This window comes from Artibeus jamaicensis, unplaced genomic scaffold (assembly GCF_021234435.1).
Source record: "Artibeus jamaicensis isolate MK-2021 breed Jamaican fruit bat unplaced genomic scaffold, CSHL_Jam_final scaffold_854, whole genome shotgun sequence".
Lineage (NCBI taxonomy): Eukaryota > Metazoa > Chordata > Mammalia > Chiroptera > Phyllostomidae > Artibeus > Artibeus jamaicensis.
In genome coordinates, this window is record NW_026522058.1 from 9,833 (window position 1) to 72,477 (window position 62,645).

A 62,645-nucleotide genomic window follows, 5' to 3' on the forward strand; every position below is an offset into this window, starting at 1 on the left:
CCATCAGTTCACCAGCTGGTGGAAAGAACCCACAAAAAAAAAAAAAAAAGGAGACTCAGAAACAACAAAAACCCAAAGACAAACCCAGACCCAACGTTAAGGACAGCCCAAGACCATTGATTTGGGGAGATCAAGGAGACTACATCACTGAATTTCACAGGTAGTCTACCACAGAAGTTCACACCATAAATCCAAAAAGCCAGAAAAAAATCAATTTAAGAAGCTAAAGCTAACAAGAAGAGTCTCACAAACAATGGGAAGACAAAAAAACAACCTCCCAATGAAAGAAAAGGAGGAAGCCTCAGAAAGAATGCTAGATGAAATAAAGGTAAGTCGGCTATCAGATATTAAATTCAAAGCACTGGTTATCAGGAAGTACAAAGAGCTCATTATGAGCTACCAGAAACTACAGGGGAGCTACAATGAACTCTCCGCAAACTATATCAACATGAAAAACGAAATAGAAATTACCAGCAAGGGACAAGAAGAAATGAAGAATACAATTCCAGAGCTGAAGAACACAGTGGAAGGTATGAAAAGCAGGATCAATGAGGCAGAAGATCGGATAAACAAGTTGGAGGACAAAGTAGAAAGAAATGCCCAGAAACAGCAATAAAAAGAAAAGAGGCTCAGAAAGAATGAAGAGGGATTAAGAGAAAAGAAAGACAATATGAACTGTAATAATATCCGAATAATAGGGATACCAGAAGGAGAAGAAGAAGAGCAAGAGATAGAAAATCTATTTGAAAAAGTAATGATGGCATGCCGAGTGAAATAGGCCAGGTGTTGAAAGACAAATACCATATGATCTCACCTTTAACAGGAAGCTAAACAACAAAACAAAAAAGCAAGCATACAAAGAAAAGACACTGAAATAGAGAACAAGGGGACAGCGACCTGAGGGGAGAGGGAAGGGAAGTTAAGGGAAAAAAGGCGGAGGGATTTGGAGGAATAAATAGGAAGGACACAGGGACGAGAACTAGGGGGTGGAAATGGGGGGGAGGTGGGGGAGCACAGTGCGGGGGAGGCCGGGATGGGAGAAATAGACAAAAAAACTGTACTTGAAAAATAACTAAATAAAATTTTAAAAAAATAAAACATAAAAAAATGCAGATATCTACTACAAAAAAAAGAAAAAGTAATGATGGAAAACTTCCCTAATTTAATGAGTGAAAAAGTCACACAAATCCAGGAATCACACAGAGTCCCAATCAAGAGGAACCCAAAGAGGCTCACTTCAAGGCACATCATTATTGAAATGGCAAAATTCCAAGACAAAGAGAGAATCTTAAAGGCAGCAAGGGAGAAAGAAGAAGTAACATACAAGGGAGCCCCAATAAGGTTAGCTACTGACTTCTCAATGGAAACACTTCAAGCAAGAAGAGAATGGCAAGAAATATTTTAAGTAATGAGAACCAGAGGCCTACAACGAAGGCTACTTTACCCAGCAAGTCTCTCAAACAAGATAGAAGGCCAAATAAAGAGCTTCCAAGACAAAAGAAGTCTAAAAGAATATGCCTCCACCAAGCCAGCCCTACAACAAATAGTAAAAGGACTGCTTTAAGGAAAGGAAGTAAAAGAGAGAGACAAAGAGAAACTCAGGTACAAAAATGGCAATGAATAAGTACCTATCAATAATAACCTTAAATGAAAATGGTTTTAATGCTCCAATCAAAAGACACAGAATAGCTGAATGGATAAGAAAGAATGACCCACACATATGCTGCCTACAAGAGACCCACCTCAGGACAAAAGATCATCACAGACTAAAAGTCAAAGGCTGAAAAACAAATTTTTCAAGCAAATGGAAAAGAGAAAAGGCTGGGGTAGCAATTCTCATATCAGACAAAATAGACTTCAAAAAGAGGGCCATAAAGAGAGACCCAGAAGGTCACTTCATAATACTCAAGGGAAGACTCCACTAAGAAGACATTAACATTGTAGATTTATATGCACCCAACATAGGAGCACCCAAATATATAAAGAAAATGTTACAGGACTTCAGGAAAGGTATTGACAGCAACACAATTATAGCAGGGGGTTTTAACACCCCACTATCAAAACTAGACAGATCTTCCAAACAAAATATCAACAAAGATATTGCAGCATTAAACAACACCCTAGATGAAATGGACTTAACTGATATATATAGAACCCTTCATCCCAAAGAAGCTAAATAAACATTCTTTTCAAATGCACATAGAACATTTTGAAAGATAGACCACATGATAGGACACAAAAGAAGCATCAACAAATTCAAGAAAATTTAAATCATACCAAGCATTTTCTCTGACCACAGAGGACTGAAACTGGAAACCAACCCCAAAGAAAAAAAACCAAAACACCCAAAATCATGGAGACTGAATGATATGCTACTAAACAACGAATGGGTCAAGAATGAAATTAGGGAAGAAATCAAAACGTTTCTGGAAACAAATGAAAATGAACTCAGAATGACCCAAAACTTCTGGTACACAGCGAAGGCAGTCCTGAGAGGGAAGTTCATAGCAATACAGGCCTACCTAAGAAAGATAGAAACATTTCAAACAAACAACCTAACCCTATGCCTGCAAGAACTTGAGGAACAACAACAAAGACAGCCCAGAGCAAGTAGAAGAAAGGAAATAACCAAGATCAGAGCAGAACTAAATGACATAGAGACTAAAAGCACAATTCTAAGGATCAATGAATCCAGGAATTGGTTCTCCTTCACTATATCGTGGTTCACTCATTGCAGCTTCACAGTATCACAGATTTAAAAAAACACACTACAGTGAAGCCACAATGAGTGAACCATGATATAGCAAGGGACAACTGTATACTTCACTGGTGAATACCCATATAGAATTTCATATGTTGTCAAAATTACATAGCTTTAAGAGTGTAGAAAGTGTTTAAGAGCATATGAAGTGTTTATAAGAGTGTGGGAAAGGTTTATAAGAGTGTGGAAATGGTTAATAAAGCCTTAAAATATATATAAATAATAAAATAAATATAATGCCACTACTTTTTGGATTTTCACATATCTAGGGGGTCTCTGGAACATAACTCCTGCAATATGTAGGGAATCACTGTATTCCAAGTCATGAAAGGCAAGGATCCACATCCAAGATTACTCTATCCTGAAAAACCATCACTTAGAATGAAAGGGCAGATAAAGTGCTTCCAAGATAAGGTCAAGTTAAAGGAGTTCATCATCACCAAGTCCTTATTATATGAAATGTTAAAGGAACTTATCTAAGAAAAAGGAGGAGATCAAAAATGTGAACAGTAAAATCACAAGAAACTCACAACTATCAATGACTGAATCTAAAAAAAAACCTAAAATCAAAAAAACAATTAGAACAGAAACAGAATCACAGAAATGTAGATCACATGGAGGGTTATCAGCAGAGAGGGGGAGAGGGGAGAATGGGGGAAAAAGTACAGGGAATAAGAAGCATAAATAGTAGTTACAAAACAGATAGGGAAGTTAAGAATACTATGGAAAATGGAAAAGCCAAAGAACTCACATGTATGCCCCATGGACATGAACTAAGTGCAGGGAGAATGATGGTGGGAGGGGGTGTGCAGGTCAGAGGGGAATTAAGGAGAGAAAATGGGACAACCATAGTATCATAATCAATAAAATATATATATTTAAGTGCCTCTGATCAATGATAATAAACCCAAAAAGAAAACTGAGGGAACAGGAACCTACAGCACAGTCCTTGGGATTAAGAACTTTTGGCAACTTCTGATACTTTTCCTCTATTACCAACTTCTCTTCTACACACTGTCGCATGGAGGAGAATCAGCTGAGACATGCTTCGAGCTCTACACCCTCTGTTTAGAACATTCTAATCACTCCACAGAACTATTCAGTCTCATAATTTGAACTCAAAGCATAATCTCCATCTCCCTCCTTTGAGTCCTCTCACAAACTTAAACCAATGAACTCATATATCTAAAGAGAGAAAGTACAAGGGGAATTCACACATGAAGTTCTACATTTTCATGGTTATCCAAAATAATAAATAAGTGATGCCAAAAAAGTCAGCTGGTAGTTAGTGGTGACTTGTTTGTTTGCTTGCTTGCTTGTTTGAACTGCATATTATGAATTTATATTAATACCATTAACACATTGACTAAGTGTCACATGCTTTGCAAAGAGTTCTAAAATTCTTACCAGTTTTATTCATGTTTTATAAATTAAAAAACTGAGGTCCAAAGAGGCTAGATAAATTGCTAAAACTTACACACCGAGGACACTGAAATTCCCACTTAGACAATCTAACTCTAGAGTCCAAACATTTGTCTTCTCTGGCAGGAAAATGATTACAGTCTTAACTCCATTAACCTTCCCTCATCTCTGTGTTCTTATCTGAATTAAAATAAGAAAACATGAAAGCCCCTTACCTAACACTTAATACATCATTAACAGTCATTAAATTGTAGCTTATTTAATCACATACAAACACATCCTAAAGATTTAGATGTCAAAGTCTCACTTTTTCATTACATTTCCTTAATGATATTTGCAGAGTCTATAACTGCAGTCCCCATAGAATTTACTTTTTCTAACTAGTTACTAAGGCAAGCTGATGTCATTGCTTGAAAGTTCCCAAGGACACAAAGCCTATATAATTCAGTAGAAAAATACCAGTGGTGCAGCTGCATTGGTCCTAAACAATTTGTTCAATTTTGGCATTTGAAGTGTCCTGGTAAACTAGCATGGTCTGCAAAATTGCTTGGTAGTGGCTTGTAATCCTTTCTACTCATCACAGCACTCTAACAAAGTACGAAATATAAAGTTTTCCTATACCACATCTGGAAATTCACTGGAAACCAATTCTAGAAAAGCTTAGCACAGAGTTACATACTCCATATTTTTTAAAAATCTGTGACAACAATATAGGTACAAAGGTATGATTTTACAGAAATCCTGAAGTACCTCTGGTAAAATATCACCAAATATAGCTACTGTGACTTATTACAAAAATTGTGAACAAGACCAAAAGGGACTTCAAGGACTTGAAGGACTTTCACCTTCTTTATTAAAAAAAATCAAGGTAAGTGAGTTTATTTGATTTGTCCAACTTCAAACAAATAGCTATTTCTACTGGAAAATAATACTCTTCAATTTAAGCTATGACACTGTGACAGTTCACTTTCCTTCGGAGGTGCTGAAGCATCAGGAACAACCCACAGTGAGTTTGAAACATTTACTTTTATTCTGCTTTTGCTCCTGTTTTCCCCCATTTCCTGACAAATATGAGAGAGACATTAGCTTTTCTTTTCGTGCACCAAGTTCTTGACATAAACTAACACCAAATTTCTACTGCAGTTGGACACATCTCCCTTTATCAAAGCATTTTTCCATGGCTCCACAGATATAGAAACAAATTATGATAATAGAACAAAAGTCTTCATGTCAGACCTACATCTCAATCTTCATACCCTTTCCCATCTGTGCAACTAGGATTTCTCATACTGAATTTAAAACAAATCCATGGCTCCCTTCTTGGTCAGTTTTTCAGCTTTCAATTATGTAATCATTCTTATTGAACTTAACAAATTACAAAGGTAACAGATGTAAATCATTAAACATTTAAAATTGTTCTCTGAAGCAACAGATTAAAGTGGACACACTAAGAAAATGTTTAAATACTAAAATTAATCAATACCTACATTAAGTGTTACTATAAATATGAATCTAAATAAACACTGGACACCATGAGTTTAATTTAACTGAAAGAGTTCTCCTTTCCCCAAAATTCTTTCTTTGTCACAGACATCCTTTTCTAGTTCCCTGACATTACACTACCATTAGTCTTTCTTCTGATATGGGCAACAAGGGCCATTGTCTGCAGAAGTTCAGGATGAAATACAGGAAATATTTCAGAAGAAAGAGAGAACTAGGAGCAGAAAAGTGCTTAGTCTTTTTTCATAAGCAATGTGGAGTTGATTTATTTCTATGTAGAGTTGATATCTGTATATTGAGAGAAGATATAAAACATGAGTCATGATAAACATGGGAAGAAGGTAGCACCAGACAATAGGGCCCAAGTGAACTAAAAGGGGAAGCCTGCTTGGGTGGGCTACCCCTGAAAGACCATGCATCAAGGCAGCAGCATGGAGGAGGCAAGCTACATAAGAGAGGCTCCCCACAGATGCCCACCCAAGCTGGCCCAAAACACCCAGGAAAGGAAGTGGGTGGTCACACACCCATTCTACTTAACACCCCAATGATGCCTATCACCACCAAAAGGCAGGTCAGAGTGCTGGTAGAGTAGAGAGAGCCTGGACTAGGAATTAGGAGACCTGAGCTTTAGACCCAGCTATTATTCCAATTCTCTGTGAACTTGGGCCAGTTGCTTTACCTCTCTGTGCCTCATTTTCTCGATTTGTAAGATTAAAAACAAAATAGAATAGAGCCCTGGCTAGTGTAGCTCAGTGGATTGAATGTGGGCCTGAGAACCAAAGCATAACCAGTTCAATTCCCAGTCAGGGCACATGCCTGGGTTATGGGCCAGATCCCCAGTAGCAGAGCACAAGAGGCAACCACACATTGATGTTTCATTCCCTCTCTTTCTTCTCCCCTTCCCCTCTCCTTAGAAATAAATTAATTAAATATTTAAAAAATAGAATAGGTAAATTCTCAAGTCCATTTAAGGGCTAAGATGTTGTGATCTATACTATATACACATATATATTTCTTATTAAAAATAATGAGCCTTGAGTCAAAGGGAGATTAATATAAAAGAAAATAAAACAACTACTTTTGTTTTACTTGTGGCCAAGCTACAGAACTAGTTTTTTTTTAAAGATCTGAGGATATACTCAAGACAGTGATGCTATTAGACCTGAATCTTGACCTCCAGCTTAAGAATGAGTAAGTCAATTCTTATCTGAAGGGTAGGGAAAAAGCAAGCCTTCCTCACCCTCTCCAGAGTTTTCAAGGTTTCCAGGGTTTTATCTATGTTCCTCTACAGAATTGTTTAAAAATGCCCAGCCACATTGCCAATTGGCCAGTAGCTTGGTGAAAAGTTTCTGTCTTCTGAAAACTAGATCACTGAAATTACTGTCTCAGGGCATCATGACAGAGTCAAGAGGGTAGCAAGTAATTTGGGTTAGTAGAAAATGCAGTCACAGGACTGCAAAGAAAAGTGTGCTGAAGGCCAGCATTTATGTGACCTTGCACATATTACTTACTTGGAGTAAAGAGAATTTTAATTTCTTATCCTGTAAAAACCTGTAACTTAAATCCAAGCACTAATATCTCACAATAATGAAGGAGAAATAACTTGTTTCCTGTCTTGCTATTCAAGGTTGCTTTATATATCTTTGTAAATCAAGATTCTCCATCCTGTTATTCAAAAAAAGTGGGCACTTAGCGCTGAATGGAGTTTTAAAATAAGATACTTTACCATAAATTCTAGATGCAGAGGAGAGTCATGGGCATAGAAGAAATTAAATGACCAAATAATTGATTCAGATCTGTTTTTTTTTTTAATTCTTGACAGGAGTGTCCAACAAAGAAATGCAACAGGCTGGTCTGCTCAATCAAACTACTTTAGTGACATATTTTCAGCTTCAAGGTTTATCTGTAAATCAGAAGGTGCAGGTGGCCGTGTTTGTCATGTTCCTCATTCTCTATGTTCTGACACTGATTGGGAACATCCTCGTTGTCATAACTATTACCTATGACCGCCGGCTCCACACCCCCATGTATTTCTTCCTCAGCAACCTGTCCTTTATCGATGTCTGCCACTCCACAGTCACTGTCCCCAAGATGCTGATAGATACTTGGTCAGAGAAGAAGCTCATCTCCTTTGATGCCTGTGTAACTCAGATGTTCTTCCTGCACCTATTTGCCTGCACAGAGATCTTTCTCCTCACTGTCATGGCCTATGATCGCTATGTGGCCATTTGCAAACCCCTGCAGTACATGACAGTGATAAACCGGAAGGTATGTGTGCTGCTGGCTGTGACCCTCTGGACAGGGGGGACCATTCACTCCATAGCCCTAACCTCCCTCACCATCAGGCTGCCCTACTGTGGTCCTGATGAGATTGACAACTTCTTCTGTGATGTACCTCAGGTGGTCAAACTGGCCTGCACTGATACCCACATCATTGAGATTCTCATCATCTCCAACAGTGGGCTTATTTCTGTGGTCTGTTTTGTGGTTCTCCTGGTGTCCTACACTGTGATCCTGGTAAGTCTGAGGCAGCAGGTCCACAAGGGCAGGTGGAAAGCCCTGTCTACCTGTGCAGCCCACCTCACTGTCGTCACACTGTTCCTAGGACATTGCATCTTCATTTATTCTCGTCCGTCCATCAGCCTCCCAGAGGACAAGGTGTTCTCTATGTTTTTCACTGCTGTCACCCCCCTGCTGAATCCCATCATCTACACCCTAAGGAATAAAGAGATGAAGAATGGTTTGAACAAGTTAATTTGTAAAAAGGAGAGGAAAGAAACAAAATAAAAATGCCTATGCCCATAAGACACTTTGTGCTCCATTTTAAAAAAATGCCTTACTAAGGATAAGGTACTTACCATATTGATCAGATTACAGTGGCGTGCCACATAGCAACCCTTGGGTGGATGATGGACTGCATACAACAGTGGTCCCATAAGATTATAATTTCCCCGAAAAATGGAAGGTATGTGCTTCAGGAAGACTTTTTTTCTCTGATGGAAGAAATACTGTGGGGTTTGGCAATAGATTCCCTCACTCACAGCACCTCACTTTTGAGAGCACAGATTACATCCCAATCAGTCAGCCACTGACCTGGTTCAGCCCAGAGGTGCTGTCCCCCAACACTAAATATCCTGAGGGCGCTACAGCCCCGCAGAGCCAGCTTGATGGTCTTCAGAGCACATTGCTGTAGAGTCTTCACTGAGGACCTCAGGTCCTGTACAAGACACAGGCCCACGGGAACTACCTTAACAAGTGTCAAGTATCACTGCCACTCTAGCAAAAGCACTCTGTGGTAGTGTGCAGCCAGCCTGTCCCAGACTGCAAAAATATTTTTAGGTTACAATCATGCAAAGAATATATTAGTTTTATTTCTTTCATCAAGTCAATGCCACAAAGAGCCTTTTGTGCCAAATAGGGTCAAAGTAACAAAAAGCAAATGTCCGGAGTCAAATTACTGAATCCTCAGTTCTACAGCCTCTTTGTGTTAAACACCCTCTTTCTTTATGAATGACACAAAGTGCCTTAATACGACCCTGCACCAACCTGTAATAGTCAAAACCACACTGCCATGACAGTGCCTATGTTCCTTCATCTCTCTGTCTTGATTTCTTACTCCTAGTGATCCCCAGGCCACCTTTCACTCTCACCCGACAAAGACTGTTGTTATGGCGATCTATGCTTTATCCAGACAGTTTCTCCTCAGTATCTCCAATGCAGCCCACATCCCTGTTCATGGAGCAGCACTGACAGCTCTAATGTTCAATTTCAGACCCTTAGAGAAGGAAGCAGGGAAGGCTTATGGGACAGTGCTTACAAAATCCACAGTAGTGGAAGCAGTAATGTCCTTCATCTCACACACCACTCACTGACTCACACAGAACAACTTCTAGTCCTGCAAGCTCCATTCATGGGCAAGTGCCTGATACAGCGGTACCATTCTTTTATCCTTTTAACCATATTTTACTGTAACTTTTCCATGTTTAGATATGTTTAGATACAAAAAAAGCACTGTGTTGATAGTATTCAGTACAATAACCTGCTGTACAGGTTTGTAGCCTGGGAGCAATAGACTGTACCACAGAACAGAGATGTTAAGGAGGCTGCACCATCCATGTTTGTGAAAGTGCACTCTGTGATGTTTGCATGATGAAATCACCTAACAATGAATTATTCAGAACGTATCCCCATTGTTAAATGACACATGACTATGTAAGATTTATAACACTATCTCCTGGCCCAATATTTGACAATCATATCAAAGCTATGATTTTTAATATCTTTCATATGCTAGAAATTCTTTTAGGCACTCTGCACTTACTGTATCCTCACAATAGCCCTGTGAGATAGGTATTATACTTATTTACACATGAAGAAATCACAGCTGAGAGAAAGCTAATAATAGCATATTCAAGGTGAACAGGTAGGACGTGATGGAAGCAGCATGTTAGCCTAAGAGTACCAACAAAAACACATGCTACTTTCATTATACCATTTGTCTCTCCCTGCTTTTGTCTTAGGGAAATAACTAAAGTCTAAAGACTTTAGATTAAGTCTAAAACCTTCAGATTTCCAGGCAGCACTTGCCTACAGCAGTCAGTCAGAAGCTTTCCTAAACAGCCCAGCAAACACTGGTAAATCAGACAAAGTGAGTTTGCATATGACTTTGGTGACTCAGAAAAAAGACTTTCAACCACTGAAATTATTGATATTCTCAAGTGTCCACAATAAGCCTGCTATCAGAGCAATGAAATAGGGATGTCTTATCATTCATTCATTTGACAAATATTTGCTGATCATCTATTATGTACTAAGTTTATAGTCATAAATAAAACATACATATAGTTCCTTCTTCATGTAGTTTAGAGTCTCATAAAAATAGAAAACAAAAATATAAATAAATTTTAATTACAGATAGTGACAAATGCTGAGAAAGGAGATAGCAGATTACTGTTAGAGAGTTAGAGGAGAGACTCTCTTTATACGACTTGGTCAAGAAGCACCTCTCTAAGGAAATGACCTTTCAACTAAGGTCTGAAAGATGAAAGGGAGCTAACCATAAGAAAAGAGAGGTGTTGAACATTCTAGGCAGAGGAAATCACAGGTGTGAAGACCTATGCTGTGAAAGTCCTTGGCTGGGTTCCAGAACTTGAAGACCAGTGTGGTTGCAGCTCAGACTGGGAGGCAGAGAAGGGTGACAGACAATACTGGAGAGGTATAAACACACTCTCCTGTCCTCTCAAGGAGTTTAGAATCTGTTTCAGTACAGTCAGAAGTCACCAGGATGGTTTAAGTACAGAAAAGGCATGATGTAACTTGTGTTCTAATGAAAGTATTCCAATTATTATGTAGAGATTTCATCCAACTAAGCATTTATTACTAAACACTTAATAGTCACCCAGCCTTGTATTAATTTCTGGGAGAAAACAGCAAATAGAATAAAACATAGCCTATAATCCAGCATCTTCGATCTACCTGTAGGGACACACATTGCAACATTGTGGAAAGCGCTCTAAGAGCACTAAATAGACTGGGTCAATAGGACATGTGAGAAGGTTAGTCCAGGCAGCAGTGTCTCGCATACTATACACCAAACACAGGCCATATTGTGACCCAACCACTCACACTGACTCCATCAGAGAGAACAACATGCTGAGATGCAGCTGGGATTCCTTCGGCAGTCAGTGAAGGTGTTCACAATGAGCCTGTGATTAATAAACCTGTGAGTCACAAGACCCATTTCATATTGTATAGTACTTTTCCCAGAGAATGTGTTAGGAAGGAAAGTCATGTTGTGCAAACCATTTCAGTTGTACAGAGACATGGTTAGAAAAGCATCCTTGTGGGTTTCAGGGTAGCACAAGTTAACTTCCAACAGACAAATCTGAAAATTAAGGATTTAGTCTCCCAAAGATAATTCTTTGCACAGGATAAAGCTACATCCATTGGAACTGGTTGGTGGAATACTGACCTGAATTAGAGAATATGTATGAAATACTTTAGTTAGAGGCAATGGCAGGCAATAGGAGACACAGCCTCTCGAAGAGACCAGATAGAACCACCTTGTTCAGGAATCAGCCGTGCAGTGGGACACATGCAATGGGACAGAGAAGATGATGCTTTCTGGCAATCCTCACATTGGCCGCTGGTTCAACTATCATAGAATGACAATGTCCTGCTTGTTTGTTTTTCATAGTTGCAAGCAAATTTCTAATACTGCCCATTTCCCATTGCATTAATCCTCACTGCTCTCTGGGGAGGTAAAATGAAACATTTCATTTCCTTTTCACAGAAAAAGCCTTTAAGACTCAGGGAAAAAAATAAAGTGTGCTTAGCTACTCGCTGAATAAATAGAAGAATAACATGAAAATATCTTGACTCTTGGTTCTCTGGTTCACTTACTTTAAAGGAGAGACAGAGATCATTATCAGACGAGATCGGGCGCGTTCAGGGTGGTATGGCCGTGAGATCATTATCCATATAGAAATCTGTTCTGCTAAACAACAAAACAAACAAGCAAGCAAAATAAAAACAAAGACACTGAAATAGAGAATAGGGGGACAGTGTGACCAGAGGAGAGAGGGGAGAGAATTTAGGGGAAAAAAGGGGAGGGATTTAGAGGAACAAGTATAAAGGACACAGGGACAATACTAAGGGGGGTGGAAATAGGAGGGAGGTGGGGAACATGGGGTGGGGTGGGCTGGGATGGGAGAAATAGAAAACTCTACTTGAAAAATAATTAAATATTTTTTTAAAAAAAGAAATCTGTTCTGCAACTTTCTATTCAATAGTTACATAAATTCCTCTGGCTATGACCATCTTCTGTGCAATAGAGTAACTAATATTGCCATAATACAAATGCACAAATAAAATGTTGGTGATTTACTTCTGCATAAAAGACACTAATGGGTAAAAAAATCTATCGGTATAAAAGTCCAGAAGTAAAGGTATAATTATTTCATTTTTCTACGTTTTTCAAGTGTGTATAACAGTGATATTTTGGCTTCATTTTAACATGAATATATAAAGCGCTGATTTTGACTTTGATGTCATATGAGAATTATAAGGGATTGACATGCTACATTTATCTATCAATTTTCAAGCAATGATATTTAGACATTTTTATGGACATCTCCTGGTTTATTTAATAAACCACCTCCCTCCTTTTCATCTTTTTGAGTACTTTCTGACATTTCAACTGTTTATTACCTCTTAGCCAGAGTTAGTGAGTTACTCATTCTCTGTTGTACATGCAGATGTCCAATTCTCCAGGGTGCTCATAAGCATTATTTCTACAAGTTAACAGAACTTGGTAGAATAGTGACCCAAAGCCCCCGATCAATTCTCAACTTCTTTCAGAATAAGCAAAGAAAGATTTGATATATTTCTAGTATTAAGTGTGCTCTCTATCATTTTGATACCTCACTAAAGCTGGTATTATATTAACTTTATTTATTTTTTTATTGATTATGCCATTACATTTGCTCTATTCCCCCCTCCCTTCCCCTCCACCCTGCATACCCCTCCCCCACCATTTCCCCCTTTAGTTCATGAACATGTGTCTCAAATTCTTTAGATTCTGTATTTCCCCTACTATTCTTACCCTACCCCCTATCTATTTTCTATCTACTGTCTATGCTACTTATTTTCTGTACCTTCTCCCCCCTTCCCCTCCTCCCACTCCCCTGTTGCTAACCCTCCTTGAGATCTTCATTTCTATGGTTCTGCTCCTGATCTAGCTATCCTCTTAGTTTGCTTTTGTTTTAGGTGTGGTTCTTAATAACTGTGAGTTTGCTGTCCTTTCACTGTTCATCTTTTTATCTTCTTTTTCTTAGGTAAGTCCCTTTAACATTTCATATAATAAGGGCTTGGTGAGGATGAACTCCTTGAATTTGGTCTTATCTGAGAAGCACTTTATCTGTCCTTCCATTCTAAATGAAAGTTTTGCTGGGTAGAGCAATCTTGGTTGTAGATCTTTGGTTTTCATGACTTGGAATACCTCTTTCCAGCCCCTTCTTGCCTGTAAGGTCTCTTTTGAGAAATCAGCTGACAGTCTGATGGGAACTCCTTTGTAGGTGACTGTCCCCTTAGCTCTTGCTGCTTCTAGGATTCTCTCCTTCATTTTAATCTTGGCTAATGTAATTATGATGTGCCTTGGTGTGTTCCTTCTTGAGTCCAACTTCTTTGGGACTCTCTGAGCTCTCCTGGATTTCTCGGAAGTCTATTTCCTTTGCCATCTTGGGGAAATTCTCCTTTATTATTTGTTCAAATAATTTTTCAACTGGTGGTTGTGCCTTTCCCCCTTCTGGTACCCCTATAATTCGGATGTTGGAACGTTTAAAGATGTCCTGGAGGTTCCTAAGCTTCTCCTCATTTTTCTGAATTCTTATTTCTTCATTCCTTTCTGTTTGATCATTTTTTCTTCCGTCTGGTCCTCTCCCTTGATTTGAGTCCCAATTTTCTTTCCATTACTATTGGTATCTTTTGTATCAGCATTCATTTCAATTAATTTAGCTTCCATATGTTTCTCTAATTTGTGACTAAAATCCACCAGTTCTGTAAGGATCCTTATAACCAGTGTTTTGAACTGTGCATCTGAAAGACTGGCTATTTCTTCATCACTTAGGTCTATCGGTTCTGGGGCTCTGAGTTGTCCTAGAGCCATTTTTGGTCTATTCGTGCTGTTAAGTGAGCGGAGCGAAGCCTTAGTTGTTTACCAGGACGGGGCGACCCAGGTCGCTGGTTTGTGACGCTGTGTGTGGGGGCGGGGTCAGAGAGGGAGCAATGGCGTTCCTCTCCGCCAGCCCAGCGCATCCAGTCACTCACACACCTCGGGGGCTTGCTTATCCGATCCTAATTGTGCGAGCCTGCTGCACCGCACGGGTTTCCCCTTCTCACTGGTTTCTCCGCACGTAAATGCGCGCGACCGACCGACCCACCGCGCCTCTTCCCTGTGCGCTCTGGCAGCCAGCTTCGCTGGCGATCAGCGATCAGCGCCCTCCGTTGCCTGCGCGCCGCGCACCGCCCCGGGAATTTTTTCTTGCTAACCTGCTCCGCTGCTGGCCTCGCTTCTCGTACCGGTCCAGCCGAGTATCTAGTTGTCCTTTGGACTCCGTATTGTCGATTTTCCGTGTGGCTTGGTTGTGACTGCTGTTAAAAATAGTTGTTCTTAGATTTGGTTGTGCACAGAGGTGAGGTGGATCCTCCACCTACTTCTCCATCTTGGCGGAAGTCTATATTAACTTTATATGGCAGCTCTCTGACCATATGTAGTGGGATCTAATCCTACTCTCTTTGGCCACAGTACATCATCATCCTCTTTACTAAGCGATGTGTCATGCACTCTTCTTGATATGAACTTTCCCATTCTACCCTAAACTGATACATTATAGTTTAATGAGTGATACTAGTTAATTCAGTAAATCAACAGCTCAAAAATTATGTAAATCCACATGTCTTCTTAGCCAGTTTCACCTGTTTATTTCTTCAAATAAACTTTATATATTACTGAAAAAATTACTCAAAAAATCTTGTGCTTTTTTACAAGTATATTAAATTTATAAATTGTTTAAGAAGGTCCATTGTATTAACACTTTTTTTAATATCTCAATAAATTTTTATTTATTTTTATCAAATTTATTCGAGTGACATTGGTTAATAAAATTATATAGGTTTCAAGTGTACAAACCTATAACCCATACTCTGTATTTCTTTTTTATTTAATTGTTGTTCAAGTACAGTTTTCTGTCTTTTACTCCCATCCCAGCCCACCCCCTGTGCTCCCCACCTCCCTCCCATTTCCACCCCCCTTAGTTTTTGTCCATGTGTCCTTTATACTTGTTCCTGGGAATCCTTCCCCTTTTCCCCTGAAATTCTCTTTCCTCTCCTCTCTGTTCCCTGTCAGCCTGTTTGTACTCCACTGTCTTTGGTTATATTTTGCTTGCTTGTTTGTTTTGTTGTTTAGATTCCTGTTAAAGGTGAGATCATAGGGTGTTTATCTTTCACTGCCTGGCTTATTTCACTCAGCATAATTCTTTCAAGTTTAATCTGTGCTGTTGGAAAGGGTAGGAGCTCCTTCTTTCTTTTGGCTGCATAGAATTCCATTGTGTAAATGTTCCATAGTTTTTGGATCCATTCATTTACTGATGGGCACCTAGGTTGCTTCCAACTCTTGATGTTGTAAATGGTGCTGCTATGAACATTGTGGTGCTTAGGTTCTTTTGGATTGGTGTTTCAGCGTTCTTAGAATATAATCCTAACAGTGGAATTGCTGGGTCAAAAGGCATAATCATTTTTAGTTTTCTCAGAAAATTCCATACTGTTTTCCATAATGATTGTACCAGTTTGCAATCCCACCAACAGTGAACTAGGGTCCCCTTTCCCCTACAACCTCTCCAACACTTGTCCTTTGTTGCTTTGTTTATGATGGCCATTCTGACCAGTGTAAAGTGGTATCTCATTGTGGTTTTAATTTTCATCTCTCTGATAGCTAGTGATATTGAGCATCTTTTCACATGTCTCTGGATCCTTTGTATGTCCTCCTTGGAGAAATGTCTGTTTGAGTCCTTTGGCCATTTTTTAATTGGGTTGCTTGTCTTCTTAGAGTGGAGTTGTGTGAGTTCTTTGTATATTTTGGAGATTACACCTTTGTCTGAAGTATCATTGGCAAATATATTTTCCCATAGAGTTGGTTCTCTTTTTATCTTAATGCTGTATTCTTGAGCCATGCAAAAGCCCTTTATTTAGATGAGATCCCATTTGTTTATTTCCTTTATGTTTCTTCCTCTAGAGGACATATCAGTAAAAATGTTGCTGTGTGAAATATCTGAGATTTTCCTGCCTATGTTCTCCTCTAAGATTTTAATGTTGTCACAACTTATATTTAAGTCTTTTATCCACCTTGAATTTATTTTGGTGTGTGGTGTAAGTTGGTGCTCAAGTTTCATTTTTTTATACGTAGCTGTCAAGTTCTTCCAACACCATTGGTTAAAGAGTCTATTTTTACTCCATTTCATATTGCTGCTCCCTTTGTTGAATATTAATTGACTGTAGAGACTTGGTTTTATTTCTGGGCTCTCTGTTCTGGTCCATTGGTCTATGTGCCTGTTTTTATGCCAGTACCAGGCTGTTCTGATTACAGTGGCCTTGTAATACAGTTTGGTATCAGCTATTGTGATCCCTCTTACTTTGTTCTTCTTTCTCAAAATTGCAGCTGCTATTTGGGATCGATCCATATAAATTTTTGAAGTGTTTGTTCTATGTATGTGAAATATCTCATTGGTACTTTATTAGGTATTGCATTGAATCTGTAAATTGCTTTAGGTAGTATGGACATTTTGATGATGTTAATTCTTCCAATCCATGAACACGGTATATGTTTCCATTTGTTTGTCTCCTTGATTTTTTTCTTCAGTGTTCTGTAGTTTCCTGTATACAGGTCTTCTACCTCCTTGGTGAGGTTTATTCCTATGTATTTTATTTATTTATTTATTTTTTTGCTATATCAAATGGGATTTTTTCTTGATTTCTGCTTCTGCTGTTTCATTTTTGATATACAAAAATGCCTTTGATTTCTAGATATTGACTTTGTATCCTGCTGTTCTGGCAAAGTCATTTATTATGTCTAGCAGAGTCTATAGGATTTTCCATGTACACTATCATGTCATCTGCAAACAGTGACAGTTTTGTTTCCTCCTTTCTGATTTGGATGCCTTTTATTTTATTTTCTTGTCTGATTGCTGTGGCTAAATCTTCCAATACTATATTGAATGGAAGTGGTGGAAGTGGACAAGCTTGTGTTTTTCCTGATCTTAGTGGAAAAGCTTTTAGTTTTTGTTCATTGAGTATGATGTTGGCTGTAGGTCTCTCATATATGGCCTTTATTATGTTGAGGAGTGCTCCCTCTATTCCCACTTTCCTGAGTGTTTTCATTATAAATTCGTGCTGTACCTTATCAAAAGCTTTTTCGGCATCTATTGATATGATCATTTGATTTTTGCCTTTGGTTTGTTTATGAGATGTTATACATTTATTGATTTGTGAATATTATATTTATTTATGTATTTAATTTTTTAAATTTAATTATTGTTCAAGTACAGTTTTCTGTCTTTTACTCCCATCCCAGCCCACCACCCCCAGTGCTCCCCACCTCCCTTCCATTTCTACCCCCCTTGTTGTTGTCCATGTGTCCTTTATACTAGTTCCTGTAAATACTTCCTCTTTTTCCCCTAAAATTCCCTCCCCTCTCCTCTCTTGTCACTGTCCCCCTGTTCTCTATTTCAGTGTTTTTGGTTATATTTTGCTTGCTTTTTTGTTTTGCTGTTTAGCTTTCTGGTAAAGGTAAGATCATATGGTAATTGTCTTTCAATGCCTGGCTTATTTCACTCAGCATAATGTTTTCCACTTCCATCCATGTTGTTACAAAGGGTAGGAGCTCCTTTTTTTCTGCTGCATAAAATTCCACTGTGTATATGTACCATAATCTGTATTTCATACTGGGTGTTTACCACCCCAAGTCTCCTTTCATCACTATTTATTTTCCTCTGTGGTCTCACAGCCTCTCCCCCCATCCTTAACAATATTTCTGTTCCTATGGAGGAGTGTTGGAGCCCAGGAGGCCTGTGAGGGGTCGAGGATAGGGTCCTGCACCGCAGGCACGGTGTCTGGGCCTGGTTTCTGGCCTCGGGGCTGTCCTAGGTTGTGACTGCTTTCTGACCCCTTGAGAAACTAGCCGCCTCTCCTTACCCATCAACTCATATCTTTGGCCTGTGGGTCATGTTCCCGGAAGGTATGTTAGCCTGAGAACATCCTGACTCTAAGGGAAGAGATAAACTTTGTAGGTCAAGGAAGTGAGCTACATGCCAGAAGGCTTCTCCTTTGTCTTCTATGTACTCAAGATTGTATTTAAGCCTGAAGACTGCCCAATAAACTTGCCTTATGCCAGCAGAGCATTTGGTCCTCTCCTTTATTCAGTCCCTTGCTCAGCCTCACGACCACCCTTGCTGCAGCAGGCTGCGGCAGAGGAGCATGTATAAATCTCTATCACTTCAGGTTTCCCAGCAGAGCTTTGTAGATTTTTTCCTTCATAAGGCACATATGCTTCCCTTACTGGCCAAAACTATCCCATATAAATAATCTGAATTAATTTCCTTTTCCTGCTCTAATAACAAACCACAAATTGACAACTTTAAAAATACACAAATTCATTATCTTACAGTTCTGTTAGTTAGAAATTCAATATGAATTTCAATGGGCTAAATTCAAGAAATTTCAAACAAGATGGATAGAGAGAGGACCACACCAAGGCACATCATAATTAAAATGCCAAAGGATAAAAATAGAGAATCTTAAAAGCACCAAGAGAAACGCAGATGATTACCTAAAAAGGAGTTCCTATAAGACTGTCAACTGACTTCTCAAAAGAAACTTTGCAAGCTAGAAGGGACTGATAAGAAGTATTTTTCATGACTTTTCATGACTTTTTTTCATAAAAGTCATGAAAAGCAGGGACCTACAATGAAGATGACTCTATCTGACAAAGCTATCATTTAGAATGGAAGGACAGATAAAGTGCTTCCCAGACAAGGTAAAGCTAAAGGACTTCATTATCATCAAGTCTTTATTATGTAAAATGTTAAAGGGATGTATTTAGAAAGAGAAGATCAAAACTATGAACATTAAAATGCCAATAAGTATATAACTATCAACAATTTAACCTACAAATCAAACTAAGCGAACTATCAGAACAGAAGCAGAATCATAAATATGGAGAACATTGGGATAGTGGCCACTTGGGAGGGGAATCTGGGAGAGTGGGGGAAAAGGTAAAGGGATAAAGAAGTACAAGTTGGTAGTTACAGAATAGTCACAGGGATGTAAAGTACAGCACAGGAAATATAGTCAACAATGTTGCAATAACTAGAGATGGTGTCAAATAGGTACTAGATTTATTGGAGTGATTATATTTTATGAGTTATAAGAATATTTGTTTTATGTTATATAAATGTCTAAACAAGGAGCTATATACCTGAAACTTATATAATAGTATATGTTGACTGTAATTTAAAAAGAAAAAAGTAGGAAAAAACTGGAACCACCCAAATGTCCATCAATATATGAATGAATTAACAAATCGTGGTATACCCCGGGCAACAAAATGTTACTCAACAACACAAAGGAACAACCTACTGACACTACTAAAACACGGACTGACCTCAGAAACAGCATGCAGAGCAAAAAGTGAAGGAACAGAAGAGCACATTTTGTGTGATGTAATTTAAATGCAACTCTAGAAAAGACCAATGTAATGCTTAGTGGCAAAAATCAGATTCTTGGATGCTTGTGTGGGATGGAAAGATTGGCTGAGAAGGGGCTGAAGAACCTTTGTGGAGTGTTGGAAATGTTCTGTATCTTGATTAGGGAGGTGGTTTTGTGGGTGTATATATGCCTTTATAAAAACTTGTCAAGATTTACAATTAAATTTGGTGTCTTTTATGTAACTAAATTTTACATTGATTAGGATTATTTTAAAATGCATACTTTACATATATATATCAACCTTGAAGTTGTCAAAATAAAATTACTATGAAAAGTACAAAAATGCAATGCAGTATAAGTAAGTAAAGGCTTAAATACATTAGAAATATATTTTAGAACAAGTAACCAGAAAGGAGGGGGAGGAAGATAAGGGGGGAAAGAAGGTGAAGGGTCATCAGGGAACTTGTATAAAGGACCCAGAGACAAAGCCAAAGGGGGTAGGATTGAATGTGGGCAGTGGGGATGGATAGGGTAGGGGAGATGGTGGGAAGAAAGTGGGGACAAAGTTAGTTGAAAAACAACAATTTTTTTTAAAGATTGAAATCACTAAACTGTATAATATACATGAGTAATTTATAGCTTCTCAGAGTCAATAACCCACAGAACAGTACAAATCAACAAAATAGGCTCTCTCTGAACTATACCAGTTCCTGAAAATGGTTCTATGACACAAATTGTGGGTTTTTATTTGTGAAGTCAGAAATCTTCTTTAAATGTTTCCAAGTTCTTTTTCCTTACATGTCCTACCATTGGTTTTTATTTTCTCCCATTAAGTAATAGTTAACAGTCCCTCTCTCTGATGCAAAACCTTCTCTGCCACCTGCCATTTCACCTACTGTTTGTGTTTCTTTACTTTTGCTCTCTGATTCAAGATTTGGCCACAATCATATCTATAATCTCAAGATCATCATGTACATGCTTTTGTAAATAAAACTTGTCTCTGTCTGAGATGCTTCATGGCAATTTTTACTTCCTCATTCCTCAAGCTGTAAATGAGGGGATTCAGCAAAGGGGTGACCACTGTGTAAAAGACGGATACCACCTTGTCCAGGGGGAAGCTGGTGTCGGGCCTAGTATAGATGAAGATACATGGTCCAAAGAAGAGGACAACCACCATAAAGTGAGCTGAGCAGGTAGACAGGGCTTTCCGGCGCCCTTCAGCAGACTGTTTTCTAAGAGAAACTAAGATGACTGTGTAGGAGGTGACCAAAGCCAGGAAACAGGTGAGGGAGATGGTCCCACTATTGGACACCATCAGCACTCCTGTGAGGTATGTATCTGCACAGGCTAGTTTGATGACAGGAGGCACATCACAAAAGTAGCTGTCGATAACGTTAGGGCCACAGTAAGGCAGACGAACAGTCAAGATGGTCTGCACAAGAGAATGAACAGTGCCCCCCATCCAGAGTGCAAGGACCAGCTGTGTGCAGACCCTCATGTTCATCACATTGGGGTAGTGCAGTGGAGTGCAGATGGCCACATATCGATCATAGGCCATAATGGTCAGCAGGAAGATCTCAGCACAGGCAAAGAGATGCAGGAAGAAGAGCTGTGCAATGCAGTTGTCAAAGGAAATGGTTTTTCGCTCTAAAAGCAAACCCTCCAGCATCTTGGGCACAGTGACAGATGAGTGGCAAATATCAATAAATGACAAATTGCCCAGGAAGAAATACATGGGGATATGGAGACGTTCCGTAAAGACTATGGTAACCATGATGAGAATGTTCCCCCATAGAGTTAGCACATATGTGGCTGTGAATGCCATGAAAAACAATATCTTCAGTACCCAGTTATCAGCAAGTCCCAAGAAGACAAATTCAGTCACTCTTGTTTGGTTTAATGTATCCATCCACTGAGTTTTCCAAAGGACCTTGGGGTGGGGGTGGAGAATAAAAACTAATTCAGCTTTAATATTACAGGAATCAAACAAACTGAAGTGATTCTTTATGCTGATCTGAATTGTTTATATATATTTTAGAGTTTATGTAATTAAGACCAACCTAATAATAATTGCTCCTATGTACCCACCATGTATCAGGAGCCATACCAGGCACCTGATGTCCACCATTCTATTTAACCAAACTACACTATGGCGCAGGCATGGATGAGCCTGTCTCACAGATGAGATAAGTGGGCCTTATGAGAATACACCCTGGCTGGTTTGTCTCAGTGGATTGATCGTTGGCCTGCAAATCAGAAGGTCACCAGTTCAATTCCCAGTCAAGTCACATGCCTGGGTTGTGGGCCAGGTCCCCAGTTGGGAGCATGGGACAGGCAACCAACTGACATCTCTCACACCAAAGTTTCTCTCCCTCTCTTTCTCCCACCCTTCCCCTCTCTCTAAAGTAAATAAATAAAATATTTTATTTTTAAGAATAAATAAGTTGCCAAAACCCTTAGCCACTAGTCAGCTGGCTCTTTTCATTTCATTCTAATCCACAGATACCACTAAATTAATATTTCAAAGTGCAATTCCTAATAAAAATCATTCCCTATTTGACTCTTTCTATCAAATTAAATGTACCTTCAAAACCTGTAACAGTCTGCTGCACATTAATTTTTTCCCATGCATTCTTTTCTCCAGCCAAACAAGTTCCCATTCTTCAGCTATACTACCTCCACTTACTTTCCAAAATCTTTGTCTCTATCTACTCTGCTTCCTCAGCTCAGAGGAAACCCTCTAATCAAGTATACTCTTCTCACCTCATCAGTGACTATTTATGTACTGTTCATTTTTCAAGTCTGTCTCAAAGACACTCTTCCTTTAGAAAACTTCCTGACACAAGCAAATTCTATCTCTGCCCTTTTTATTTGGAACTTAACTGCAAAGAAAAATGAAATATTTAGTTTTTCTCACCAGTAAGCTGAAATTTTATTTAAAAGCAATAACCACATATGACTTATTCCTTATAGCACATAGCATGGTTCCTTGCACACAATAGGCATGCAAAAAATATTTTTATTTGAACTGAAGTAACCTGAAAAAGAATCCAATCCTTCCTGCACAATAGAGATAACAAGTGACTAAAGACACGTAGTTTTTTAATTTTGTAATATGATTTGTCCCTGAAGACATATTATTATATGAATACTAAAGTTATATTACCTTTAATTCCCTATACTGATTAGGTGGCTAAAAACTGCAACAGAGTTTACAAATTAATTACAACAAATTATTAAAAATATTGATGTTATTGATTCAATTATTTCACTTGTAGCAATCCTCTAAGTATCCAAACTATGAAAAAAACTAAATGCAACTAAATATTAATGCCCTGACCAATGTGGTTCAATTGGTTGGGCAGCGTCCCACATGGCAAGATGTTTCTGGTTCAATTTTGGCTTAGGACGCATGTCTGGGTTGCAGATTCAGTCCTAGGCCAGGATGTGTACCAGAGGCAAACAATTGACGATTTTCTTGCACATCCATGCTTCTCTCCCTCTCTTTTTCCTTTACTTTCTCTCTAAAAACAGATAAGTAAAATCTCTAGGAAAAAAACAGAAAATACTAATTACAGCATTATTTAAAATAACAGTCTTGGGGCTTTTCTATTTCTCATCAAAATCCCAATGGCATTTTCTTGAAACCTGAATAAATATAGTGGAACTTAAATAGAACTGTATGCAGCTAATATTAAAATATTATGAAAAATAAAAATTGAGATAAACTTGTTTACAGTCTCAACAATTTAAAATGTATATAATGTAACGTGTGTTTTCAAAATACATATAGTAGACTAGGAGAAAATATTGCAACCCATCTGACCAAAAAGGAACAATTTCTTCTTATTCAAAGACCTTTCAAAATTTGGCAAGGAAGGAGAGATGACAATTAAATATGGGGGAAAATATAAGTAGGCAAATCAGGAAAAATGCAAATGACAAATAAGTATGCATGAAAAGATGCTTAACTTCAGAAGTAAGTGAAAAAACAACCAAATCCTTTTTTGTCTCTCTTCAGACCAGCAAAGGTATACTCAGGCTTGTAGAATGCTACTGGAAGAAGGTATTATTAAGACCTTTTTGGCAAATAACCTGGCAGTGCCCTCAAAATTTTAAATGCTTATAGCTCCAATCCAGGAATCCCCCCTTCTAGGTCTATACAGGGTGGGGCAAAAATACATTTACAGTTGTGAGTATGCAAAACACAGAGTTTATCCTTATATTATTATTTATCAATTATTGTATTATTTTCCATACAAACGAATATAAACCTAGTTTTGACCTACTCTGTATTTCACAGAAATAAAGGAATTGGCGATTAGGGCTATATGTTTTAAATATTTCTAGCAAACCATGGTACTAAAAATAAACTAAATGTTTATCAATAGAGAAATAGGTAAATTAATTTTAGCATAGCCTCAATATTATGTAGCCATTAATAACAATGAGTCAGGTCTACACACACTGAAGCAGTGATTTTTAATGCCTGAGATGGGTGGTTATAAATTTTGTTGCCCAGTCCTCACTCCAAACAATTAATCCAGACTCATGAGTACTTTTAAAGCTCCTTGTTGATTCCAATGTACAGCCAAGATTACAAGCTATTTTCATGGAATGTCAACAATATATTAAGTAAAAAGACCCTATTATAGGTGGGGAGCACCTGGCGGGGTGGGCTGGGATGGGGGTAAAAGACAGAAAACTGTACTTGAACAACAATTAATTAAATTTTTTTCTAAAAAGACCATATTATGAATATATTGTGAACCAGAAAAGAAGGAAGAAAGGGAAGGAGAAAGGGAAGGGAGAAAGAGAGAAAAAACAAAGAACCAGAGAAAGGAAGGAATCAAAAGAGTTTTTACCCTGGCTGGTATGGCTCAGTGGACTGAGTGCCGGCCTGCAAACCAAGGTGAGGCAGGTTCAATTCCCAGTCAGGGCATTTGCCTGGGTTGTGGGTAAGGTCCCCATTAGGATATGCGTGAGAAGCAACCACACTTTGATCTTTCTCTTCCTCTCTTTATCCCCCCTTCCCCTCTCTAAAACTAACTAACTAACTAAATATATATTTTTAAAGAATGCCCTGTCTGGTGTGGCTCAGTGGATTGAGTGCCAGCCTGTGACCCAAAGGGTTGCCAGTTCAATTCCCAGTCAGGGCACATGCTTGGGTTGCAGGCCAGGTCCCCAGAAATGGGAGTGCAAGAGGCAAATATACACTGATATTTCTCACTCTCCCTTTGTCTCTCTAAAACTATGTAAATAAAACTTAAAAATAAAATTAAAAAAAAGGAAGAAAGATGCTCTGAGGTCTTAAAGATGAGGATTGTTTGATTTTTTTTAAGATTTTCTTTCTTTCTTTATTTATTTTTAGACAGAAAGAAAGTGACTTAGAAGAGAGGGAGAGAAACATCAATATGTGCTGGCTTCTTGCACGTCCCACACCGGGAACCAAGCATGCAACCCGGGCATGTGTTCTGACTGAGACTCACACCGGTGACCCCTGGGCTAGTGCTCAATACACTGAGCCACAGCAGCCAGCGCTGTTTTTAAGCTAAGAGCTAAATGGTGTCCTCTTCTCTGCATACAGAGCATGCAGTCAACACCATCTCTCCCATATTTTCCAAGAAGGCAGTCATGGTGAGTTGTGTCCCAGAGAGTGACACAGAGTAAGGAAGGACAGAAGAGCAGAGCTCTTGTAACTCAGCTGTGGTCTTCCATTTCTTCTCCAGAAAGGCACAAATCTAATCTGTATGCTGGCTTTCAGAGCCCAGAAATGACACGCTTTCTTCAGTGGTAATAATTACAGCCTTGTTTAAACAAATAAACAAAGACTGAATGACCATCTGCTAGTAGAAGAGACTCATTCTCTCTTCAGATGGTTGTGTCATATTTAACATTTGCTCTATGAAGATGTGTGAACTAGGATTATGCTGGCTTCATAAAAAGAGTTTGGGATTTTTTCATCCTTTTGGATTTTTTGGAATAGTCTGTGAAGAATAAGGGTTAGCTCTTCCTTAAATGCTTTGTAGAATTCTCCTCTGAAAGTGTCTGGTTCAGGGGTTTTGTGTGATGGGAGTTTTTTGATTACTGCTTCAATTTCATTTGCTGTTATTGGTCTCTTCACGTTTTCTGCTTCTTTTTCATTGAGTTTTGGAAAGTTATATTTTTCTAGAAATTTGTCCATTTCCTAGCTTTTCAAATTTCTTGGCATACAGTTCTTCATAGTAATTTCTTACAATCCCTTCTATTTCTGTGATATCAGTTGTAATCTCTCCTGTTTCATTTCTGATTGTGTTTATTTGGGTCCACTCTCTTCTTTTCTTGATGAGCCTACTTAAAGGCTTGTCTATTTTGTTTATCTTTTCAAAGAACCAACTCCTGGATTCATTGATTTTTACAATTGTGCTTTTAATCTCTATGTCATTTAGTTCTGCTCTGATCTTGGTTATTTCCTTCCTTCTACTTGCTCTGGGCTGTCTTTGTTGTTGTTCCTCGAGTTCTTGCAGGCTTACAGTTAGGTTTTTGTTTGAGATGTTTCTATCTAGGTGCCCATCAGTAAATGAATGGATCAAAAAATTATGGTACATATACACAATGGAATTCTATGCAGCCAAAAGAAAGAAGGCGCTCCTACCCTTTGCAACAGCTTGGATGGAACTGGAAAGCATTATGCTAAGTGAAATAAGCCAGGAGGCGAAAGATAAATACCATGTGATCTCACCTTTAACAGGAAGCTAAATAACAAAACAAACACTAAAGCAAAATACAACCAAAGACACTGAAATCGAGAACAGGGGGACAGTGACCAGAAGAAAGAGGGGAGGGAATTTCAGGGGGAAAAGGGGAAGAATTTACAGGTACTAGTATAAAGGCCACATGGACAACAACTAAGGGGGGGTGGAAATGGAAGGAAGGTGGGGAGGGCTGGTGAGGGTGGGCTGGGATGGGAGTAAAAGACACAATACTGTAGTTGAAAAATAATTAAAATTTAAAAATCTAGGGACTTCCGCCAAGATGGAGAAGTAGGTGGAGGATCCACCTCACCTCTGTGCACAACCAAATCTAAGAACAACTATTTTTAACAGCAGTCACAACCAAGCCACACGGAAAATCGACAATACGGAGTCCAAAGGACAACTAGATACTCGGCTGGACCGGTACGAGGAGCGAGGCCAGCAGCGGAGCAGGTTAGCAAGAAAAAATTCCCGGGGCGGTGCGCGGTGCGCGCAGGCAACGGAGGGCGCTGATCGCTGATCGCCAGCGAGCTGGCTGCCAGAGCGCACAGGGAAGAGGCGCGGTGGGTCGGTCGGTCGCGCGCATTTACGTGCGGAGAAACCAGTGAGAAGGGAAACCCGTGCGGTGCAGCAGGCTCGCACAATTAGGATCGGATAAGCAAGCCCCGAGGTGTGTGAGGGACTGGATGCGCTGGGCTAGCGGAGAGGAACGCCATTGCTCCCTCTCTGACCCCGCCCCCACACACAGCGTCACAAACCAGCGACCTGGGTCGCCCCGTCCTGGTAAACAACTAAGGCTTCGCTCCGCTCACTTAACAGCACGAATAGACCAAAAATGGCTCTAGGACAACTCAGAGCCCCAGAACCGATAGACCTAAGTGATGAAGAAATAGCCAGTCTTTCAGATGCACAGTTCAAAACACTGGTTATAAGGATCCTTACAGAACTGGTGGATTTTAGTCACAAATTAGAGAAACATATGGAAGCTAAATTAATTGAAATGAATGCTGATACAAAAGATACCAATAGTAATGGAAAGAAAATTGGGACTCAAATCAAGGGAGAGGACCAGACGGAAGAAAAAAATGATCAAACAGAAAGGAATGAAGAAATAAGAATTCAGAAAAATGAGGAGAAGCTTAGGAACCTCCAGGACATCTTTAAACGTTCCAACATCCGAATTATAGGGGTACCAGAAGGGGGAAAGGCACAACCACCAGTTGAAAAATTATTTGAACAAATAATAAAGGAGAATTTCCCCAAGATGGCAAAGGAAATAGACTTCCGAGAAATCCAGGAAGCTCAGAGAGTCCCAAAGAAGTTGGACTCAAGAAGGAACACACCAAGGCACATCATAATTACATTAGCCAAGATTAAAATGAAGGAGAGAATCCTAGAAGCAGCAAGAGCTAAGGGGACAGTCACCTACAAAGGAGTTCCCATCAGACTGTCAGCTGATTTCTCAAAAGAGACCTTACAGGCAAGAAGGGGCTGGAAAGAGGTATTCCAAGTCATGAAAACCAAAGATCTACAACCAAGATTGCTCTACCCAGCAAAACTTTCATTTAGAATGGAAGGACAGATAAAGTGCTTCTCAGATAAGACCAAATTCAAGGAGTTCATCCTCACCAAGCCCTTATTATATGAAATGTTAAAGGGACTTACCTAAGAAAAAGAAGATAAAAAAAGATGAACAGTGAAAGGACAGCAAACTCACAGTTATTAAGAACCACACCTAAAACAAAAGCAAACTAAGAGGATAGCTAGATCAGGAGCAGAACCATAGAAATGAAGATCTCATGGAGGGTTAGCAACAGGGGAGTGGGAGGAGGGGAAGGGGGGGAGAAGGTACAGAAAATAAGTAGCATAGACAGTAGATAGAAAATAGATAGGGGTAGGGTAAGAATAGTAGGGGAAATACAGAATCTAAAGAATTTGAGACACATGTTCATGAACTAAAGGGGGAAATGGTGGGGGAGGGGTATGCAGGGTGGAGGGGAAGGGAGGGGGGGAATAGAGCAAATGTAATGGCATAATCAATAAAAAAAAAGAAACTAAAAAAAAATAAAAATAAAAATAACAATCTAAAAAAAAACAAAAAGATTTGTGAGTGCCTAGCCAGAAACTGTGCTAGGGATTCAAATGCAAAGAGAAAGGGGGAAGTGCTGGTCTTGATCTCTCCCAACCCCCAAACTCCATAACTCTATGACTTTTTTAATAAGTAGAAAAAAAGAAACAGGTGCTCTGGCAAAATCTAAAAGGTGACAAGTCAGAACCCTAGGCATCTTGAGGAATCTTGGAGAATGTGTATATATGTGGTGTATATTTATTGGTGCCCTCATGGAAAGCAACAAAATGAAAAAGTACATTGGGTTGAAAGACAAAGGAGAGGTTAAAATACTTCTCAGAGGTTAAAAGGCCTTCTATTAAACTTCTAAACACTGCACACTCATGTAACATTTCAGACAAGTGGTGAAGATGGGGTCTTGCTGAACACCAGGAACATATGTGAACACAGGTGCAAGCCCACAACAAACATGGCAGGCAAAGCAGGTAAAGAGGTGGTAAAACTTACCAGTTTTCTCCTATTATGCAGCTGATTGATGTTCTTTAACCCATGTCTTTCATAATTCCTCCTAAAATGAAATAAGGAAAACAAAATACTTTTAAATACAAAATTTTAAAAACTCTGCTTTGTACATTGGTAACTGGTTTTCTATTTAAATAGCTGCACCTTTTTAATGTTGGTGCTTGTATTTTTTTTAATCCTTTCATTCTCTGTAATTTTGCATGTGTCCTTTTCAATACCTTTGTCATTCTCTGCCAAGAATGGCAGAACTAAGCCTGCTTGCCATTTCTATTTTAAGCAGTAATTACCATGGCACTTTAGAACTGTACTTGAACTGATTCCAAAAAACACATTTATTACAGAAGAAAAGTATTTTTGTTAATATAAATAAATGGCATACTTTAAGACCTATGACCTGATATTAACTTTAAGCTTAAATTTTGTATCATGAAAATAAAGAAGTATTTTGATTGTGGTAAATATGTCACAATGTACACATACATCAAATCATCACACTCTTATCTTAAATATATTCAATTTTTATTTGTCAGCTATATCTCAATAAAGTTGGGGGGAAAGAAAATATACAAGTTTCTAAGGAGTTGTGTCAAATCAAAACAAGTTAGTCTTCAGTTCTATTGCTCTCCTGCTGAAGTAATAAATGTTATGGAGTGAAGACCTACTTTGTAAATTGACATATCTAAACTTTTGGATTCTGCTTCTTTTTACTCCTTTAATGAATACATCTATCATATCTGTGACTTGGGCAAGTCACCTGATTTTATTTTCATTACAAAGTAGTAATAATTTTATCTCTGTAATTATTGTGATGGTTCATTTTCTTTGTCAACTTGACTAAGCCATGGTATTTCATTGTGTGGCCAAATACCAGCCTAGGCATTATTGTAAGGGTGTTTTTTCAAATGTGAAAACATTTAAATCAGTAGACTTTGAGAAAAGCAGAATACCCTGCACAATATGGGTAGGCCTAATACAATCAGTGGAAGGCCTTAAAAGACAAGACTGAGGTTTCCAGGAGAAGGAATTCTGCCTCCATACTATATTCCGATTCACGACTATAAGACTAACTCCTACCAGTGTTTCCAGTCTGCCAGCCTGCCCTCAAAACTTCAGGTTAACCAGGCCTCACAATCTCATGAGCCCATTCCTTAAAATAAATCTCTCTCTCCCTCTTTCTCTTTCCCTATACATATTATTTTGATAAATACATTAGGTGATAGATAAATATAGATAGAGACAGGAATAGATGATAGAGAAATAAATGATTGATAGATAAATAGATAGATCCCATACATCACCTTTCTCTGGAGAACTCTGATTACTAAAATTACCTTCCTTGTAATTATCTTAAAGATAGGAATGTGGTTTAGGTTTAGGAAAGTTCAGGTATATAAGAAGACCACTGCTCCTTTATTGTTCTCAAGGGATAAACTTCCTTTGAAGATTTCACTGTGTCCTCTCCCCCTCCCTCAACATCTACTTTAAATAACTAACAATAGAGGTGAGGCAGAAAGAAGATACGAAAATTCCTATAATCCAATCAACTTGAGCTAGTAACTATCAAACTCTGACTCACTTTTAAAGGTTTGCTTGTCACAAATAGATTTTCCACTGGCTTCAAACCTCTGGGAGGTCCCAGACCTCCTCTAATGATTTATTTCTCCTCTTACAACATGTTACAGAAGCCTAGACTGTAAAATCGTGGAGCACAAAATTCTGCACGCGGCGCATTTCAGGCTTGAAACCTTCGAGATTTTTATCTACCTGACAAAAGATTTTGAATTGATCATCCAATGACTATAATTGAATTTGCCATCAATGAATACTCAAGGGTATTATTAAAAGTTTTCTGTTTCGCTGAATTTCCAGTGATTAATCTCCTTCACTTAGCGATTTAATAAGTGGACAATAAAACCAGCAGCCTCCAACTATGGAAGAGTTCCAAACTTTGGCAATTAGCATGACATCAGTTTGCTTAGCCACTGTACTAACCACTGCAGTACGCCCCAGGGATTCACAGGCCAGTGGCAAGTGAAACCTCACTCAGGAATATTCAGTAAATTGGTACCAAGCTACGAACTTCCAAAATGCCCAATCTGTATCCTAGAACACACTTAATGTCCAGAAATATCGACTAGACCCCTCCTTGTAGGCCTTTTGTACAGACTGGATAAAAGTTTAAAGCAAAAAATATATATAATCCACACTCTACAGGTTGTTTGCATGGGGTAACCCCTTTCACTAAGGCAAAAGTATAAGAAGGTTTGTAACCAGTCGGGTTTTTTTAGTTTATTTGTTTATTTTGAGAGAGACAGGAAAGGAGAGAGAGAAGGAGAGAAACGTCGATGTTTGAGAGATACATCATCAATTGGTTGCCTCTTACTCACCCCCAACTGGGGACCTGGCCCGCAACCCAGGCATGTGCCCTGACTGGGAATCAAAGCAGAAACCTTTCAGTTTTCAGGCTGGAGCTCAATTCACTGAGACACGCCAGCCAAGACAAGTTTTTAAATCTCCTTAAAAGAATTTTGACCACTTAAAGCAAAAAATAATAATAATAAGTTGTGGAATTTATTTTTTAAAGATTTTATCTGTTTATTTTTAGACAAAGGGGAAGGTAAGAAGAGAGGAAAATATCACCGTGTAAGTTGCCTCTCAAGCACTCTTACTGGGGACCTGGCCCACAACCCAGGCATGTGCCCTGACTGGGAATCAAGCGGCAATCCCTTGGCTCACAGGCCTTTGGTTTTCAGGCTTGCACTCAATCCACTGAGCCACACCAACCAGGGTAAGCTTTTAAATTTTCTTGAAAAAATTTTCACCACTTAAAGCAAGAAAATAATAATAATACATAGTGGAATTTATAACATGCAGGAGTAAAATATATAAAAATAATAAGAAAAAGGCTGGTAAAAATAGTAGTTTGAAAGATTCTTATATTACACTGCCAGGTGTTGTAGACCACTCTGCCATGGTTCTAGGAATTGTATCTCAACCCCCTTGTGGCTAAGGGCAAGGGACAACCTCTGGAATGCCAGCTGCAGGAGACAAAGCTTGTCTCTGGTAGCAAACACTGCCTCAGTTCCTCTCCCTGCCCCCAAAGCTTAGTCGGAAGTCAATGACAGGTAAGACCCCTCACAGCGGGGGGCAACCTAAGCCAGATTCAATCACTTGGGAGGCCTTCATAGAAGGACTTGGCGGGGGGGGCTGCAACAAAGAGCAATGGACTCTAGCCCCCAGCTTTGACATAGCCCAATTCCCCATGTTCTCTGGCAGATGCGCTTCCTGGCTCTAATCCCCTTAAGCCTGAATATCTGATGGGGAAAGGTGCAGCTTCTTGCCTTACTAGAGCATGTACTGGGGGAAAATATGGCATCACAAAGACTTCCTGATAAACCTATGAAATGTGCTCTGCTAAGAGTGCTTTCATGCATATGTTAAGGGTTCAAGCAAGAAACCCTAAAACTCTATTTCTGACAGACTCTGACTCATAGTAAGCCCTCAGATTTCTTTGAAGTGTTATCTACAGTTTCATCCTTGCCACCCTGTATTCCTGTGCATTAGAACCCACTAAAAGCCCTGGAGGACAGGACTCGGGGCCTTTTCCTCCTTGGAGAAACTGACCACTACTGGCCTTTTTCCTTGAGAAACTGACCACTGCTCACTTCTCCTCCCCAAGCAGATCACATCATATCTCGGTCATGATTACTCTCCATCGTGGCACTTGGGAGAACTTGTGAGGGAAGTTGCTCCCATAGCTGGGGTCCGGCCTTGGCAGGTCTCAGGGTCCCCAAAGGATGAACAGTGAAGATGAATGAAGAGTCAGACACCCAATTAGATGCCGGAGAACAGCCAGCCTTCGTGGGTCTGCCTGAGCTCCCAGAGTTTGATTTAAGCTTTATTTTTATAGAGATTGTTATATAACATTAAAGGAACAGGTGTATGGCATGATCAGTTAAGCAGAAAGAATCAATACAGAGGTAACTAGGAAAAGTACAGGAAATTCCATAGATTCAGTTATGTTAAAAAAGGGTTATTTTGACTAGGAGAGCCATTAATCAGACAATTAGAAATAGCTGTATGTACAGAGTGTTAAATGTCTTACTGATGAATAGAGGTTTATTAAAGTTCTTAGAATTTGGTATGGGTTAAAAGGACATGCCAGACTGAACAGTGGTTATAAGAAATTTATTACAAGGCCTTTGTGGTGTCTAACTTAACTATCTATCTTTCTGCCTAAACTCTTACTTTATGTACTTTGGACTCTAACTCTTTAGCAATTGTTTTTACATGCTCAGTTTGTAATAGTTAACTAGCTTCTCCTGCTTCTTTACCTGTCTAATTCCATTAATATATATTCCTGTCCGAGGTAGAGGAGGGGCTGTCAATCAATCAACTTTTAGATATTTAGGGGCTTCCCCATTAGGGAGGACTTTTATTCTATAGCCAAGAAATCATTTTGTACAACTTTATTGGAATTCTGCAGATCATTGGGCCTGATATACAGGTGTCTAAACATCCCACCACCTATTATTCACAGAGACAAACATGCAAGGAGAGATAGACAAGAAATCCAGCCACAGTTGCCTCTGCTGTGCAGATGCATCTCAACCATCCCAAATGTGTCAAGGGATGGGTGTTGGTCAGCTCCTGACATTACATAGGCAGTGGTAGGATATTACTTGATGGTATACTGTATTAAAGATATATAATTGTATGTCCAGAAGGTATCCAACCATGTAATATGAAAAAATACAGACATTGATTGAGGAATATACAAGATAGAAGAGACATTGTAAAGAGAAAAATGACACCTCAGTCCCTTCAAAGCAGGCCCCTTGGAACCTCACACAGTTCTCCCAATCACCATCAGCTGCCCCATCACATTTTCCTGAATGCCATCGATGGTCTGAAATCTCTTCCCTTTCAAAGGTAATTTTAGTTTTGGGAAAAGCTAGAAGTCACAGGTTGCCAAATCTAGGCTGTACTGGGGCTGAGTCACTTATGTAATTTGATGTTTGTTAAAAAACTCTGCATGAGACTTGACACAAGAGTGGGCACATTGTCCCACTCACTGGCAACTCAATGAAGTTGCGAATCATCAGTTGCCCATAGCTGAAGCCACCTGAATCACTGGAATAGTTTCTGCAGAGTACTGTTCAAGCTTCTTGCAAAATTTGATGTAGATTTATTGCTCTACTCAATCATTTTGAATGCAGGGCCACACAGTACCCATGCTCACTCAGCAACATCTATTGCCCCCACTGACTACTACAGTGAAGTCATCATTCTTCACCCACACACATTCCTGTCCACTCTCCTGTCTGCCAGGTTACGTCAATGTCACACAAACTGTTCTCATTATGTTAACAATGGCTGGACTTTTTCCAGCCAGACATCAGATTCTAAATGCTAGAGAAACAACTAAAATAAAGTGCCATAGCTAACAAGGTAATAGTAGAGATAAAATGTTTTTAAAACTTAATCCAAATTCAAAAAGAAAGAAAGCATACAAAAAATGACAATCAGAAGCAAGCAGCAAATTGGTGGATGTAAACCAAACCCCATCAGTTATTATATTAAATATAAATTGTCTAACCTGTATTCAGAATATATGAAGAATACTTACAACTCAATGATAAAAAGACAAAAATCCACCTTAAAAAATGGGCAATAGGAAGATGGTGATGGAATAGGATGGAGAGGATTCCATTTCCTGTACACATGGGAGAAAATCCTGGCCGATCTACAGAGGAACAGCACAAACAGCCAACAATTCCCCAGCATGTATGAAAATAAGAGACCAAAAACTGTAATGGACAGTGAAAAACCAGACAGTAAGGAGACAGTTGCAGGTCAGTAGGGTCTCAGGGACCTGAGCAAAGACAAGAGCAACGGCCTCGGTCTGTGACCAGCTCCCGGTGCATCTGCCATGGACTCTTCAGGAGCCCCAGTGCCCTGCAGGTCTACAGCAGACTCCTTGGGAGCCTCAGGCCTGTGGCAGGGTCCTTGGAAGAGAGCTGGGTCATCAGCTCCCTCCCTCCCTGTCTAAGCAAGGTTGGGCAACACCAGGGAGAGACCTTTCTGCTTGAGTTTACAGAGAGGGTAATAAGGACAAAGGGCCATGTTCAACCGCAGACACTGTGGTCACCAGCCCAAGAGAATTGAGAGGCGCATTGTCGGGCTCTGACTCCGATAGTCATGGGTCCGGCTGGGGGATTAGGCTGTGCTGAGAGGCAAGCTTTCTCAGAAATTTTTAAAAGAGTAAACTGAAGGATTCTCCTGAGAGAGCCCCTTGGCTTGTTCCCTGCCCCCCGCCAAGCTTGACAGCGATCCAGAGGATAGGTGGAAGCTCTTGAGTTCCCCCACAGAGCTGGGAAAGATGGTACCAGATCCCTCAGGACCCAGACAACCTGGCTGGCACATGTGCGCCCACACCCTAGCCCACTGCAAGGACCCCTGGGGAAAAGTGCCTTGAAAAGAGCCTAGATTGCCTTCGTGGGGAACTGGGGAGAGGCGCCAGGCTAGCTATTGGGAGACTGCTTGCAGAAAGTCCACAACAATAGACCCTCAGCCTGATGCAGCCAGAAAAACCCTTTTGACCACTTTGAAACCAACAAGAGATTTTTTTTAAGTAATCTCGTATCTTTTTAATTTTATTATTGTTTTAGCTTTCAATGCTTTTTTCCTCTCCTTTCTTCTTTCCTGTTTTATTCCTTCTTCCTTTCTTTCCAAACTTACCACTTTTTCTTAACTTCTCCTGCCTTTTTTGTTTCTTTGTTTGTTTTCTTTTACCCACAAGTGACACAAACAACTTGGAACCATGAAAGACCAGAGTTGGACCCAAAGAGGGGGCATCCCAACAGTAGAGATAGAGAGACAAATTTCACTTTCCTATAGCAGAGAAGCCACAAGTCTTCTGCATATTTGTATTATTATTTTTTTCATTATTCTCAGTTCTTTTATGTTTTAATAGTATCTTTCTATTCCTCCTCTTTCAGTATAGTCCTCTTTGCCTTGACTGGTTACATTGTACCATTTGATAGGCTTCCCCTGTTTTATCCTCCACAGTGTATTGCTAATTTTCTATAGTTCACACCACTTTTTTTCATTTAGCACACTTCCCAAAGTTCTATACCCCCTATTCATGTTATCCAGATCACATAGAGTTTGTCATATGATTGTTGCTTTAATATTATTGTAAATAATAGCTGTTATATACAACTGTAAATACTTCATAACACATCTCCCAGTTTTTACCCCACTTTACAATTTCCTGAATTCTTTTACTGTAGTAATTAACTCTATTTGCTCACACACTATACCAATTTACTATCCTTTACTCTCACCTTACCTCAGAATTTGACCACCCGCACCTCCCTGCTTTCTAGATCCAACTCACAAGAATTCCCTCCCCAACAAGAGACTTATGTTTTGTCCATTCTTTCTTAAAAGTGGCAAGTTGGGTTGCAGATTATGGTTAACACTATATATAGCCTAAAGATCTTCAATCTCTTCTCTACTGGCTGTGACTGTAAATATCATAAAATACTCTCCCACTATCATAAACCATTTTGCCTCCCCCTCCAAATATTCACACACACACACACACACACACACACACACACACAAAAGTAGGTGGAAGCAGAGAACATCAGGAAAACTGAAGGAGACTGTCCCACTGAATTTCACAGGTATTTTACCACAGAAGTTCACAACATAAACCCAGGGAGTCAGAACAAATCAATTTAAGAAGCTGAGCAAACAAAAAGAGTCTCACAAACAATGGGAAGAAAAAGAAACAATCCCCAAAGGAAAGAAAAGAAGGAAGCCTCAGAAACAATGTTAAGTGAAATAGAGGCAAGTCAACCATCAGATATTGAATTCAAAGCACTGGTTATCAGGAAGTTCAAAGAGCTCACAATGAGCTACCAGAAACTACAGGGGAGGTACAATGAACTCACCACAAACTACATCAACATGAAAAAGGAAACAGAAACTATCAGCAAAGGCCAAGAGGAAATATAGAATACAATTTCTGAACTGAAGAACACAGTTGAAAAAATCAAAATCATGATCAACGAAGAAGAGTGGATCAGCAACTTGGAGGTCAAAGTAGGAAAAAAAATTCCCAGAAAGAGCAAAAAAAGAAAAAGAGGCTCAGAAAGAATGAAGAGGAATAAAGAGAAATGCAAGACAATATGAAACGTAATAGTATCCGAAAAATAGGAGTATAAAAGGAGAACAAGAAGAACAAGGGATAGAAAACCTAGTTGAAAGAGTAATGATGGAAAATTTCCCTAATTTTATGAGAGAAGAAGTCACACAAATCCAGGAATCACAGAGAGTCCAAATCAAGAGGAACTCAAAGAGGTCCACTTCAAGACATATCATCATTAAAATGGCAAAATTCCAAGATAAAGAGAGAATCTTAAGGTAGCAAGAGAGAAAAAGGAAGTAACATACAAGGGAGCCCAAATAAGGTTAACTACTGACTTCTCAATGAAAACACTTCAAGCAAGAAGAGAATGGCAAGAAATATTCCAAGTAATGAGAAACAGAGACCTGCAACCAAGACTACCCAGCAAGGCTCTCAATCAAGATAGAAGGCCAAATAAAGACCTTCCAAGACAAAAGAAGTCTAAAACAATATGCCTCCACCAAACCAGCTCTGCAAAAGATGCCAAAAGGACTAATTTAAGGAAAGGAAGGAAAAGAGAGAGACAGAGAGAAACACAGGTACAAAAATGGCAATGAATTAAATACCTATCAATAATAACCTTAAACGTAAATGGATTAAATGCTCCAATCCAAAGACATAGAATAGCTGAATGGATAAGAAAGCATGAAACATACATATGCTGACTACAAGAGACCCACCTCAGGACACAATACCTACAGAGACTAAAAGTGAAGAGCTGGAAACAAATTTTCTAAGTAAACAAACAAGAAAAAATAGCCAGGGTAGCAATACTCAAATCAGACAAAATAAACTTAAAAAAAAAAAAACCATAAAGAGAGACCCAGAAGGTCACTTCATAATACTCAAGGGAAGAATCCACCAAGAAGACATTAACATTGTAAACATATATGCACCAAACATAGGGGCACCCAAATATATCAAGAAAATTTTAGAGGACTTCAGGAAACATACTGACAGCAACACAAGTAGAGTAGGGGATTTTAACACTACACTGTAAAAAATGGACAGATCTTCCAAGCAAGATATTAACAAAGATATTGTGGTATTGAACAATGCCCTAAATATAATGAACTTAACTGAGATATATAGAGCCCTTCATCGCAAAGAAGCTAAATACACATTCTTTTCAAATGCACACGGAACATTTTCAAAGATAGACCACATGATAGGACATAAAACAAGCCTCAACAAATTCAATAAAATTGAAATTATACCAAGTGTTTTCTTTGACCACAAGCAAGTGAAACTGGAAACCAACCCCAGGGGAAAAAACCCAAATCATGAAGATTGAATAGTATGCTATTAAACAATGAATAGGTCAAGAATGAGTTTAGAAAAGAAATCAGAAAGTTTCTGGAAACAAATGAAAATGAACTCACAACAACCCAAAATTTATGGGACACAGAGAAGGCAGTCCTGACAGGAAAGTTCACAGCAATACAGGTATACCTAAAAAACATAGAAACATTTCAACCAAACAACTTTACCCTATGCCTATAAGAACTCGAGGAACAACAACAAAGACAGCCCAGAGCAAGTAGAAGGAAGGAAACCAAGATCAGAACAAAATTAAATGATGTAGAGATTAAAAGCACAATTCTAAGAATCAATAAATACAGGAGCTGTTTTTTTTAAAAGATAAACAAAATCAACAAGCCATTAAGTAGGCTCATCAAGAAAACAATAGAGAGGACACAAATAAACACAACCAGAAATGAAAGAGGAGAGATTACAACTGACAACACAGAAATAGAAGATACTGTAAAAAATTACTATGAAGATCTCTATGCCAAGAAATTTGAAAACTTAGGTGAAATGGAAAATTTTTCCAGAAAAATATAATATTCCAAAACTCAATGAAGAAGCAGAAAGCCTGAACAGACCAATTACAGCAGATGAAATTGAAGCAGTAATCAAACCACTCCCAACACACAAAAGCCCTGGACCAGATGGTTTCACAGGAGAATTCTACAAAGCATTTAAGGAAGAGCTAACCCCTATTCTTCACAGACTATTCCAAAAATCCAAAAAGGATGGAAGACTCCCTAACTCTTTTACTGAAGCCAGCATCATCCTAATTCCAAAACCAGATAAAGACACAAAAAAGAAAGAAAACTTCAGGCAAATATCACTGATGAACATAGACACTAAAATGCTCAACAAAATATTCGCAAATCTCATCCAACATTACATTAAAAACATCATACACCGTGATCAAGTGGGATTCATCCCAGGGATGAAAGGATGGTTCAATATTTGCAAATCAGTAAATGTAATACATCACATAAACAAAAGCAAAGATAAAAATCACATGATCATATCAATAGATACAGAAAAAGCTTTTGATAAGCTACAACACCCATTTCAGCAAAGTGGGAATAGAGGGAGCATGCCTCAATATAATAAAGGCCATATATGAGAGACCTACAGCCAACATCATACTCAATGAACAAAAAACTAAAAGCTTTTCCACTAAGATCAGGAACAACACAAGCTTGTCCACTTCCACCACTGCCATTCAATATAGTATTGGAAGATTTAGCCACAGCAATCAGACAAGAAAATAAAATAAAGGCATCCAAATGAAAAAGGAAGAAACAAAACTGTCACTGTTTGCAGATGACATGATAGTGTACATGGAAAATCCTATAGACTATGCTACACATAATGAATGAATGTGGAAAAACAGCGGGATACAAAGTCAATATCCAGAAATCAAAGGCATTTTTGTATACCAACAATGAATCAGCAGAAGCAGGAATCAAGGAAAAAATCCCATTCGATATAGCAAAAAGAAAAATTCAATATCTGGGAATAAACCTAACCAAGGAGGTAAAAGACTTATATATAGAAAACTACAGAACACTGAAAAAAGAAATAAAGGAAGACACAAGCAAATGAAAACATATATCACCTTCATGGATTGAAAGAATTAACATCATCAAAATGTCCATAGTAACCAAAGCAATTTACAGATTCAATGCAATACCTATTAAAGTACCAATGACATATTTCACAGACATAGAACAAACACTTCAAAAATTTATATGTAACCATAAATGACCCTGAATAGCAGCTGCACTTTTGAGAAAGAAGAACAAAGTAGGAGGGATCACAATACCTGATACCAAATTGTATTACATAGCCACTGTAATCAAAACAGCCTGGTACTGGCATAAAAACAGGCACATAGATCAATAAAATAGGAGAGCCCAGAAATAAAACCAAGTCTCTATGGTCAATTAATATTTGACAAAGGGGGCAGCAACATAAAATGGAGTAAAAATAGACTCTTCAAACAATGGTGTTGTGAGAGCTGGACAGCTATGTGCAAAAAAATGAAATTTGAGCACCAACTTACACCACACACCAAAATAAATTCAAGGTGGATAAAAGACTTAAATATAAGCTATGACACCATTAAAATCCTAGAGGAGAGCATAGGCAGGAATATCTCAGATATTTCATGCAGCAACATTTTTACTGATATATCCCCTAAAGGAAGAAACATAAAGGAAAGAATAAACAAATGGGATCTCATCTAAATAGAAAGCTTCTGCATGGCTAAAAAAACAGTATTAAGACAAAAAGAGAAGCAACTGTTTGGGAAAACATATTTGCCAATAAAACCTCACACAAGGGTTTAATCTCCAAAATATACAAAGAACTTACACAACTCCACTCTAAGACAAGCAACCCAATTAAAAAATGGGCAAAGGACTTAAACAGACACTTCTCCAAAGAGGACATGCAGAGGATCCAGAGACACATGAAAAGATGCTCAATATCACTAGCTATCAGAGGGATGCAAATTAAAACCTCAATGAGATACCACTTCACACTGGTCAGAATGGCCATCATAAACAAAGCAACAAACAACAAGTGTTGGAGAGGTTGTGGGGAAAAGAGGACACTAATTCACTGCTGGTGGGATTGAAGACTGGTACAATCATTGTGGGAAACAGTATGGAATTTTCTAAGAAAACTGAAAATGGACCTGCCTTTTGACCCAGCAATTCCACTGCTAGGATTATAACCTAAGAACCCTGAAACACCAATCCAAAAGAACCTATGCACCCCAATGTTCATAGCAGCACCATTTAAAATATCCAAGAGCTGGAAGCAACCTAGGTGCCCATCAGTAAATGAATGGATCCAAAAACTATGGAACATTTACACATTGGAATTCTATGCAGCTGAAAGAAGGAGCTCCTACCCTTTCCAACAGCATGGATGGAAGAGGAAAGCATTATGCTGAGTGAAATAAGCCAGGCAATGAAAGACAAATAGCATATGATCTCAACTTTAACAGGAACCTAAACATCAAGACAAACAAACGAGCAAAATATAAGCAAAGACACTGAAATAGAGAACAGGCTGACAGACCCCAGAGGGGAAAGGAAAGGGGATTTCAGGGGAAAAGGGTAAGGTTCTATAGGAACAAGTATAAAAGACACATAGACAAAAACTAGGGCGTGGTAGAAATGGAAGGGAGGTGGGGAGCACAGGGGGCTGGGATGGGAGTAAAAGACAGAAAACTGTACTTGAACAATAATTAAATTTTTTAATTAAATTAATAAATAAAATACAAATGAAAATGGACAATAAATGCATGAATGTATTTTAAAAACAACTGGGCTTCAGAGAAGTCAAAATCAAAATTACAATGAGACACTACTTCACATTTTTTATAATGATTTAACTGAAAAAACAGACAATGACAAGTGTCAAATAGGATGTGAAGAAATTAGAACACTCATATATTATTGATATGAATGTAAAATGGTGCAATTTGCCAGTTTCTCAAAATGTTAAACACAGAGTTACCATAACTCAGAAAATTCACTCCTGTACTCAAGAAAACTGAAAACATGTCCACACAAAAACTTGTACACACCCTGGTTGGTGTGGCTCAGTGGACTGAGTGCTGATCTGAGAAACAAAGGGTTGTAGGTTCCATTCCCAGTCAGGGCACATGCCTAGGTTGTGAACCAGGTCCCCAGTAGGGCGCATTCAACAGGCAACTACACATTGATGTTTCTTTCCCTCTCTTTCTCCTTCCCTTATCCTCTCTCTCTAAAAGTAAATAAAGACAATCTTTAAAAAAAATCTTGTACACAAATATTTATTGCAGCATTATTCATAATAGCCAAAAAGTAGAAAGAACAAAAATATCTATCAATGGTCAGATGGATAAACAGAACATAGTATACCCATAAAATGGAATATTATAAACTAATAAAAGAGTGACGTACTGAAATGTAATACAACCTGTATCCATTTTTGTGGGGTAAGAGATGGAGAGACCATGTGTGGAGTTTGACGTTGAGGAGGATAGGGTATGGGGGCAGCAAATGTTATAGGCCCTGGCGGGATTCCATCAATGCAAGGCAATAAATATGCAGCAGGCTGTAACCATTATAAATGCTACCAACATAACAGGGGTTCTTCACACCATTATTAGAACCACAGAACAAAGTCAGTAGGAAAATAAATAAGGAATGGGAAAGTGATCCCAAAGGCCAGGCCCAACAGCTCTAGCCACTTTTAACAACTTGCATGGGTGGGCTTGAAAGTTGGGTGGGGCAGAGCCTCAGGGAATCAACAAGGTGGAGCAAACAGTGTTAGCCAGGTTGAAGGAATCTCAGATATGGCACCTGCCTGCCTGCTCTGTGGCTTTCTGGGGAAAGGTTCAGGAAAGGAACAATGGCCTCTCCTCACCATTCTATCTGGGAGAAAGCTGTTGTCTAGCTCTTGTCTTGAAGCCAGATACTTCACTTCTTCCCTTTATGGCACTGGTGCTTTTCAAGCTGCTACCCCAGTGCTGGAGCTCAGAGGGAGCAAATCTGAATAAGTACATATGTGGGTTCTTTAAGAGGAACTGCTTGGGGCTCTGGAAGTTTCTTCCACCAACTCAGTCCCTGCTGGTTTTTGCAGCCAGAAATGGTGGGGACCCATCCTTCTGGCACTGAAATGGGGTGGGAGCCCTGGCGTTGGGCTGGAACCACTCCCTCTCAAGATCCCACACCCAAATTTTTATTCACCATACATGACTGTAGTACTAGGCCATTCCATGTATCCATCCCTCCATCCAGTCGGAATGGATGTGGTTCCTATAATTCAATATGATTTATGAAGGTTCTGAGTGATGGTTGCTCTATATTTTAGTTGTAATTTTGATGTGGTTGTGTGAGGAGGTGAGTCATGTTTACCTACACCTTGACCAGAAGTCCACACATGAGATTTTAAATGTACATGAATTGTCTCTGTCTCTGGCAGAGGAAGAAGGCAGAAGATGAAGCCAAAAGATTCCAAAAAAGAGAAACTCTTGAAGTGCTATTGCTGCTTTAAAGATGTAGGGGGTTGCATGAGAAAGAATGCAGGTGACCTTAGGAAGCTGAAGATGCCCCAAGCCCACAAACAGCAAGAAAATGTGGACCTCAGTCCTGTAAGCACAAGACACTGAATTCTGACAATAATAGAGATGAACTTGGACAAAGGCCCTGAGTTCCAGATAAGAACTCAGCCAGCCAACACCTTGGCTTGTGATATCCTAAACAGTTGAAACTGCCTGAACTTCTAACCTACAGATCTAAGTAAATATACAGGTGCTATGATCATTTGTTACCCAGCACTAAACTAACATACCTTTAAAATGTTCCACTGATCATAACCTACTTAAGATTGTTGCCCATATTTTACCCTAAAGAATAAAGATACTGTACAAGCACTCCAATGTCCAAAGCCTCTAACCCTAACCCTCTTTTTGAACTTGCCTCTCTTGAAGTGGAGTTCAAAAATAGGATTATCCAATAAAAAGAATATGAATGTTTTAATGGCTTTGATTCATAATATTAGATTGCTTCCTAACACAATTATGTCCATTCAAATGCTATCTCAAAAAGTTTTCCCAAAGAGTCCTGGCTGGGTGCCTCAGCTGGTTGGAGCATCATCTGGTACAACAAAAGGTTGCAAGGTCGATCCACCATACTACCACACATTAAGTTAAAAAATGGGTGTCTGTCTCTCACATCGGTCTTTCTCTCTTTTTAGAATGAATAAAAAATATCATTAAGGGATTAAGAAAAAAGTTAACTCAAAGATACTTTTTTTAATCTTCGATACCAAACAAATTACATATCACATGACTAACTATATCTTATTTTAACCTGAGGACACCTCAGTTGTGATACCCAAATGTCCTACAATTTGACCTTCCAAGCTTGGTCACCTTTGCCTTGGGTGGGAACAAATCCACAATACTAATCATTCATTCTCTAAACCTAATAGACAGTAAGGATGTAATCTTAAATGAACATCATTGAAAATTTGAAGACAATATAAGAGAAATAGAATGCAAGAAAGATACTCTTAAAATGGACTGCAAATCCAGGCACTCTGGTTCTAAAATCCCCGTCTCAACCCAGAGCAGGCATACACCCAGGAAATATAACTTCTCACTGCCTGGCTGCCTTTGAATTTTGGTGCAGCTGAAGGGGCCTCACACTCACTGTGTCACTCACAGCACAGAGGTAAGAGGCAGAGTCTTTCACCTGCAGCTCCTTCAGAAGAAGGTAACTGTATGTATCAGAGCGACTAAGGAACGAGGAAAAATGACCTCTTCTTGCCAAACCATCCAGAACATGGTAACAGAGAAATGTGGGTGTTCCGCCGTCACGTTGTTGGTACCAGAACAGCCCTTTGAACGCAGTCGTCTGGTAGCTGCAGTTGACCTGGACAGAGGCTCCTTCCATTGCTGTCACCTCAGGGGGCTGCTGAACGCTTTGTCCCTCTGTGCCTATGACAAGACTCATGACAGTTACCCAGGCAGCACTCCTGGAAGCTACATCAGTATTTAAAAGGTTTGTTTCCATATAGTCACAAAAAACTGTCTTTGGTAGACAAGTTCCTTAGACGGAAACAAACTGGGCTAAAAAAGAGCAGGAAAAGGACAAGGACAGTGATGAGGACCAAGACAGCACCACACAAGGAAAATGTATATGAGGAAAGGTTCCTTTACTAAAAATGTGAGAAGTGGCAACCATTTAATTAAGCAGTAAGAAAGTGATTTTGAAAATTCCCAAGTATGTTGCCTACTTAACTTGAGACTTACCTCCCACTGTCAGAAAAACATAAAGAAGGAAAACTCCCCACATTGGAGGCAGGACACCATGAGCCAGACACTGCATCCTGCTCCTGAGCCACCGGAGCCAGCATGTCACTCCCCCCTTCCTGTGGGTGAGGGACAAAGTTCAATCTGGAGGCAAACCCCAGAACACACACAAGGGGAGGAGCTGCTTTCCTGAGTGGGTGACTTTGAGCTGCCCCCTAAGCTGCTCTTGAATAAGCTGCTTCCCTTATTCAAGTGTATTTACATGCATATTTTACAGATGAATCCACAGGTTTTAGTCCAAGTGATCCAGTGAACAACAGAATTGTGTGCAAAGAACAGAGATGACAAATGAGAAAATGACATAAAACAAGGGCAGATGTGATCAATTTCTCTATAATGTGTTTCCCTTTCTACATACATTGTGGAAGGGGTCAGCTAGTGATGATACTGGTGATTTTTGCGACATTACTGAAGAGATGGGAAAGGTTTTCTACCACCTAAATGTATCTCCTAATAGTCAATGAGATTGTTTTATAATCTTTTAAAGATTTTATTCATTTATTTTTAGAGAGAGGGGAGGGATGGGGAAAGACAGGGAGAGAAACATCAATGTGTGGTTGCCTCTTGTGTGCCCCTTACTGGGGACCTGGCCCACAACCAAGGCATGTGCTCTGACTGGGAATCAAACCTGAAACGGTTTTGTACACAGGCTCGCACTCAATCCACTGAGCCACACCAGCCACAGCAATATATTATTTAAATATCTAAAGAAATACAATATATATCTATAAATATAGAGAAAGGAATGTGAAACAGCAAAGGAAACTGTTAACTCTAGTTACTTCAGAAGGTTGAGATTTAAAGAAAATGGGAAAATGTTAACCTTTTTTCACATCTCTGTTTCATTTGACTTGTCACTTTATATACAAGCAAATGAGAACTTGAAAAAGGGAAATCGGAATAAAGGAAGGAGAGGCAAAATCTATAAGGAAAGGAAAGAAGGAAGGGGCTATAATTCAAACTATTCCCAATTATCACAAAAGGAAATGATCTCTTTCACACTTGCTTTTCGCAAGCTAACGTACCCCTCACCTACAGTATTTTTGCTACAGGAATTTATATACCTCATGGGCCCTCTGGATTGACTCTATTTGCTCCATACAGCACACACAGTATAGTACTTGGTTGTAACACAGATAATACTTCCATCTTGTGGCCAAATGTAGCACTGCAAGGTTACACACACACACACACACACACACACACACACACACACACACACACAAATACTAATCATCCTCCCTAGTAATTGTGAATTAAAAGGAATCTTAAGAACCATGCAGTCTTTTTCCAGTTCCATCATCTTACTGTGGAGGCTCCTGAAGCTTATATTACACTCCCGGTTTCATTTCTTCCTTCTAACCAGTTCCCCAGTATTACTCAGATTAACATTAACTTTTTTCTTTTGTCCTCACCCAAGGACATTTTGTTCACTGCTTTCCAAGAGAGAGGGAGAGAGAAAAACATCTACTGACCACTTTCTCATACACACCCTGACTGAGGATGGAACCCAAAACCTGGCTACGTGCCCTGACCAGGAATCAAACCTGCAAACTTTCATTCGACCAGATGACACTCCAACAAACTGAGCCATGATGGGCAGGGCAGACTAACATTTACTTATATTAACATAAATAAATGAATACCCAAAGCTACTGACAATGTATGTGCACACAGAAATGAGAATCAGTTTGATACCAACTCCACTCCTGGTAATGTTAAATTGAAAGTTCATATTTGAAAGCACAGCTTTTTATTTTCTGCCCACAGTGTTTGATATGTGTGGTAGTTTCTCTTACTCATTTACCCAAGTTGTTCTGGAGACCCTGCTCTGTGCCGGGCAAGGTACTAGTGTTGGGGATTCCACAGTGAGCAAACCGACCTCCTCTCCTGAAGCCTACACCCCAGTGAAGGGAAACAAGCAATAAACGAGGTTACTGCCCACAGCCTAACTTCCAGGGATCTAGTAGAATCGTTCTCTCTCCAGACAAAATAATGAGGATTTGGGTAGGGAAGATCTCATTAAGGAAATACTTCTGAGTAGAATTTCTCCTGAGATTAGAATTGTTCTTCAAATCTCTTGACAGTGGCTTCAAATCTCCTGACAGTGGCTTCAAATCTCTTGACAGTGGAGGTCTTTTTTTTTCTTTTATATTTGGAGCCACAGAGGCAACAGGTGATGAAAACAAATGTCAAATGTGACTCAAGCAATATAAAAGTCACTCTCTTCAAAGAGCCCTGAAAGGCAGACACTCTTGGAGATTCTGAATATTTATTCGCCAGGTAAACTACTAACAGAATTCTTTTTTAAAAAGGATTTTCCTTCTTTCTTCATTTATTTTTAGACAGGGGAATGGAGAAAAAAAGAGAGGGAGAGAAACATCAGTGCATGGTTGCCTCTCATGCACCCTCCACTGCAGACCTGGCCTGCAAACCCAGCTTGTGCCCTGACTGGGAATACAACTGGTGATCCTTTGGTTCTCGGGCTGGCACCCAATCCACTGAGCCACACCAGCCAGGGCCTAAAAGGATTCTAAATCCCAAACAGAAATAGGAGCCCTTCACAATAGACTAAACTGAACCTCTGAAGGACATCTCTCTCTCTGCTGGACCATCCCTTCAAGGTCAGCCACCTCCTGCACGATTTCACAGCTCTGTGTATATGAGTCTAACAGGATGGAAAAACAATCCTAAAACCAACACCTTTCAAAATGAGGTCACTAATTTTGAAGCTTTAAAAATTTCTGTTATTTGGTTCAAATGTTAATTTAACCAGTCTCTTTTATTCATCCTCTTCCTCAACTCCTTACCAAACTGCTAGAATTAAGGTTCTTCCTTCCAAATGTATAGTATTTCTTTTTTCACATTGAGCAAATGACTCCAAAAAATCTTAACACTATTTTATTTTTAGTTCCTCTTAGTTTTTTTCTCTAGCACAATGATAAAGGGCAAGATTGGGCAGTGATACAGGCATAGAGGTTGGGAAAAATATTCTTTGTTAATTCTACAACACAAGCCAAATGGGTAACCTTTTCTTTCTCCAGTGAAAAGGATACTAAGTGTTTTTCCTTATGCAAGCTCTTTTTTCAAACTTGGTAGAAAGGCAAGAATATCCTGTAGTGGAAAGAGATAAAATATGTCTATGCCACCACAAATTCTGTCTATTTCCCTAACTCTGCCCTACCTCCACCAGGATATCTAACAGTCAGTGAATGTGAAGGGAAAAGAATATTTCTAGCAACAGGTTTGGGTTGGGTCTTCTCCTAAGAGTCAATAGCAGTCCTATCCTAGGTTGTCTCACACAACACTGGGCCAGTCTTTATCCCTCACCTTCAGGATCTCATATCTGCTCACTGACGGTCCAGATCCCACAGTTCATTCTAGAAATCAAACGTTTCAAATGGCTGGATGTTCTTACACCACACTGGCCTGATTGGGAGGGTCCGGATGCACAGAAAGCAGCCTATTCCATGACCCCCACGGCTCTGCGGAGTTCTCTAAAAAGCACTCTTGGCAGAACCCCAACTTGTCCTCATCCTCTCAGCACCACCTTTCACCCTGTCCCCACAGCCTCTCCCTAGCACATCCGAGATAATTGCTTTCTAAACCTGTGTTGTTTATCCTCTAATGTCACTGGGCCCTTGTTTTCAGATTGTTTCTATACTGAGTTGTAACCTTGGCTATTTTTGTGAGCTTTTGTACTTAAATTCCAAATATTTCACATGATTTTACCAGCATCAAATAGTCTAAAGCTTGGGACATTTTAAAATACTTTGCCCTGACTGGGTGGCTCAGTTGATGAGAGCATCATCCATACACCAAAAGACTGTGGGGTCAGTTCTCATTCAGGGCACAAACACAGGCTGCAGGCTCAATACTTTATGCATAATCTTACTCCCGACTCTTTCTCTTTCCTATAGCCTCGCTAAAGAAATAGGAACTAGTCTTCCCATCTATCTTCAAATAAACTGTGTTCTGAAATTCTGAATCTCAGGCAGTAAAACTCTGGTATTTCTTCTATCCTTGTAGACAAAGGGCATGCTTCACATTTTCTATGGACCCTGAAGACACAGCTATACTAAGTATTATCAATACTATTAATATCTATTAAATATTAGTATAGGAATTAAGTAACCTTAGAAAATAACCAATATAAAATCTCTTGGAATTTTCTGATGGAGATTAAATTGGCAAACATAGGAATACTTATATGTTCTTTGCATTTACGCTGTTACCATTTTAATTGCTTCCTGCAAATAACCATTTAAATTGCAAAGATATTTTATAGTTAAATGACAGATGACTGTATCTCAACCCCTAGTGTGTGGATATTCAACAAAAGGAATGAAATAAGCACATTTTATTCCTCTATCTTTTTTTATCATCTGAATTAGGTATTTCAAATTCTTTTAAGGCATATATATCACACAAACTAAAGATCAAGGCCTGCATTAATCAGTGCTTTTATAATAAACAATAATAATTCATCTGTAACTCCATACCAGAAAATCCAACCTGAACCATTGGACCACATAAATCAATATAATTAATATCCTGGTGCAATAAGAAAGCATTAATGTTTATTTCATTTGTTATAATAAAACTAAACACATATTGCATAAGAATCAGATAGTCCCTTGCCAGCCAGGTGAGCCAAGAGTCTGGTGAAAAGATCAAGCAGAGAAGGAAGCATTGTGTCAGATCAGTGGGATCTGGTGACATCCATTCAATCAGCCTTTAAGTCATTCAGAAAATAATTATCACTTGTACAGTGGCAGATGGATGACTAATGGAGGATGCATTAAGAATTTAGGCAATGGCAAAAGAATGTGATATGTTCTCTGGAAAGTGTAAGCGTGGTTCTTGGAAATCAGGAAAGCCATTTAAAGGAACATGCTGAAGGGAGCATTATGTAGGTGAGGAAGCAGAGGAGGCAACCTGTGCACAGGAGCATGCTACTGAGGAAGCCTGCAGGAGTCCTGTGTCTTTTAACAATGACAAAGAATTGTAAGGGGTGAGGGTAATAAGTAAAGGTGATGTTCTGGAGTGGTAACAACCAGATAATGAATATTTTTATATGTTATTGTGAAGAGATGCAATGTTATTTATTTGTTTTTTTATATTTGAGTTGTTTATTTTCAGAGAGGGAAAGGGAGAGAGAAAGAGAAGGAGAGAAACATCGATGTGTGGTGGCCTGGCTTGTAACCCAGGCATGTGCCCTGAGTGGGAATTGAACCCATGACCCTTTGGTTTACAGGCTGGCACTCCATCCACTGGGCCACACTAGCCAGGGTAGGAAGATGGGATTTTAGCTGAGGGCAAAGAGGAGGCATTGCAATGATGATAAGTGGAGAGAAAATAGATGTAATAATTGTGAGATGCGCATTCCACACTGCTCAACCTCAACATTAGCCCCTCTTTGGTCAACACTTTTTGGTTGGAATTCTAAGTCCTTCTCACTCAGTTCTTTAATCTGTCAAATTCCACTTCTGAGTATTTACCCATAAATAAGTTTCCATCCATCTAGGAAACAAACTAGCCTCTTCACTGTTTCTCTTATCAACTAAACCAAATAACTAATGGTAACACTCTCTTCTTTAAAGAAATTGTTTTAATACTATTCAGCTTCTCTCAGAACTCTTAGGCATATTCATCAGACAGAAGCACCAGCCCCCTGTGTGGTCTTTCCCTTGTCTGACCTCACCCTTCATCTTAGCAGACTACAGAAAGACATGGGAAAGAGCTTGAACACATCCCTGGACACCGTGGTGACACATTTCATCCTCTTGGGCTTGTCTCACCCCCCAAACCTGAGGACCCTCCTCTTCCTGGTCTTCTTCCTCATTTACATCCTGACTCAGCTGGGGAACCTGCTCATTCTGCTCACTGTGTGGGCTGACCCAACGCTGCATGCTCGTCCCATGTACATTCTCCTGAGTGTGCTCTCATTCCTGGACATGTGGCTCTCCTCAGTCATTGTTCCTCGTCTAATCATGAATTTTACTCCTGCCAACAAAGCAATCCCATTTGGTGGCTGTGTGGCTCAGTTGTATTTCTTTCATTTTCTGGGCAGCACCCAGTGCTTCCTCTACACCTTGATGGCCTATGACAGGTACCTGGCAATATGCCGGCCCCTGCACTACCCCATGCTCATGAATGGTAAGTTATGCAGCATCCTTGTGGCTGGAGCTTGGGTGGCTGGCTCCATCCATGGATCTATCCAAGCTGCTCTGACTTTCCGCCTGCCCTATTGTGGGCCCAACCAGGTGGATTATTTTTTTTGTGACATTCCTGCAGTATTGAGGCTGGCCTGTGCTGACACGACTGTCAACGAGCTCGTAACCTTTGTGGACATTGGGATAGTGGCTGCCAGTTGCTTCATGTTAATTCTACTCTCCTATGCCAACATAGTCCATGCCGTCCTCAAGATACGCACTGCAGATGGGAGAAGACGGGCCTTCTCCACCTGTGGCTCCCATTTAACTGTGGTCACAGTTTACTATGTCCCTTGTATTTTCATCTACCTCAGGGCAGGCTCCAAGAGTGCCTTTGATGGGGCAGTGGCTGTATTTTACACTATTGTCACTCCATTACTGAACCCACTCATCTATACACTGAGGAACCAGGAAGTGAAGTCTGCTCTGAAGAGAATAACAGCAGGTCGAGGAGCTGCAAGGGAAAATAAGTAACTGCAGCCTGAGGAACTACCTACATCTCCATTGCTATGCTCTTCTCGGCTACTGCTGCATGTGGCAAACACTTGACAAGTAGATCTTAGTTTAAGCTTAACTGAACCTAATTTTACTACAAAGAAGCTTCTCCCCCTAGCTAGTGTCCCTCAGTGTGTTGAATGTTGACCTGTTAACCAAAGAGTTGCCAATTCAATTTTCAGTCAGGATATATGCCTGGGTTGCAAGCCAGGTCTCCAGTATGATGTGCACTGGAGGCAACCACACACTGATGTTTCTTTTTCTCTCTTTCTCCCTCCCTTCCTCTCTCTCTAAAAATAAATAAATAAAATCTTTTTTAAAGGAGCTTCTCTTACTATATTTAACCTCAACAAATTGCCCAGAACTCTTTTACACTTTCTGACCCATCTCTTGGGAGAAAGCACATTCTACACAAATGTCAACAATGAAGAATAAATGCTCTATCTGGGAGGACAGAGGATTATTCCAGGCGAATTTGGAGAAAACCAGCATGATGCTGTCTCATCTCCCTTCATCCATTTGCTTCATGCCTAATTTCCCAAGCTTCTATACATTCAGGATTGCTTTGCCCACATCAAGGCAAAGCACTTGGTGTGAATCTGTGTGTGGATTGTCTATGTTTTCTTCCAGGCCTTCTCTACCTCCCATAGAGTAGTTAACCAAATTCTGCTCAAGAATGTCTCTCTGGCTTCCTAAGCACTCCCTTTGACAACCCCATCTTCATCCATATCACTATCAGACTTTTATTCCTGAAAACAGTGAATATTCACTGGCTCTCCACTGAATTAGGTAGATAAAGCCAGACCTCTTAGTTTGGAATTCAAACTCCTCCACAGTCAGATCCTAATATACTTTATGTCCTAAGATATCTCTATCTCTTTCTTCTCTTCTGGCCCCATTAATTTACCTCATATTTTTTAATTTTTTAAAACATTTTATTTATTTTAAACATAGGGGAAGGGAGGGAGAAAGAGGAGAGTGAGAGAAACCAATGTGTGGTTGCCTCTTGTACACCCCCTACAGGAGACCTGGCTGGCAACCCAGGCAGGTTTCCTGACTGGGAATCAAACCAGCGACACTTTGGTTCACAGGCCGTCACTCGATCTACTGAACCACACCAGCCTAGGGTACCTGCCATTCTTTCAACATTCTCCTTTCTTTTGGGCCTCTTAGCATATCTTAAGATATTCCTATATCAAAAATATTCTTTATATTGGTAAATTGATGTTTTATGCTGCCTTCATGGTCCAGGAAAAACTCTTACTCCTACAAAAAGTTTTTCTGATTCTGCCAGTCAGAGTTTATCTCCTTCTCCCTGAATTCCTATAGTCCTTTGAATTTTATAAGAGCACTGATCATTGGCCGGCCTGCACTGCAGTTAAGATCAGAGTCCCTGGAGAGCAGAAAGAATGTTTTCTTGGTGTTTGTGTTGCAGCCCCCTTTTACCTAATATCTGTCAGTTCGTCCTGTGGTAGAGATGGCTAACTGCCCACCAAAATCCATTCTCTTCTTACCTAGTCAGAGAGCTGTACCTAGAATATGGCTGCCCCACTATGGACATTTTCCAGTCCCTCTTACAGTCAAGTGTATTTCTATATCTAAGTTCTCCCAAAGTGGATATGAAGAGACGTTTTATATATACGTGTGTGTGATACTTCCAGACCTGGCCCTCAAAACTGGCCCAGCAATTTTTCCATGCTCTGAGGTGGAATGGCATGTGACAGGAATGCAGATGCACCAGCAGCACTTTGTAACCAAGAGAAAATGAGTCGTCTGCCAACCTGGAACACACACCTCACAATTTTAAGTGAGAGGAAAGTAAGCCTCTAACTTCTTTCATCCACTGATTTTTAATTAGGTTACTTTGTTATAGTAGTTTCACCTCATCCTAATTAATACTTCACTAAATTGACAATTTTTAAAAATTAAAATAACACCAGGAAATTCTTTTGAACTGCTTTTGAAATATCCAAAGCATTCAAAAAATCTTTTGGTCAATTATGACATTATCAAAAGCCAACGATTAAGATGCTCTCCAGTTAATCATTTATTGGACCAATTAATTAGTCATGCAATGCCCTTTAACCAGGCCATGGTGAAGTAAATACTTTAACTTATCCCTGTGACCTGTACTGGTGTTACTGGAGGAATGAGAAAGCATTTAGAAGAAGTTGAAAATAAGGAACCCAAGCACAGGGCAGTATAAGAACAAGTATCAATAGCTCCTTCCAGAAAATGAATGACCAAGTAAATGGTTCATTTATTGATAGTTTTTTTCACTCAATTAGAGCTATAATGTAATTAGGTAAAGCTTACCCAATTTTTTGCAGATTTTTAAAAACATTTTATTTATTTAATTTTAGGGAGGGAATGGGAGGGAGAAAGAGAGGAAGGGAAACATCAGTGTATTGCATGATTGCCTCTTGAACATCCCCCACTGGGGACCTAGACTGCAACCCAGGTATGGGCCCTGACCCATTGGTTCATAGGCTGGTGATCAACTACTGAGCCACTCAGCCAGGGCTGTATGTCCTCTTTAGAAAAGTATCTATTCAATTTTTTCCATTTGTAATTGGATTATTTTATTTTGTATTGAGTTTTATAGGTTTTTAACAAATTTTGGATATTAGCCCCTTTTCAGATGTATCATTCGCAAATATATTTTCCCATTAGGTGGATTGTCATTTTATTTTCTTAAAGATTTCTCTGGATGTGTAAAAACTTTTTACTTTAATGTAATCCACTTGTTTATTTTTTTCTTTTGTTTCCCTTGCCCTATATATCAGAAAAAAATATATTGCTGTGAGATAGGTGTAAGATTTTACTGCCCTATTTTTTCCCTAGAATTTTTATGGTGAGTCTAACATTTAAGTCTTTAATCCATTTTGAGTGTATTCTTGTGTATAATGTAAGAAGAGGGTCTAGTTTCTTGTGTGTGTGTGTGTGTGTGCGCACACCTAATTTTCCCAATAGCTTTTATTGCATAGACTTTCATTACCCCATTTTATGTTTTCACTGCTTCTGTCAAATATTAATTGGCCATACAGGTATGAATTTCTTTCTGGGACCTCTGTTCTGTTTCACTGATTGCTATGTCTGTTTTTATGCTATTACCATGCTGTTTGATTACTATTGCATTGTAGTGTAGTTTGATATCAGGTGGTGTGATTACTCCAACTTTGTTCTTCTTTCTCAAGATTGGTGTGTCTATTCAAGGTTTCATATATATTTTTGAAATATTTGCTCTACTTCTGTGAAAAACACTATTGGCATTCTGATAGAAATATCAAAATATTTCTATTTTGTAACCTACCATTTATGCTTATTCCTTGTACTATTTCCCCCATTCTCTTCCCACCCCCTCCCAGCTGACAACCCTCTATGTGATCTCCATTTCTCTGATTCTGTTCCTGTTCTAACTGTTTGCTTAGTTAGGTTTTTTGTTCAGTTATTGATAGCTGTGAGTTTCTTCTCACTTGATTGTTAGTATTGTTGATCATCTTTTTCTTAGATAAGTTCCTTTAACATTTCATATAATAAGAACTGGGTGATGATGAACTCCTTTAACTTGACCTTATCTGGGGAGCACTTTATCTGCCTTTCCATTCTAAGTAATAGCTTTGCTGGATAGAGCAATCTTAGATGTAGGTACTCGTCTTTCATGACTTGGATTTTTTTCCCCTGCACTTTCTTGCCTATAAGTTTTCTTCTGTGAAATCACTGATAGTCTTCTGGAAACTGCTTTGTAGGTAACTGTCTTCTTTTCTCTTGCTGCTTATAAGTTTCTCTCCTCATCTTTAATCTTGGGTAATGTAATGATGATGTGCCTTGGTGTGTTTCTTCTTGGGTCCAACTTCTTTGGGACTCTCTGAGCCTCCTGGACTTCCTGGAAGTCTATTGCCTTTGCCAGATTGTGGAAGTTCTCCTTCATTATGTTTTCAAATAAGTTTTTAATTTCTCACTCTTTCTCTTTTCTTTCTGGCATCTCCTATGATTTGTGTGTTGGAACATTTAAAATATCCTAGAGGTTCCTAAGCCTCTTCTCATTTTTCTGAATTTTTGTTTCTTCAATCTGTCTGGTTGAATGTTTATTTCTACCTTTTGTTCTAAATCGTAGATCTGAGTCCCAATTTCCTTCTTGGCACTGTTGGTTCCCTGTATATTTTTCTTTATTTCACTTTGCATAGCATTCACTTCTTCCTTTAATTTGCATCTGTACTCAGTCATGTCTGTGAGTATACTGATTACCAGTGTTTTGAACTCTGCATCTGATAGGTTGACTGTCTCCTTGCTACCTAGTCCTTTTTCTAGAGTTTTGATCTGTTCTTTCATGCGGGCCATATTTATTTGTTTTGGTGTGCAACTGTTATATTGTAAGGGGCAGAGCCTTAAGTATTCCCCAAGGCAAGACAATCCACTTCCCTGTGTTATGGCACTGTATGAGGGCAATGGGTCAGAGGGGGAACAATACCACTTGCTGGGTTCTCAAACTGATTTCAGTCATTTCCCACACTACCCAAAAGTGAATTGGGCTCTTCTGTTGCTAATTGCTGGTCTGTTGGATTTGTGTACGTTTTAGGACCCAAAATGTACCCCCTACAGACTCCTCCATGAGACTAGGAGTTTCCTTCAACACCACAATCCCTACAGGTTTTTGAAGTCAAAGGTGTTCAGCCTGTCTTTCCCATGTAGAACCGTGGGTTGCATGTTCTATCTCACTCACCAGTTGTTCTTCCCAGTTTATCCACTTGTGAATGTGGGAGTGCCTGGTCCTCAAGCCAACACATTGCTGCAAGTCCTCTCCACCCTGGCTGCCTGTCCCCTTTCACCCCACAATGGTCTGGATGAATGTGTTTTCTTTAACTCCTTGGTTGTCATATGTCCATACATTTCAATTTTCTGGCAGTTCTGGTTGTTTTTTGTTTTTAAATCGGTGGTTGTCCTTCTTTTGCTTGTGCAAGAAAGCAAATCATATCTACCTATGCTTCTATCTTGGACACAAGTTCACAATAATATAATATTTAGATTAAAAAAATAAAATCCCATTGTTCTCTGCTTAGCATATGACTGGAATATTACACTGAATTACTACACTGAATAATCACCACATTATCAAGCCAAAAGTGATAGCTTTGAATATCTACAGACAAAACAGTAAACTGATGAAGTCATTGCACAATAAAAATGTAAGTAATTCTTGAAAGAATAAAGGGCACAGTAAAATATATCTGCATTACCCCTGGAATCCCAGGAGGCTACCAGCAGACCACAGCTAAGTTAAACTTCCAAGACAAATAAGATATTGTTGGGGGCTGGGATAAGCCTGAAACAGGCTGATACAATCAGACCTGAAGGTTGCGCCTGAATAACAGGACGCTGCGGTTAGGAGCCATAGAACTCCCCCTCCTGGACATGCGGGTGGCACACCAATCAGTGCCTTGATCACGCGCCCCGCCATGCACCCCCCGGCCAATCGCAGGCTAGAGCACGCTTTGAAGCCACCTATCCACTGCACTTCCTCCACTGCCCTCCTCTATATAACTCCCTCCATTTTGAAATAAAATTTGTAGCTTGATCAGAATCCTTTGTCTTGCTGCCATTCTTCGCGCCTCCTGTCCCATCCCCCTTCATCCGTTACAGGTATATCGGCGGACCCCGTTGACTGCCTCGCGGGCCGAGGCAACTGGCGCCCAACGTGCGGCCCCGCTGATCGCCTGTGCAGACCGCTGTCCCCTTCGATCGCAGCGTTTTCGCCCGGCTCACGCGACTACTCGGCCGCGCGCCGGCATTCCCAGAGGACCCCCGTTCCCCGACAGCGGCATTTCAAAGGTAAGATGCAGCCATGGGACAGGCATGCTCACAACATGATTTGTTCATTGCTCAATTAAAAGAGTCTCTCAAGGTGCGCAAGATAAGAGTTCGTAAAAAAAGATTTGAATTCCTTTTTCACTTTCGTTTTTAAAATCTGCCCATGGTTTCCTCAGGAGGGTAGCATTGACTCCCGCGTCTGGCGCCGTGTAGGCGACTGTCTAAATGACTATTATAAGGTTTTTGGCCCCGAGACTATCCCTATAACTGCCTTTAACTATTACAACCTCATAACAGACATCCTTAAAAACCACAATAATTCCCCTGACATACAGCGCCTTTGCAAAGAAGGGCAAGAAATTCTCCGCAGTCACTCCCCAGCCCCCTCCAAAGCCCCCTCAGTCCACGGCCTTCCCGACGTTCGTGCTGACTCGCTTTCGCGACCTCCCTCACGAGCGCCTTCAAACTGTCCTTTTGTTTCCATCCGAATAGATACAGACCCTCAAGTCCCTTCTCTGTACCCTCCCCTTCAGGACCAGTTAAACCCCTCTGAACAGGCAGAGTTAGAGTACAAGGCTGCTCGCTACAATAATCCTGACTGGCCACCACTCGTGGCGGCAGTCCTTCCGCCATTCAAACCGCCTCCGTATAGTACCTCTCACGCACCCGCCGCCACCATTTTGCCTTCAGCGCATGGCGCGTCCGCCATTTCACCCGCGGCGTGCAAGGCACCCCCATGCCTCTAGCTGTCTCCACCAACATATCAGCCCTGAATATCACCGAACAAAACTGCACCCTCAGCATACCCTTTAGAGTTCAGCCTATGCTCTTTGACTCCTCCCCTTGTATCTATAAAAGTTCACAAAATAATTCTTTTGATATTTCTGTTGGTTTCGCCAGCTTTACCAATTGTAGCCACACGCTTAATTACAGCACATCCCTCTGTCCTGGCCCAGGGCGAGCATTCGTGTGTAGTAATAATCTAGCTTTCACCGCCTTGCCCGCCAATTGGACAGGGCTATGTGCCTTAGCTGCCTTATTACCTGACATAGACATCATCCCAGGAGATGAACCTGTCCCCGTCCCTGCTTTTAACCACTTCGCAGGACGACACAAAAGAGCCTTAGCTGTTATTCCCCTGCTTGCTGGTCTAGGAGTCTCTGGAGCAGTAGCTACCGGAACTACAGGATTAGGAGTCGCAATTCACTCCTATACAAAACTTTCCAAACAACTTGTCGATGATGTCCAAGCCTTATCAAATACTATTACTGACATTCAAGACCAATTAGATTCCCTAGCAGAAATAGTCCTACAGAATAGACGAGGTCTAGACTTACTCACAGCAGAGCAGGGAGGTATCTATTTAGCTTTACAGGAACGATGCTGCTTTTATGCCAACAAGTCAGGCATCGTACGGGACAAGATCAAGACCCTTCAAGAAGACCTGGAAAAACGGCGAAAAGCTCTGACTGAGAGCACTTTCCTTACAGCCTTCAACGGACTACTCCCCTTTCTTCTCCCTCTCCTCGGGCCTTTAATAGCTATCATTCTTTTCCTGACCTTTGCTCCCTGGGTTCTCAGGCGCACCACAAACCTCATCTGAGACCAACTTAACTCCCTTCTTGGCAAGCCTATCCAGATACATTATCACCAGCTAGAAATGAATGAACCTGGCACTGACTCGCAGCGTTTTCTCCGAGAATGTCCTCGCGCATAAACTCCCTTTTACACCCCCACCTCCTATGGGAACAGTATAACTCTTGGCATTATACTTTACATATGAATTGTAATGGATACCGCTAGGTGCAGAGCAAAGCATCGCAAGGAGAAGCTACCCCGAAGGTGGCCCTGCCATGTCTCCTGAGAGGCAAGTCGGCTTGCATAGAGGTCAGCGCCCCAACCCTCTCCTCCGAAAAGGGTGCTTCAGAGCTCAGGACGAGCTCCGGAGGAGCCAGACCTCTGCCTCCCCTAGCCGGTTAATGTCCACTCCTCACCTTAAAAATAAAAATAAGGGAGGAGATGTTGGGGGCTGGGATAAGCCTGAAACAGGCTGATACAATCAGACCTGAAGGTTGCGCCTGAATAACAGGATGCTGCGGTTAGGAGCCATAGAACTCCCCCTCCTGGACATGCGGGTGGCACACCAATCAGTGCCTTGATCACGCGCCCGCCATGCACCCCCCCCGGCCAATCGCAGGCTAGAGCACGCTTTGAAGCCACCTATCCACTGCACTTCCTCCACTGCCCTCCTCTATATAACTCCCTCCATTTTGAAATAAAATTTGCAGCTTGATCAGAATCCTTTGTCTTGCTGCCATTCTTCGCGCCTCCTGTCCCATCCCCCTTCATCCGTTACAGGTATATCGGCGGACCCCGTTGACTGCCTCGCGGGCCGAGGCAAGATATGGGACAAGTTAGATAATGAAATCTAACATAGACACCCACCAGTTTAAATGGGTTAAAGCCAGGCCTCTTAAAATGAGGGTAGTACTGCATTATGGTTAAATGGCAAGGTATAATCCTACAAAAAAAGCTTTTCCTCCCCACCACTTCAGTTTGTAGACTCCAAGGGCTGAAAGAGTAACCATCACACCAGATCAATTTCAGGGAAAATGAGTGTCAGGAAGAAAAAATAATTGTACCTCTACCCTTCCAGGTTCTTGGCTGAGATTCTCCCCATAATAAAAGACAGATTAACAGCAGAAAAACACACTGAATTTTAATAACATGTATAATTCCTATACACAAGGGAAAGGCCCAAGAAAACATTAACTCCCCAAAATGGCCAAAGTTATAACCTTGAGGACCATCTTCAGTACAAGACCAAAAAAAAAAAAAAAAGATTTGGAGGGGGGGGGAAGTCAATTATAAGAGGTTTTCAGGCAAAGCACAATAAACAAGGGTATGGCTGTTATGCAGATTTAAGTCAACGCCCTCTCCACTTCTCTGTTCATAAGTCTTTCCAGAGATTTAGTCATCTTCCTCTCCCAGTACACTTACAAATGAAGATGACTCTTCTAAATATAATTGTCTCTTACAAAAAGCTAACTTCTACTCAGCTTTCAGAGCTTCTATGTCTGCTGTTTCTTAAAAATAATCCATTCAAAATAGCCCTAATACCAGGACAGCATATTCTGTTCCCTTTCAATAGAAATGGCAGTGCAAGGTAATAAATAAATAAATAAATAAATAAATAAATAAATAAATAAATCTCAACGCAAAACCCATGCTTAGCATCAGAAGGTGCAAGATCCCTGCTGTTAAAAGTTACATATACACCCTCAACTTATACCACACACATAGTAATCAAAGGCTCTAAATCTGTCTTTGTGATGCTCATGACTTATGGCATGTTGCCTAATAGAGCATGCCCCTCTGGTCACAGGGTGAGTGATAATAAAAAATGCAGGTCAAGTTTTTATCCTTGTCACTATTGTCATTATTATCATCATCATTATTTGGTGTTCAGTTCAGAAGGATTTCAAAAACGTTTTGACTATTTTTTATCTACAGCAATGTACTTTTTAATGTTTAAGAGGAATGTGTTTAACTCTGTATATTTCTCATGCTGTTCTGACCAAGTCACAAAAACTGGGCAGAATTAATTGTCTTAGTAATAGTAATAATAAATAAAGCCAATCCTCTTTCCTTGCTCTCAAGCATTCTTCAAGGCATTTTGTTTTGTTGTATTTTTGAAAAATTTTACTGTTTGAATTTCAGAGCTGGCAGAAGCTTGAGAATAACATGTTTAGTCCCATCAGTTTTAGATGAGGAAACTGAGACCTGCAAATCTCACAAGTTTCTCTAAGTCAGTAGCAGGAAAACAACTGTTAGATGGATCCCCACTCCCAGCCAATCCACTGTTGCCTTGCACTTTTACCCCTTTCCAATAACCACCACGTTATTTTCCCAGTGGTAAAGCATTCTGCCAGTGGAGCTGCAGTAAGCCCTCGGGGGACAGCACAGCCAGCAGCTCTGTTGACGGGCATGGTTAGCAGGGTTTGGGTGCAGGAAATAGGTGGCAGGGCCCTGCTGTGTGTCTGAAGCACAGAAGTAGGTGGCTGAGTCTGCAAGCTGGGTGTTTGTGATATAAAAGGAACTCTGCTTATTTGTGCTATCAAAAGGTACCCTTCAGTCTTCTTGTCAATTTCGTTTGCTCATTTTCACGTATTAGTAGCAAGAAGGTAAGGCCTCTTCCTGGATCTTCTCTGTACCACTGGAAGGATGTTGGAAAATAATTTGCATAGCTACAGGTCAGAACAGCCTCTTCGCCCTCCTGGATGCTCAAGGCCTGAGGATTCTGTTCTATTTTTTGGCTGCTTAACCCTAGGTAGAAACACAATGCCAGAAAAAGAAGGTTTACTCACCACAGTGGTACCCTTCCCACAAGACCAGCTATAACTAAAGATGCAGCAGAATGGATCCCAACCCTTTTCCCTCCACCCAGTGGACCAGGGCCCCAGATCTTTGTCCTTGTTACCAGGAAGC

The 62,645-nt window shown here is 39.9% G+C and overlaps 3 protein-coding genes and 1 gene segment (V, D, J or C); 2 read left to right on the forward strand and 2 right to left on the reverse strand.

Annotated features, from left to right (window-relative positions):
• Positions 1-7,522: 7,522 nt before the first annotated feature.
• LOC119035450 (olfactory receptor 4E1) lies at positions 7,523-8,470 on the forward strand. The gene has a single exon (XM_037126763.2). It carries the CDS (start codon positions 7,523-7,525, stop codon positions 8,468-8,470), a length of 948 nt encoding a protein of 315 aa, XP_036982658.2.
• Positions 8,471-20,906: 12,436 nt separating this feature from the next.
• LOC128626696 (olfactory receptor 1509) lies at positions 20,907-21,863 on the reverse strand. The gene has a single exon (XM_053660751.1). It carries the CDS (start codon positions 21,846-21,848, stop codon positions 20,907-20,909), a length of 942 nt encoding a protein of 313 aa, XP_053516726.1. The 5' UTR covers positions 21,849-21,863.
• A 23,060-nt stretch (positions 21,864-44,923) lies between these two features.
• Positions 44,924-45,340, reverse strand: LOC119045710 (T cell receptor alpha variable 1-1-like). The segment is given in 1 exon segment: positions 44,924-45,340. A coding segment is annotated over 1 exon segment (417 nt).
• Positions 45,341-51,371: 6,031 nt separating this feature from the next.
• LOC128626698 (olfactory receptor 10G2-like) lies at positions 51,372-52,328 on the forward strand. Its single transcript, XM_053660774.1, has one exon. The coding sequence runs from the start codon at positions 51,372-51,374 to the stop codon at positions 52,326-52,328; it is 957 nt and encodes a 318-aa protein (XP_053516749.1).
• The last annotated feature ends 10,317 nt before the right edge of the window (positions 52,329-62,645 follow it).

Coding starts and splice junctions, on each gene's coding strand:
- LOC119035450 (XM_037126763.2), top strand. CDS start 7,523: ATGCAACAGGCTGGTCTGCTCAATCAAACTACTTTAGTGACATATTTT.
- LOC128626696 (XM_053660751.1), bottom strand. CDS start 21,848: ATGGATACATTAAACCAAACAAGAGTGACTGAATTTGTCTTCTTGGGA.
- LOC128626698 (XM_053660774.1), top strand. CDS start 51,372: ATGGGAAAGAGCTTGAACACATCCCTGGACACCGTGGTGACACATTTC.